The sequence below is a fragment of the Loxodonta africana genome, chromosome 20 (genome assembly GCF_030014295.1).
Source record: "Loxodonta africana isolate mLoxAfr1 chromosome 20, mLoxAfr1.hap2, whole genome shotgun sequence".
Classification (NCBI taxonomy): domain Eukaryota; kingdom Metazoa; phylum Chordata; class Mammalia; order Proboscidea; family Elephantidae; genus Loxodonta; species Loxodonta africana.
The window spans coordinates 62,969,634-63,041,722 of record NC_087361.1 but is presented as its reverse complement, the minus strand read 5'-3'; the positions used below and the strand labels follow the sequence as shown (position 1 = coordinate 63,041,722).

Genomic DNA, 72,089 nt, shown 5'->3' with positions numbered 1-72,089 from the left:
ACCTGCTCCTGTCCCTTTCTGCCTTCTCATCTCTCCTCTGGACAGGAGCTGTCCATTTAGCTTCATGTATCTACTTGATCTAGAAGCACACTTTTCACAAGTATCATTTTATATCTTATAGTCCAGGCACTACACAACAAACTAGGAGGTAGAACAGAAGCACTAAACAAGTTAGTAGGCCAATTAACTGGGATGTCCCATGAAACCATGACCCTAAACCTCCAAACCAAGAAACCAAATCCCATGAGGATTTTGGTTGTACCTAAGGAGGCTCAGCAGCCACTCTTTTTTTGTTGCTATTGTTGTTTTTGTAAATACATCTGGTTCTGTAGTAAGCCTGAAATCCAGGCCCTGGGCTCTCTAAGCTGAATGACAGTAATACCAATATCCAAATCACTTTACAGTTTACAAAATACCCAAACGTATGTTCTTTATTTGTCTGCTCATTTCCTTTCTATTGGATTTGTGATTGCTAATAGTAAACTGAGTGAGATCAGAAGGGGCCTTTAACACAAAATAAAGAAACAAAAGTCAAGAAATAAAGGGGGCTGGGAAATGTTATATCCGTGATTTCTCCCAGCAAGTCTGTAGATGTTTTGATCCCAATTTTATAGATGAGAATACTAAGGCATAGATTCAGGCAAGTGATATGTCCATGGTCACACAACTAAAAAAGTGGCAGAGGCAGGACTCAAACCTAGGTTCTCTGATGTGAAATTACCTGCTTTTTCATATTGCAGCACAACTGCCTTCTGTAGAAAGTTGCCCAGGGTGCCAAGCGACTGGCTGTACAGAGCTGCCAATCATTATCATGTCAAGGGCTGATGGGATCCTGTAAGGTATTTGTGGTTTTCCAATCTGTATAAAACTTTGCTCATCTCTTTCACCTTCATTGATCAAATAAAATCCTCCCCCCCACCTTTTTTTTTTATTATTATTTATAAGAGTTTATTTATTTGCGCTTTTCAAGGGAGACTGGCACGGGGGAGGCTGATACGGGACATCAAGATCGTTGGACCACTCCAGCCAGAATGAGTGTAATAGATGCCCCTTGATGTGGGCTAATGGCTTTGCCAGAGACTGGCCAGTCTTTATAGTGGAAGAGGCTGCTGCTGCTGCTGAATCTAGCCTTTTGATACGTGAGATTATTTTTTTAAAGATTAATAACCTTTGCAACTAGAATGTACATAAATGCCACTCTTTATTCTGTACTTTACTGCTTGTGGAGGCTGCCATTCTTTGTGGCTGGAACTGTTAAAGAATCACAGGAAGCTAGAACTCACAAGGGTCTTAGGAGTCATCCTGTTCCCAATCTTTTACTGAGAAAGTAACTGGGACCCAGTTAAGAAAAGCATCATGCCTGAAGCCACATGGCCAGTTCATAACAGTGTCAGGACCAGAATCCACAGGGAGAACTTCCAGGCCAGAGCTCCTGTCACTCTGCTGCTTCCACTTCATGAAGAGAGTGAGCTGGTAATTCTAGGTTTTATACTTACTCTTCTTAGAATCTCACACTGCAGAGCCTAAGCATGAATCTCCTTCATTTTGTTGACTTCTTAATCAAGCAACAAGCAGCCCTTAATTAGGCTATTTTCCTGCTGAAAAATGTTTCATGCTCCCAAGGAAAAAAAATAACCCACTATTTTGCATGTATTGTCCTCCGTGATGTTTTGGGAGGAGTCTTTGAAAATCTTTTTTAATTGAGGCATAACATAAGTGCATAAAACAATGAACTTTTACCTACATATACTCATATAACCATCACTCTGATCAAGATATAAAACATCTCCGGCAAGTCAGAAGGCTCTTTCCTACTCCTCCACCTCCACCCAGAGGTAACCACTATTTTGACTTATATCACTATAAATTGGCCTTGTTCTTGAATATTATGTAAACAGAATCACACAATATATACTTTTTGGGGCCTGACTTCTTTCACTTAAAACTGTGACTGAGAGATTTATTGATGTTGTTCATGTAGTGGTTTATTCTTTATATGGATGTTTCACTGTATGAATATACCACAATTTATTATCCATTCTTCTATTAACTGACATAGGGTTGGTTTCCAGTTTGGGGCTATTATGAATGAAGCTGTTGAAAGCATTCTTGTACATGTGTTTGGTGTACAAATGTACTCGGGTATGTACCAAGGAATAGAATTGCTCGGTCATAGGTGTATGTATGCTTAGCTATTTGTTTACCAAAGTTGTCGTGCCAATTTACACTCCTACAAATGATGTTTGAGAGGTCCAGTTGATTCTCACCAACATTTGGCATTATCAGCTGTAGAAAACTGTATCTTCAAAAAATAGCAACAGCAATATTTCCATTCCCTGATGGTCTTCCAGAATCTTGCCACTCCCCATCAAGAAGTGGATTCTATTTCCCTTATTCTTCTTTGTTGTTGTTATTGTTGAAAATATACACAACAAAGGATACATCAAAAGTTCCTCCATGTACCATTTAGTGACATTAATTACATTCTCACCCTCTTTTTCTGAGTTGTTCCTCCTCCATTAACATAAATTCATTGCCTGTAAGGTTCCTATCTAATCTTTCAAGTTGCTGTTGTCAATTTGATCTCATATACATAGTTCTTAAAAAGCTAATGCTCAGGGTAGACATTTTTTACTAGTTAAGCTAAACTATCGTTTAGTTTTAAGAAGACTTCAGGGGATATTTTTAGTTTAGGGTTTAAAGATTATGACAGGGCAATGTTTCAGGGGTTTATCCATCCTCCATGGCTCCATAAAGTCTAGAGTTTATGAGAATTTGAAATTCTGTTCTGCATTTTCCCACTTTTGATCAGGACTCTTCTACAGAATTTTTGATTGAAATGTTCAGTAATGGTAGCCAGGCACCATCCAGTTCTGGTCTCATGGCAAAGAAGGCAGTTGCTCATGGAGGCAAGTAGCCACACATTCCATTTCCTCCTTCTATTCTTGACTCTCCTTCTTCCTCTGTTGTTCCAGGCATATAGAGACCAATTATTGTGCGTTGGATGGCCACTTTTCAGCTTTTAAGACCCCAGGCACTACAGAACAACCTAGGAGGTAGAATAGAAACACTAAACAAGTTAGTAGGCCACTTAACTGGGAAGTCCCATGAAATCATATCCCTAAACCTCCAAACCAAGAAACCAAATCCCATGAGGATTTTGGTCGTATCTAAGCAGCCTCAAAAAGCTACTCTTTTGTTGTTGTTGAAATTATACCTATCATACAACTTTTGTCAATTCATCTTTTTACATGTGTACAACTTATTGACAGCAATTATAATACTCGGCAGTGCAAACTTACTGTTAATCAACGCAATTTTTCCATCACCGTTGTCACGGATTGAATTGTGTTCCCCAAAAGTATGTGTCAATTTGGTTAGTCCATGATTTCCAGTATTGTGTGGTTGTCCTCCATTTTGTAATTGATGTAATTTTTCTATGTGTTGTAAATCCTAATCTTTGCCTGTGATTAATGAGGCAAGATTAGATTATGTTGAAGAGGATTACAGTACGATGTAACACCCTTACTCAGGTCACATCCCTGATCCAATGTAAAGGGAGGCTCCCTGGAGTATGGCCTGCATCAGCTTTTATCTTACAAGAGATAAAAGGAAAGGGAAGCCAGCAAAGAGTAGGAGACCTCATACCAGCAAGAAAGCAGTGCCCAGAGCAGAGCATGTCCTTTGGACTCAGGGTCCCTGCACATGAGAAGCTCCTAAACCAGGGGAATATTAATGACAAGGACCTTCCTCCAGAGCCAGCAGAGAGAAAGCCTTCCCCTGGAGCTGATGCCCTGAATTTGGACTTCTAGCCTACTGGACTGTGAGAGAATAAACTTCTGTTTGTTGAAAACATCCACTTGTGGTACTTCTGGTATAGCAGCACTAGATAACTAAGACAACCATTAGCCCTTCCCCTCCCCCCCCCATTCCATGGGTGGTAACCACTAATAAACTTTGTTCTCTATGCATTTGCCTTGTCTTTTTATATAAGTGAGGTCATACAATATTTATCCTTTTGTAATTGACCCATTTCACTCAGCATATTCTCCAGCTCCAACCATGTTGTAGCATGTATCAAGACATCATTTCTCCCACTGGCTGAGTAGTATTCCATTATATGTATGTTCCACATTTTGTTTATCCATTCATCTGTTGATGGGCATTGAGGTTGTTTTCACTTTTTGGCTATTGTGAATAGTGCTGCAATGAACATCAGTGTACTATTTCCCTAATTCTTGAATTTGGGTGGGTCTTTGTAGCCACTTAAGCTGAGAGAATGCAGCAGAAGTAATGCTGTGCATCTTGCAAGGTTAGGTCACAAAAAGCAATACAGCTTCCACCTGGCTCTTTATATCTGGGGACACTCATCCCTGGAACTTTGCCACCATGTAATGAGGAAGTCCAGGCCAAATGCAGAGACCATGTGTAGGTGTTCTAGCTGAAGTCCCACTAATGTCTGAGCTGACAGCTAGCATCAACTGCCAGACTTGAGTGAATGAGTCTTCAGGTGATTCTAGCTCCCAGCCTTTGAGTCTTTCAGCTAAGGCCCCAGGTATTGTGGAGCAAAGACAAGTCATGCCCACTTCTCTGTTCAAAATCCTGAACATAATAAATGGAATGGTTGTTTAATGCTAGTAGATTTGGGGGTAATTTATTATATAGCCATAGTAACTGGAACACTAGTGGTTTGAAGTTATCCATTCTTGTGTTAGCCAGTATCTCGTTGAGGTTTTAAAATGCATTTCCCTAATGAGCAATGCTGTTGAGCACTTTTACATATGCTTATTGGACACGAAGGAGCCCTTGGTGGTATAGTGGTTAACCAAGAGGTCAGCGGTTTGAACCCACCAGCTGCTCCACAGAAGAAAAATAATGGCAGTCTGCTTCTATAAAGATTCACAGCCTTGGAAACCCAATGGGGCAGTTCTACCCTGTACTATAGGGTCTCTGTGAGTCAGAATCAACTAACGGCTATGGGTTTGGTTTGGGTGTATTGGACTTTGGAGAACTTTATGAAATACCTTTCTGTGAGTTGTCTTGTTCTTACTGATTTGTAGAAGTTCTTTACATATTCTCAGTAAGTCTTTTGTCAGTTACAAGATTGCAAATATCTTCTCTCATTCTGTGGTTTGCTTTTTGTTCTCTTAATAGTTTTTGATGAAACAGAGGTTAATTCTAAGGGAGCCCAATTTATCAATGTTTTCTTTTATCTCAGTGCTTTTTATGTACTACTTAAGAAATCTTTGCCTATCTCAAGATCATGAAGATATTCTCCTATGTTTTCTTCTAGAAGTCTTACTGATTTAAGTTTCATATTTCAGTCTATAATCCATTTTATGAAATGTGAGATGGAGTCAAGGTTAATTTTTTCCCATACAGATACTTAACTGACCCAGTACCATTTATTGAAAAGACTATCCCTTCTCCACTGTATATGTCACAAATCGGGTGACCACATACGTGTGGGTCTATTTTGGGGCTCTTCATCCTGTCCCATAGGTATATTTTCTATACTTAGATCTGCTTAAACCAAAACTTCTTAGTCATTTTTAAATCTTGTCTCACATGACAAGGATTAGATCGAAACTTCTCTACTTTCTTTTGGGTTCAACTAGATGAGCTCACGTAGGGCATATGAGTTACACTGAATTGAAATGAATTATTCCAATGCTTGTTAGGCAGAAGGATGCAAGGTCTCTGAAGTTAAAGAGATAAAGGGAGAACATAAGTTAAAAGCTCTGGGGAGCAGGACCCTTAGATTTCACCATGTGTTCCCATTACCTTATAACCCTATCCTACACAGTGACTAGCATGGACGACATGGATTTCATCAATGTTTGTTGATAAATTGAATTCAGGGCAGCCTCAATTTATTATGATTATATCAGGAGAGACTTGAGATACTGGTTTTAAGAAATGCTGAGAAGTGGGAGTGAGCATTTGGTAAAAGAATGAAAAAGACTCCAAAGACTTGCAAGCAGCATAAGCAGCAAACTAACAGCTTAGGGAAGGCATCAGAAAGGAAGATCCAACAGTCTTCCGTGTCACCCACACTGGACATCATTGTGATTTCTCCGAAGTGCAAATCTGATCACCCAGTCTTTGTGCTTCAAGTCCTATAATGACTCCTCACCTTCTATGGGGCTGGGCGTAAACTCCACAGCAAAGCATATAAGGCCTTTCATGGACTGGCTCCTCACCTGCCTGCTTCTTCAATCCCTACTCTCCTGCCCCTCCACTTAACAACAAGGATCACTTGCAGCTCCAAATGCATCTCTATGGTTTTGCTCATGCTATTCTCTCTGCCTAGAACAGTCTTTCCTACATGTCCACCTGGGAAGCCCTATCCTCTGTGCAGTTCTCCATGACCCTCTCCCCACCCCATAGCAGAATGAATTTCTTTATCCCCTGGGCTCCTCTAACACTTTATACATCCTTCTAATGCTATGAGTCAGAATTGACTCAACAGCACTGGGTTTTTTTAATGTAGCTTTCAGCCCATGACAATTCTTTATTGCTTTGTCTTCCCAACTAGACTATGAGATTTTTGAGGGAAAAGACTGATATTTGAACTTTTGTAATCCTCAATGCTTAGCATCATGTCTGGAACATAATAACTGCTTAATAAATGTTTGACAAATGAGTGAATGCATGCATGCTGAGCCATTGCCAGAAAATGCAAAAAAGAAAGGGGGGGGGCGAGTGTAGTTATAAAAATATTCCACTAGAGGGAGGGAAATAAACCTTTATCCCCTCTAACTCAGCATTTTAGGCTGTTCTCATCCAGATAAATATACTCTGATAAAATACCTCAGTTTAGGCTAGACCTAATGTAAATCAATCCCTGATAAATCTGAGGAAACATACTTATTTTTGTTCCAGTTGCCATTGAATAGATTCTGATTCATGGAGATCCCATGCATGCAGAGTAGAAGGGCTCCATAGGGTTTTCAAGGCTGTGACCTTTCAGAATCAGATCACTAGGTCTTTCTTCCGAAGTGCCTCTTTGAACTGTCAACCTTTTGGTTAGTAGTCAAGCACTTAACTAACTGCACCACCCAGGAACTACACATATTAATTAAAGGTCATTTTTTTTTTTTTTATATGCCAAGCTCTGAGTTTGACAATGGGTACTTCTTCTGAGTACAGATAAACAGAAAAGGCAAGAACCACATATAATGCCTTTACTTTTCTATGTTATGCAGAGGGTATTATATTGCATTCCATGACTTTTCTTTTCTCACACACTATCTCCTTTTCTACAATCTGCTCCACGGAGAAAGCTAACTGCTCCATACACATTAAATGCTGTGGAATCTGATGACTACACAGCTCTTTCTAATTTCCTATTGTCCTATAACCCTCATATCCTGTCTTGAACACACAAGCTGGTCATCAGGACAGCAGTAACAACTCATATAGCCTAAGATCTAGAATCTAGATCAATTTTAACGTTAACGTTCAGTGAATGTGACTGACAGACAGATGCCCAATGGCAGCCTGAGAGCAGGACACTCCCTGCCATAGACCTGTCCTCGCTGCTTTCTCAGCATGCAGCAGTTATCAGAGTATACTGTAACTGTGTACTTATCTATCCCCTGAGAAGACTGTGAAGTCCTTGAGGACACTGGGAATGGATTTTATTCTTCCTCCTGGTCTCAGCTGCTAGCAGAGTTCCTGGTGCATGGTAAGTGTCCATTATTATTATTATTATTTTTAATGAATGAATGAACTCATTTCATCATAAAGGTAGTGAAGTATTGATTTCTGCCAGCACTCTCAGGGAGAGGCTGGATTGCTTTGGGTATATACAGAGACACCTGTGCATATATGTGGCAGATGAGCTGGTCTTGTACATAGAAAACTTTGATTTAAAGGCCTCCAGGAAGAACCCAACCCCCACTTCCCTACACACACACACACACCCCCCTTCCCCAGAAGCTTCCCAAACCAGAAGGTGTCTGAGCTTTCACCATTAGAGATTCATATCTTTGGACTATTCATTGCTTGCTTTCAATATTTTTTGGACTCATGTGCTACTGTATCGATTAATCAGATAAGTCATCACATAAGTTTCAAGTCTCAAACATCCCCAGAATATGATAGGTACCCTCAAGCTGTGCTCCCCTGGCTATGTTGATAATCTCGGATAAACCCGTAATTACTTTATGTAGTTTGCTTTAGAAAGTGGTTTATTTGTCTTTTCAAATATATACAGCTATATAGCAAATAAGCCCTTTCAAACAAGATATACCACAATATCTGCAAGATATTAAAATACATCAAATTTATATAACTCTATGAGTTCATAAACAATACTTTAAAAAAGCAAAAACTTGATTTGTAATCATTAGAAGGTCTAATGGAGCAAAGTCTTATGTTGAATACTGGAAATTGATAGGAAGGAATCAAGTATTTACTGTGGCGTAACCAAATTTTTTTTTTAACCAAATTTTAGGGAAAAACTTGTATTCATAGTAGTAGTCCAGCAAGTAAGTGAAGAAGAAATGATAGAATTAGAATATCACCATATTGCAACCTAGTAAATTAATCCCCACACGTCTGTCAGTTTGTCGTACTGCTGGGGCTTGCGTGTTGCTGTGATACTGGAAGCTATGCCACTGGTATTTCAAATACCCATGGTGGACAGGTTTTAGCTGGGCTTCCAGACTAAGACAGACTAGGAAGAAGGACCTGGCAGTCTACTGCTGAAAAAATTAGCCAGTGAAAACCTTATGAATAGCAGTGGAACATTGATACAGTGTGGGAAGATGAGCCCCTCAAGTTATAAGGCACTCAAAATACAACTCCTCAAAGTAGAGTAGACCTTAATGATGTGAATGGGGTCAAGCTTTTGGGACCTTCATTTGCTGATGTGGCACAACTCAAAATGAGACAAAACACCTGCAAACATCCATTAATAATATGAACATGGAATGTACGAAGTATGAATCTAGGAAAATTGGAAATTATAAAATATGAAATGGAATGCATAAACATCAATATCTTAGGCATTAGTGAGCTGAAATTGACTGCTATTGGCCATTCTGAATCAGAGAATCATGTGGTATACTATGCTGGGAATGACAAACTGAAGAGTAATGGCGTTGCATTTGTCATCAGAAACAACATTTCAAGACCTATCCTGAAGTACCAGTTAATATGATTATTATTCAAATTTATGCACCAACCACTAATGCCAAAGATGAGGAAACAAGATTTTTACCAACTTCTGCAGTCTGAAATTGATCAAACATGCAATCAAGATGCATTGATAATTACTGGTGATTGAAATGTGAAAATTGGAAACAAAAAAGAAGGATTGGTAGTTGGAAAATGTGGTTTTGGTGATAGAAATGACACCAGAGATTGCATGACAAATTCTGCAGGACCAACAACTTCTTCATTGCAAATACCTTCTTTCAACAACATAAACAGTCACTATACACATGGACCTTGTCAGATGGAATACACGGGAATCAAGCTGACTACAACCGTGGAAAGAAATGATGGAAAAACTCCATATCCTCAGTCAGAACAAGAACAGGTGCCGACCGTAACAGGCCATCAATTACTCAGATGCAAGTTCAAATTGACGCTAAAGAAAATTAGAACAAGTCCATGAGAGCCAAGGTATGACCTTGAGTATACTCCACCTGAATTTAGAGACCATCTCAAGAATAGATTTGATGCATTAAACACCAGGGATTGAAGATCAGACAAGTTGTGGAATGACATCAAGGCATCATACGTAAAAAAAAACAAGAGGTCAATAAAAGAGAGAAGAGACCAAAATGGATGTCAGAAGAGACTCTGAACTCTCTTGAAAGTAGAGTAGCTAAAATGAAAGGAAGAAATGATGAAGTAGAAGAGCTGAACAGAAGATTTCAAAGGGTGGCTTAGAAGACAAAGTAAAGTGTTACAACGAAAACTGCAAAGACTTAGAAAACCAAAAGGGAAGAACACGATCAGCATTTCTCAAGCTGAAAGAATGGAGGAGAAAATTCAAGCCTCAAGTTGCAATACTGAAGGAGTCTTCTGGGAAAATATTAAACAATACACTAAACATCAAAAGAAGATGGAAGGAATACACAGAGTCACTGTACCAAAGAATTGGTTGATATTCAACCATTTCAGGAGGTAGCATATGATCAAGAACCAATGGTACTGGAGGAAGAAGTCTAAGCTGCACTGAAGGCATTGGTGAGAAACAAGGCTCCAAGAATTGATGGAATACCAATTGAGACGTTTCAACAAATGGATGCAGCGCTAGAGGTGCTCACTCATCTAAGCCAGGAAATTTGGAAGACAGCTATCTGGCAAACGGACTGGAAGAGTTCCATATTTGTGCTCATTCCAAAGAAAAGTGATCCAGCAGAACGCAAAATTATTGAAAAATATCATTAATATCACGCACAAGTAAAATTTTGCTGAAAATCATTCAAAAGCGGTCGCAGCAGTACATAGACAAGGAACTGCCAGAAGTTCAAGCTGGATTCAGAAGAGGACGTGGAATGAGGGATATTACTGATGATGTCAGATGGATCCTGGCTGAAAGCAGAGAATATCAGAAAGATGTTTACCTGTGTTTTATTGACTATGCAAAGGCATTTGACTGTGTGGATCATAACAAATTACAGATAACATTACAAAGAATGGGGAATTCCAGAACACTTAGTTGTGCACATGCGGAACCTGTATATCAATCAAGACACAGTCGTTCAAACAGAACAAGGATACTGCATGGTTTGAAATCAGCCACAGTGTGCACCAGGGTTGAATCCTTTCACCATAATTATTCAGTCTGTATGCTGAGCAAATAATCTGAGAAGCCAGACTATATGAAGAACCTGGCATCAGGATTAGAGGGAGACTCATTAAGAGCCTGCATTATGCAGATGACACAACCTTGCTTGCTGAAAGTGAAGAGGACTTGAAGCACTTAATGATGAAGATCAAAGACCACAGCCTTCACTATGGATTACACCTTAATGTAATCAAAAGTCCTCACAACTGGACCAATAAGCAACATCATGATAAATGGAGAAAATACTGAAGTTGTCAAGGATTTCTTTTTACTTGGATTAATACCCATGGAAGCAGCAATCAAGAAATCAAACGATGCATTGTACTGGGCATATCTGCTGCAAAAGATCTCTTTAAAGTCTTAAAAGGCAAGGAAGTCACTTTAAGAACCAAGGTGCACCTGATCCAAGCCATGGTATTTTCAATTGCCTCATATGCACGTGAAAGCTGGACAATGAATAAAGAAGACGGAAGAAGAATTGATACCTTTGAATTATGGTGTCGGCGAAGAATACTGAATATACCATGGACTGCCAGAAGAATGAACAAATCTGTCTTGAAAGAAGTACAGCCAGAATGCTCCTTAGAAGCAAGGATAGCAAGATTTCATCTCACATACTTTGGACATATTATCTGGAGGGACCAGTCCCTGGAGAAGGACATCATGCCTGGTAAAGTAGAGGCTCAGTGAAAAAGAGGAAGACCCTCAATGAGATGGATTGACACAGTGGCTGTAACAATGGGCTCAAGTGTAACAATTGTGAGGGCTGCACAGTGTTTTGTTCTGTTGTACATGGGGTCACTATGACTTGACAGCACTTAATAACAATGAAGTGAATTAATGGATTCAGATATTGAGCATCAGTAACTGCCAACATTGAAAAAAGAACACTATATGCCTCCTGATGGAAGAATATATAATATCACCTATAACACTGTCTTGCCAATCTGACCAAACTTAAAAACCCGACTACCAAATCATGGGAAACACAGAGAAGAGAGGAACACATTAAAACAACAAAGAGTTAAAAAAATAAATAAATAACATTTATTAAACGATCAGAAATTTGAACACTGACAGGATATAAGCTATTATTATATTTTTAAGAGAAATAATATTGTGGATATGTTAAAAAAAGAACCTTTATCTTTTACAAATATACACCATTTATAGAAATAATGTCTATGATTTGCTTCAAAATAATGCAGGGTGGAGGCAAGGGTAGTGGGTGGGCATATATTTGAAACAAAATGGCTATGAGTTGATAACTTTTGAAGCTGAGTAATGGGTACATGGGAGTTCATTATACCATATTATTTCCTGAACTGCTTTTACTCCTGAAAATACCAAGTGCCTGAGGTAGGAGAAGACTTTGGAGAGGGAAAAGGAGGGCTAAAGATGGGAAGAAGAAAGGGAAGAAGAAAATTCGCCTTCATTTCAGTTTGACTGGGGTCTTTTCTCATTGGTGCGTACATCTTCTTTGTGTAGGTTTTACTAAAAGAATTTTCACTTTAGGCATGAAAAAAGTGTTTAAATTCTGGTTTCTTGGGGTAAGATTTCATAAAGGCTCCCCTTTTATTTAATGAGAAGCCAACAGAAATATTTTCAGGAGTAGAGCATTTTCTCTTCCACACCTCCATGGGCCCATGAGGAGACTGCTTGGGTGATAGGGTGAATATTTGCCTAGACCTGCACACAAACTAAAAGGATGTGGAAACTGAGAGAGAGGAAGGAGTCACTTCGAGTGCTCAAGATCATAGCTTTTTATAGAAAATCTCTGGAAGAACATCAAGAAATTGGTTGCCTCTGGGGAGGGAACCTGAGGCCCTTGGGATAGGGTGGGAAGAGGGAAAAAGCATGGCTCTTCATTGTTATGGTCAGTTATACTGTGGTTAGCACCTTAATATAAATGATGACATTGTGCAAATAACCTTTTGTTGACATAAGTGACTATCTTTTATTTCAAAATTAGACAGAAGACAGATATGTTTATTTATGGGCCTTTTTTTTGGCTGGGCCAGGTGCTGGCACCACCTGCCCTGTTTGCATATTTTCTTGATGTGTTCTTTTCCAGAGCCTAGCTGCCTATTGTCTAATTAGAAGTAACGGCCACTAGAACCAACAAGCATAGGATGCTAATCATTTCATTATAGCTTCCCACAGGTGTACCACGGTATTGGGCAAAGCTGAAAAATTTCCACAGAAGCACCCCAACAGCAGAGCCTACTGTTTTATCTTAAATATTTGGATCAATTTTGTGGCCTATGATTTGTTGTTGTTGTTGTTAGTTGCCATCAATTCCATTCCGCTTCACGGTGACCCCACGTGTGCAAAGTAGAATTGTTCCATAGGATTTTCAAGGCTGTGACCTTTCAGAAGCAGATCACCAGGCCTGTCTTCCTAGGTGCCTTGGGGTGAGTTTAAACCACCAACCTTTGGGCTAGGAGTCCAGTACTTAACCATTTGCACCATCTAAGGACTCCTGGTCTATGATTTAGCACTTTGTTTTTTAATAGAACATGACATTAGAAGTTATTACTAGGAAAAAAGTTTCTCATTATGTTTATCGTGTGGTCTCAACAAGCCTGCACCAGTCTGCACATCCTGGGTACCAAGTGCAGTTTTGTAATTTTGCTTTTTACTCGTTTTTGTTTATCTAGGTTATTTATGTACATAAAATTCATCAATTTTAAGTGTACACTTTGATGAATTTTGGTTACAAGGTGTAATAAATACCACCAGGATTGAGATATAGTATAGTTCCCTCACCCTAAAAGGTTTCCTCATCTCCTTTGCCTGAGTTCAGTTTTGAGACACCGGAGTTCTACTATCTTCTCTAACATCTACTCTCAGAGTGATTTTAGGAGTCACTTTACTTCTCTGAATGTGTTTCTGCTCTTGTAAAATGTGGAACGTGGGGCCAGATTTGTTTCCAGGATCTCTTCCAGTACTTTCGGAGAATGCAAGGGTGGGATGGGGTCAGAAATCTCAGCCTTGTGTTGTTGTCAGTTGCCGCTGAATCACTTCTGACTCATGGGGAACCTGTGTGTCAGAGCAGAACTGTGCTCTACAGACGACCAGGCTGTCTTCCCAGGCGCCTCTGGGTAGGTTCTATCCGCCAACATTTTAGCTCAGCGATTAACTGTTTACGCCACACAGGGAGCACCGGAGGGTAGCACAGCCTAGTGGGTAAAAGCCTGTGGTGGCACCTGGGCTTTCAATTCCTCCCTTGCTCGCACGTAGCCTTTTGTAAACATGTTTCCTCACCTGGAAACCCTGGTGGTGTGGTGGTTAAGTGCTACAGCTGCTAACCAAAGGGCTGGCAGTTTGAATCCGCCAGGCGCTTCTTGGAAACTCTATGGGGCAGTTCTATTCTGTCCTGTAGGGTCGCTATGAGTCGGAATCGACTCGACTGCATTGCGCTTGGTTTTGGTTTCCTCGCCTGCAATATAAGGCGTATAACAGCGCCTGTTTGTGTACCGCTGAGAGGATCAAGTGAGATGTACCAGGCACGTTTAAATACCTTTTTTTTTTTTTTTTACTTTTTATTATTGTATCATAGAAAGTCACCGCACTCAATTATATCCGTTACCACACATTACGCATACCGATTCCTGCAATCAATACAGAAGCACGAAGCATCCGCCACTCAGCCAGCACCCCCGGGAAGCCGGAAACACTGACAGCCAAAATTCCGGCGCTCAGAAGAAAATGTGCGCGTGCGCAGGTCCTTCCCAGAAGCCTTGGCAGGGGGCATAATCCGGACCAGGAAGTTCTAACGCCTGACGTAAAGCGGAGCTGCTTTACGGCACTCTGCTTCCGCCGTAAAGCACCGTCGACGAACCCACATGGATCAGCTGCCGGAACAACTTCCTGGTGAGGAGCTGAACTTCTCGAGGTGGGCGAATCTTTAGCATGGGGAAACGCGGGAGCCGGAGCCAGAGCCAGCTGCTCAGCACCCTAACTAAAAAGCAGAAGAAGCATCTTCGGGATTTTGGCGAGGAGCATCCCTTCTATGACAGGTATGGAGGGGCGGGGCCGAGGCCAGAACTGCCGGCGTCGGCCTGGAGTTTTTCGGTTTTTGGTTCGCGGGTTTCCCAAGTGATGGTGACGTCTGGTCCCGCCTCTTCTCACGCTTCCCGGCGGGTGCTCGGCTGAGGAGGATTCTGGCGGCACCCCGCCGGGAGATGGGGCTCTTCACGAGTCTCACTACCTATTGTTGAACTGGTAACTTCATGCTAGATGACAGGCGCTGTTGTGTCAACTGAGTTTTGTATGGTGAGAGATCTTTTAAGGTTGTTTTTGTTATTCGAAGAATTTGTTGGGATCTTCGACATCATTTTGATCTGTCCAATTACAATAAGAAAACGGATGTATCTGGTGCAGGCTGTGCATTTGGTAGTTATGGGTTCCTCTGTAATTGTCCGGACTCTGCGGTTAGGATGTGCGCATCCCACCATTTTGTTGGTGGGACATTCTCATTAAGAGGTTGACTGGAAAACACCCGTTGACGCCGAGTCGATTCCGACTGGACAGAGTAGAACTGCCCCATAGAGTTTCCCAAGGAGCGCCTGGTGGATTCGAACAGTGGCTGTAGCGCTTAACCACTTCGCCACCAGGATTTCCTACTGGAAAAAAGGGGAACCCAAAGTCTTTATTTGTTAAGTTTTATCATTCTTTTAGATGAGAGCAAGTTAATGTGATTCTAGTGTGTGTCTGACCCCTTTAAAAGTTACATTTGTCAGTTATCCATCAGTCATATTCCTACAGTCCCTGTCCAAGTGCATATGTAGTTTTTACGTGACTATAATTATATTTTATTTATAATGGTATGTTCTGGCTTTTTCACTTAAAGTTGTCATTAGACCTTTTCCTGATAGCCACATAGCAGTTATTAGAGTTTACCATTATTTGTTTTTTTCCAGGGTTTCAAGAAAGGAAGCAAAACCACAGATCTGTCAACTGGTAATACTTTATACCGTCTATGTAACAGTGGGTTCTGGGTTGTTACTTTTAAGAGTATTTTTGATGATAAAGCTTGACCATGCTGTCACTCTTTTCAATTTTAGATGTAAGCTATTATCTTAGTAATATTGCTTAGTTTTTAATGCAGGTGCCAATAAAAATGCCATTGTGATAACTAATACAGAGGCCAGGGTTTGAAACTGTCCCAGTACTAAGGGCAAGTTCTTGTTTGCTTGACATAAAAGGAGCCACAGATAGAGTGCAAAATGAACACAGGTTCTGTCTTATTATAGCACGCTCAAAGAAACTACATTCTTTCATTATATTGTAATTTCTCTTGTTGCCTCTTTAAATGTGAATTTTGTCCTGTGTCTGGGACATAGGTTAAATGTCATTATAATCTAAAGTTCTGTCTTAAAAAGTTGTTGTTCTTCCCACATGGGGCATTAACCATTAAGAAAAGACGAAGAGCTTCTAGGATCATAGCTAGATGAGCTATTTTAAATAAATTTCATGCAAGGCTTGGTTGGATAGATAGGATTGCATGGTATTTGCAGAAAAACTAATTTTTAGTTTAAAAAGTCTGAACCTTTACACGATTGGCCTGGTGATAGACATAAGGTAACAATGGGAACGATATAGTTTTTGTTTTTAAAATTTCCATTTTCTTTTTAGTCAGAGAGTTCAGATACTTTAGATTCTGAAAGCGAAGCAGAGAGTGAACCAGAACAACTTTCTGGGTACCATAAACTACTCACTACATTAAAGGATGTTTCTGAGGAAGAGGAGGAGGATGAGGAGGAAGAGGATGAAATTATAGATGAAGAGCCAGAAATGAGTGGTGAAGATGGTGATGTCAGTGTGGAAGAAGAGATGGCAGCGGAGTCCGCTGAAATGCAGGAAAGTAGGTGTCTTTGGTGTGGGCTCACGTCTTTGCTGGGACCACAGACAGAATGCTCCCCTGGGTCCTGTGCTTGGTACTGTATGAGTTGGGTGAGAGCACGTGAATATATAACCAAGATTCCTAACTTTGTTGGATTCATTGATGTCTTTGAGAATCTGTGGGAAACACTTTGATTTAGAAAAATGCCAAATGTTTTTGCTTACGATTTCAGTGACTTCGATGATCCTAAAGCCCCTCTGATATAGAGCAAGGGGAACACTGTTCTGTGTTTGTGACATTCTCCATTTATTGATGAGGGTACTGTTTTGTATATAAAATATGGAAAAATTTTCAAGCAGCTGATTTGCCTGTAACAGCTACATGTGAGGTATTGAAGAGATAAAGTGGTCACATGCTACCAGGGTAAATTAGGGAAGGCTCAAGGATTTAAAGCTGAAAGAATATAAAGAAAACCCGTTTTAAGAGTTTTGACAAATGTATACATCCATGTTGTCGTGTGCTGTCGAGTCGATTCTGACTCATAGTGACCCTATAGGATAGAGTAGAATGCCCCATAGGGTTTCCTATGCTGTAATCTTTACGGGAGCGGGTCGCCAGGTTTTTTCTCCTGCAGAACGGCTGGTAGGTTTAAACTGCCAACCTTTCAGTTAGCAGCTGAGCGCTTAACCATGGCACCACCAGGGCTCCTTACATCTATGTTAATGCCACTAAAATCAAGATATAGAACATTTCCATGACTTCTGAAAAGCTCCTTCTTTTCCCTTTGCAGTCAGTTTCCTGCTCTGGCATCAGGCGATCACTGGTCTTACTGTTGCTATAGATTTTTATAGTTTTGCCTGTCTCAGAATTTCACATAAGTGGAATCATATAGTATGTACCCTTTTGCATCTGTCTTTTCTTGCTGATCGTGTTTCTGTGAACCATCCGTGTTGTCGTGTGTATTAGTAGTTCATTCCTTTTCATTGCTGGAGTCGTATTCCATTGTCTGAACGTGTGTAGGTGACTTTTTACATCTCACTATCATAATGCTTATTTTCCTTAGAGCTTTGTAGTTTTTGATGTTTGTTTTCCTATACTCATGGTGTCTTGAACCTCTCTTAATATTTTAACTGATCTGTTTTACTGGGATAAAAATTCATTCCTCAGAGAGGTTTTGTTTTTTGTTGTTGTTCTTTGTTTTCTATTTTTCTTTGCTTTTTTGGAATTATAAAAAAAAAGAATAGTTTTCTTTTAATTAAAATAATGTATATTTACTGTAAAAATTTAAGATGGTACTATTGTTAACCTATATCCCCACTACCCAGGGATGAACACCTTTAACGTGCTATATAATCTTTTAGTCTTTTTTCCTGATGTATTTGTGAGTTTAAGTATGTACATACATGTGTGTGTATGTGTGTAGTAGTCTCTGTACATTTCTGTAACTTGCTTTTTTTTCTTTAATAATGTACCGTGGATCTTTTTTCCATGCCTGTTACTGTGGATTCAAATTAGCTTTTGAAGTATGTAGTATTCTATTGTAAATGACATGTAGTAATTTATTTCATTAACACCTGTCTTAGTTAGCTAGTGCTGCTATAACAGAAACACCACAAGAGGATGGCTTCAACAAACATGTTTATTCTCTTATAGTCTAGTAGGCTAGAAGTCCAAATTCAAGGTGTCGGCTCCAGGGGAAGGCTTTCTCTCTGCTGGCTGTGGAGGAAGGTCTTTGTCATCAATCTTCCTCTGTACTAGGAGCGTCTCAGTACAAGGTTCCAGGGTCCAAATGACGCACTCTTCTCCTGGCACTACTTTCTTGATCCTATGAGGTCCCCATGCCTCTCTGCTCATTTCCGTTACATCTCAAAAGAGATTGACTTAAGACACAACATAGTCTTATAAATTTGAGTCTTGCCTCATTAACGTAAGTGCTGCCTTTTCCACTTCATTAACATCATAGAGGTAGGATTTATAACACATGGGAAAATCACATCAGCTAACAAAATTGCGGACAGTCACACAATACTGGTAATCATGGACTAGCCGAGTTAACACACATTCTTATGCGGGGGAGGGGGCACAATTCAATTCATGACATTCCATTCTTTGACCCTCCCCCCCCAAATTCATGGCCTTGGCACATGTAAAACACAGTCACCCCATCACATCATAGCAAAACTCTTAAATCAACTCTAAGTCCAAAATCTAAAAATTCTTCTTCATCAGTGAAATCTAGAATACCAGTTATTTGCTTCCAGATTACAATGGCAGAACAGGTACAAGAGAGACATTTTCATTACAAATAGGAGAAATTGGAGGAAAAGAAGGGATAACAGGCACCAAGAAGGTCAGCAGAACACATTACATTAGCTCTCAAGGCTTGAAAATAATCCTCTGTTCTCTGAGACCATTTAGACAATTGCCCTGTCCTCCAGACTCCAGATGTTGTCCACACTCTCCAGGTTCTGAGTGGAGGCCCCTCAGCCCTAGCTTCAGCTCTGCCTTCTAGGCCTGCTGGGCAACCCTGCCCCCTCAAATTTGGACGACCCCATTCTCCTAGTCCCTCTGAGTGGTGACTCCACCCTTTGAGGCCCCAGAGGTCGTAGCCCTACTCTTTGAGACTGAGGCAGCTCTGCTTCCTGTGTTCCTTGTCTCTTCAGGGTCTGTTTCCTGGTTCTTCGACTTCTTGGCCTCTTAGGCCTCACAGTTTGTGTCTGCCCTGCTGGGGCAAGTGTTCCAGTGCTCTTTAGCTCCACAGATAAGTGCCTGGAGGCACCCGACTCTGCCAGTAACCTTCAGCTGGAAGGCACTTAGCTCTCTTGCTCCATGGGTCCTGGGTCAGCAAGCCTCGCTTTACCAATGAGTGCTTGGAGGCACCCCGTTCCTCTAGGAAACCCCCTACATGAAGGCACTCAGCTGTCTTGCTGTATGGGTTGGCTCCAGCGCTGTCTGTCTTGTTGGCCCCCTGGTTCTGCTGCTGCTTCTCGCCATCTGCACCATCTCCAGTCTAAGAGCTCTCCTCCTTTCCCTTGGAGTCCTCACCAGAACTGTCTTTGATGTCCATAATTCCACCAGCAGTCTCTTCAAGGCTATCTAGGCTTTTTACTCTTCCAGCCTCGTTCACAGTTTCAAAACCACTTCCACACTTAGGTATCTGTTAGAGCAGCACCCCACTCTCTCAGTACCGAATTCTTAGTTATCTAGTGCTGCTGTAACAGAAATACCACAAGTGAATGGCTTCAAGAAACAAATTTATACTCACAGTCTAGTAGGGTAAAAGTTGAAATTCAGGGCATCAGCTCCAGGGGAGGGCTTTCTTTCTCTGTCAGCTCTGGAGGAAGGTCCTTGTCATCAATCTTCTCCTGGATTAGGCGCTTCTCTGCATAGCGACTCTGGGTCCAAAGGACGTGTTCTTTTCCTGGCACTACTTTCTTGATGGTATGAGGTACCCATGCCTCTCTACTCGTTTCTTTCTTTTATATCTTGAAAGAAATTGACTTAAGACACAACCTAATCTTGTAGATTGAGTCCTGCCTCATTAACACAACTGCCACCAATCCCGCCTCATTAACATCATAGAGGTAGGATTTATAACACATAGGAAAATCATATCAGATGACAAAATGGTGGACGATTAACACAATACTGGTAATCATGGACTAGCCAAGTTGACACATTTTTTTGTGGGGCACAGTTCAGTCCATAACAGTAGCCCATTGGTAAACATTTTGTTTTCCTCAGCTGTTTCTCGTCATAATCAGTGCTGTGCTGAACATCATTACGTGTGCATCTTGGTGTGCTCTGTCTAGATGTTATCCTAGAGTAAGGTGCTAGAATTGGAACTAGGTCAAAGGATCAGGCTTAATTTTGAAATCTTTTTGTCTGCACCTGAATTTTCTTAAAAATTAAACAGTAATAGCAAAAACTTCCATCTACCCAGTGAATATCAGTGTTGCCGTAGGCTAAGGAATTTGATTTTGTCAACAGAAATATAATTACGTTTATGAGTGAACAGTTTTACAAATGTTTCTCAAAATTGCAGATATGGCCTTATATACTGACTCTCAAGAAAAAGATGGGGAAGGGCCACCTGGCAAGTCACAAGAAGGATCCCCTGAGGAGTTCACAGATGCAAAACATGAATCACTGTTCAGCCTGGAAACCAATTTTCTCAAAGAGGAAAGTGGAGGCAACTGTTCTCTGAAAGTGTTACAAGGTCAGAGCCCAGCATGTGTTGTCCGAATTCACCAGGTGCTTAGTCCAATTAAATCTAAAACAAGTTAAATCTCCTGGTATTCAAATGAGCAGCAGTAACAGCTGATATTTCAGCAGCTCTGTCTAGAGCTGGCGGGGGAAGAGACTTCTGGAAGGTCTGTCGTGAGGTGTTTCTAGGAGGACAAACAGCTGAAGAGTGGCAGTGAGGCAGTCCCGCTCCCCAGGGCTCACGTCTCCGTGACTGGGGTAGGGAGGGAGTAGTTAGGTGGATACTTCCCATTTTTCTCTCTCCCTTCGTTTTTTGTGTGACCCAGGAGTAGTTAAGCTGATTGGTTCTTATTACCAGGGAGAACCCCAAAAGCCAAAAAGCTCCACCCTGTCTTTCCTGTCTCCCGCAGCCTCGTGGCTGTGCCTATGTCCAAAAGACAGTCACTTGGACAAGGCCTGCTTATGGCAGGCTTTGGCAGGCCTCTGCTCCCTCAGGTCCAGTTTCTCAGCCTGTGCCCAAGTGGACAAGCCAGATTGGTCTTGTTCTGTGTCCTCCCTGCCTTCGTTGATCCCAGTGCCATTCTTCACCTGGGTTTGTTTTTTGGTTATAGTTCAGGAATTACACTGAAAAACAGTTTAGAAGGGTATCCTGTAGTGCCCTGAAGTTCAGGCTGAGCAGTTTAGATTTTCTTCAAAGATTTTTGAGTTGGGAAGTAATGTGATTAGAGAAATGCTTTAGGAAGATGAACTTGTGAGAAGATTTTATGCTGTGTTCTGGGATAAACCCCCAAACCAAACCCATTGCCATCTAGTTGATTCCAACTCAAAGGTTGCCCCATAGGGTTTTCTTGGCTATAATCTTTACGGAAGCAGACTGCCACATCTTTCTCTTGCAGAGTGGCTGGTGGGTTCAAAACACTGACCTTTCAGTTTGCAGTGAGCACTTAACCACTGCGCCACCAGGGGCCCTTCCTGGACTAGGCTAGAGAGGGCGAAAGTAAATAGGAAAAAGGATGAGTCAGCATCACGAAGAAGAGCAGGTCATTTACTAAGGAAGAGCAAATATCTCCTACCATTTGTTCTCTGTGCTGACACTCTTTATTCTGCTTTAGATCCCTTTCTACAACATGTGAACAGAGAACTGAGAGAAAAAGAAGTTCAGGCTGTTGCCACAAATCCCAAAACTACCCACCAACTAAAAGTAAGTACTGCATTGTCATCCCAGTCACAAGTGGAGAAGAGCTCTAAGTAAAACAGTGGTCTTAGATTTTAGTGGTCTCCCAAATATGTGACATCCATGGGTGGTAGGTGGCTTGATAGCGGGGCGGGACATAGGAGGGCTGGGAGGGCCTAGTGGGGCACAGGTGTAGCTAGAAACGGCCCTGTGAAGCTGGAGTGTGGGAGCCTGGTAACGTAGGGGGGTGGGTGCAAGTGGTGTTGGAGACAGCACACCAAGGTTTAGACTGATATCTGCAGCGGGCCTTCACATGACCTAGGATAAGTTAATTGACCTCTCAGATCTTCACTGTCCTTATCTATTAAAGGGGGCAATAATACCTACCTCAGAATAATTTAGGTTACTGACAGATACGTAGTAAGTGCTCAGGAAAACTGTAGCTACCACTGTTGTTCATTTGTTTAAAATATCTGAGATAGTCTCACAATTAAATTATTCAGATATGAGACAGTTTTTGCTGCCTTGTTTTTTCCTACCAATGATACTGTTCGTGAGAGCTGGTCGTCCTCCTTTTTAATTACAGTTTTTCTTGAGATAATACTTAGATTCACATGCAATTGTAAGAAATAACAGAGACACCCCTTGTACCCTTCATCTAGTTTTCCTCAGTAGTAGCATCTCACCAAACATTTTTGTAGTGTCCAGCTAGAAGTTGTCAGTGGTACAGTCTGTCTTACTCAGGTTTCCCCAGTTTTACTTCTCTTTAACTGTATGTATCTGTGTGTGTGTATTCAGTTCTGTACAGTTCTGTCACATGTATAGATGTCCTGGATCTGCCACCACAGTCAAGATACAGAACGCTCCCAGCACCCTAAGATAACCATCCTGTTGCCCTTTTATAGCTCTGCCCACTTCTCTTCCTCCCCTCCCACCCCCCTGTTCCTCACCCCTGGCAACCACTATCTGGCCTCCATTTCTATAATTTTGTCATTTCAAAAATGTAATATGAATGGAATCATACAGTAAGTAACCTTTTGAAATTGGCTTTTTTCACTCAGCATAATTCCCTGGAGATTCATCCAACTTGTGTGTTTCAGTAGTGCTTTCCTTTTTGTTGGTGAGGTCATCCTTTTTTTTAGATCAGCAGCTTTGCTGCAATACAAAAATTCCCAAACTAGTATTCCACAAAGTAGTATTCCTTAGGGTTCTAATAGTTGTGTCTCAAAAAAAAAAAGAAAATTGTTCCCATGCCCAAATAAATTTGGAAAACTCTAGGTTAAGCAGAATGAAACAGTTCTGTCATAGGACTTGTCAGAAAGCCTAGTATGCTGATGTACACTGTGAATTACCCTGAGAGAGGTTAGGTCTTGGGGTGCCTAGCAAAGTTGTTTAACCATAAAGCTCCTTTTTTCCTAGAATGAATTTGACTCTTCCCAGAACACATTCCATAAAAGTTTGGGAAACACTGATAAAATGGAAAGAGCTCATCTTTTTTTTTTTTTTAAGTAATTTTTCTTGTGCTTTAAGTGAAAGTTTACAAATCAAGTCAGTCTCTCACATATAAACTTATATACATCCTACTACATACTCCCATTTACTCTCCCCCTGTCAGCCCGCTCTCTCCTTCCAGTCTCTCCTTTCGTGACCATTTTGTCAGTTTCTAACCCTCTCTACCCTCCCATCTCCCCTCTAGACAGGAGATGCCAACACAGTCTCAAGTGTCCACCTGATACAAGTAAAGAGCTCATCTTTGAAGTCAGAAACCGTGGGCTCTAGCCCGCATCTCTCTTCCCTCTTGTGTAAACCTTGGATCGTATAACCTCTCCGAACCTCAGTTTCCTAAGCTGTAGCATAAGCATTGCAGTATCTACCTTGCAGGATTATTGTGAGGATTAAGTAAGATGATCTGTGTATCATGCAAATCTTGGTAAATTATAAAGTATTATGTGAATGTAAAGTATTAGTATTCATTTCTAACTTAGGTCTTGATCTCTTTCTCCCCTAGTGGCCCACCCTGGGCCAGCTTGTTTTCTCATCCAAGTTTCAGAAGTTGGAAACATTTAAGCCACCAAAGGACATTGATGTAAAATCGCTTCATCTCCAGAAGCCTCTGGAATCCACCTGGACCAAGACTAACATCCAGTTCTTATCTGGCCCCAAAAAATCAAGTAGCCCCTTCACTCCGCTCCAGAAGGAACTCTTCTTAATTATGAATTCTTACCAGGACCTCTTCTACTCCGAAAGGACTGCCTTGAAGAATGGTGAAGAGATCCGTCACGTGTATTGCCTACATGCCATAAATCATGTCCTCAAAGCCAATGCCCGGGTACTTGGCAACAATAGCAGACGCCGAAGCCAGAAACTTGGGGTGGGCGATGATGATGACTTCAGGGACCAGGGGCTTACAAGACCCAAGGTGAGTGGCAGCAGGAAAGCCTTACCCTCAAGGAGGAGGCTGCAAGATACTGCCTGTAGGTGCCTGGTATGTAGCAGATACTCAGGTGTTTTAATGAATGACTAGAAAAATGAATGAGCTTATGAGTGGGTGCATTAGATGGGCCAGGTGGTATCAGGTCCATGGATTGGTTCTGACGATGTATCTAACTGCAAATTTGTGAGAGGGAGGTGTCACAGCTATGACAGTAACTTGGCCGTCTTGAATTCTGGCCCATCCTTTTGTGTCCCAAGCTTAAGCATTACTTTACTTTGGCTGTGCTGGTTGCTTTTCTGGGCAGCCACCTCAGGGCGTTGAACAGCAGGATTATAAAGTTATCTGTTTTCATTTAGAATTGCGAAGAAGAATAGGAGGCAAAGTAACCATGAAGCATATTTATAATTTGTCAAATTGCGTGATTTTACTGAACTTGTTTCCATTAATTGTATTGTTTACAAAAGAGTGTTTAGAAATCAACCATTTAGCAAGCATTTCCTGTTTTTATTCCCTACAGTGGTAACTTTAAGTATTTTTGGAAATGCTTAGAAGACTGAGTCCTGTTTTTCCAATTAAATTACGGTCTTATTTCAGAAATGCTTTATCATTTCTGAAAAATAAACTAGGAACATATTAGAAAAGCAGTGGTGGATTTGTCACTTTCCTTATTTACCAGCTTTATTTCTTCTCTACCTGTTCTAATTGATTTATTTATTCACCTCTTTATTCAGCATATATTTCTTCAGTGGGTCTTATGGGTAAATTACTGTGTTAAGTTCTGTGGGAGACAGAAAGAAGTAACATTCCTCAAGGAGCTTATGTGTTCATGTCTTTGAGTTTTTGCTAGTGGACACATCTGTTAAAAACACTGGCTTGTCCTAAAAAGTAGTTCCCAAGTTCTGCTTGAGACATGCCTCTCATGGAGACGTGGAACTGAAGCCCACAAGACATGGTATGTGCATGAGAGGTGCTCAGCTTCCAGTGCTGAGCCAGGCCCTGTCCCTGTGACGTAGATGTAGCCCTGGCCACAGGCAGCTTACACGTCAAGAAAGATAGACCATTGTTGCACACAGGGCTTCTTCACTCCCCTCCTCAAGTAGGTTCACATCGTGGTGGCTCCTTCCCTTGCCTCCACCAAAGCTGTGTGTTGCTCCCTCCACAGGTGCTGGTAGTGGTACCTTTCCGGGAAGCTGCCTTACGGGTGGTACAGCTCTTCATCAGCCTCCTAGAGGGTGACAGCAAGAAAAAAATAATTGTGAGCAACAAAAAGAGGTTTAAGGGAGAGTATGGATCAGATCCTGAGGAGAGACCCCCCAACCTGAAGAGGCCTGAGGATTACGAAGCTGTGTTTGTCGGCAACATCGATGACCACTTCAGGATAGGTAATTCTTCCTTATCAGGACCCCAGGTGTAAGGCTTACACAGCTGTAATTAGTTCTCTCAGGTCACCGACTAAACCTCCTAAAGAGAACCGGTGTGCATTTGCAGTATCTTGGCTGCCAGAGGAGAGAGGTTTGCCATGGCTGACAGGGCGGAGAGAGTCTCTGAGACCATATAAAAAAGGCACATGCACATTTGTAACAGAAATGTCTCAGCACATCTGTAGTTGGTAGCACATAGTCAGATTCTGGAAGGGGATCTGGGAGGAGTGGAAAGGGAAAGGAGCTGGGTGGGGTCAGTCTGGGGAGGCTACGGAGAAAGAGAGAGATGCGGAAGATACAGAAGAGAAGGGGAATGCTTTGAGAGAGTGGGAGGTCATGGTTTGGTAGTGACTAATGAACCTCTATGTGCTTGGCTGTTTTGTGCAGGAGTTGCAATACTTCAGAGAAGCATCCGGCTCTATGCCCCCTTTTATTCCTCAGACATTCTTATTGCCTCCCCTCTGGGTTTGAGGACTATTATTGGTGCAGAAGGAGAGAAGAAGAGAGATTTTGACTTTTTATCTTCTATTGAGCTTCTCATCATTGATCAAGCTGACATTTACCTGATGCAGAACTGGGAGCATGTCCTGGTAATGCTGGCCATTCCCATTTAGAGGGACAAGATTCACATTTAGGGTGACAAGAAGCGTAGTGCTTTAAGTTATAGGGGCTTATTTAAGTCTGGATTAAAATTCTTTTTGGAAACAGTTTGAAAAAAGCCTTTGGTACCTTCTGCTCACAGATTGGTCAATAATTAAACTATACAGAGAGATGAAAATCTAGTCAGTATTTTCAGATCTCTAGAAATGATTTCTTCCCTCAAAGGTCTCTTTGTGCTGTTAGTCCATGTTAGTGTAGTTGGTTGTTTGGTTACTTAGTTTAAAATTCCCCTGGCTAGAAATGTCTTTACCTGTTGTAATTCCTCATACACTTTATGCCCAGCTCCTTTCTTCGGTTGTCAGTGGAGAGGGGCAAACAGTGGTTAAGATTTCTTAATGTGTGCCCTTGTTTTCCAGAGAAACAGAGGAGTCTTTATCACCCTGTTGCAGTTCAGCTGTAGTGTTTTCTTCCTATCCACATACTCTGCAGTGCTGACAGTATTAGGACTGAAAACCTGTGTTTTGGAACAGTCCTTACTATAGAACTACAGGGTTTCTTTTGAAAGGTTTATGAAAACTCACCTCCTCTACCACCCAGGACTTAAACCTTGCTAGTTTGGGGCAAATAAAGGGGAATATCTATTTATAAAGTAGGTAATACACTTCTAGAACTCATTACCATTTAGTATTTTTTTACAGGGTGAAAATATAACTAAAATGGAAAAAGCATGTTGATAGTAGAGTCATTATTGCTTAATTTGAGAAAAACGCAGGTTTAATGGTTCTGAGAGTACTCCTGGTATTTTGAGAACCAGCTCATTGAAGGACAGTAGCTCTCTTTTCCATATGGTTTCCCTTTGTGTCCAAGTTTGGGGCTGAGGGACCTGTACAGAGATGATGGCGGCACTTCAGAAGTTTCTATTAAAGGAATATTCCTGTAGGTACTGTTTTAATCCTTTTTTTTTTTTTAAGGTCCAGTAGGCAGCCAGTATTTGTTGGGGCTGTTCTTGTTGGAGGTAGTCAGCTGACTACGGGTAGAGGTTCCTTGCCTGCTGGGTTCCTCACCTGTCTGGGGCCCAGTTTTCTTGTAATTTGGGAGATGATAGGACACGGTCCATGGAGTTAAATGAGATGATAGACTTGTAAAATGTTAAGCTGCGCTTGGCCCGTAAGTACTAAATATATATTAACGGTAGTGTTATTTCTGCTCAAAGCACTTGATGAATCACATGAACCTACTGCCCTTGGACTCACATGGGGTGGACTTTTCCCGAGTGCGGATGTGGAGCCTCAATAATTGGTCCAAGTACTATCGCCAGACATTGCTGTTTGGGGCTGTGCAGGATGCCCAGATCAACTCACTGTTCAACAAGCACTGCATCAATTTGCAAGGCCAGGTGTGTTCTCTCCTCATTTCCTCTGGACTCTCCATGAAGCGTTGTTGAGGGATGGCTCACCTCATGCTCTCATTGGCTCCTGGCAGGTGGCTGTGAGAAATGTCCCCATGACAGGTTCCATCAGCCATGTCCTGGTGCAGCTCCCACATGTCTTCCAGAGGATGGAAGCAGAAAACCTAGCTTCAGCGATTGACGTCAGGTAACCCATCCCTCCCCAGCCCCATTAGGTATCAGAGGGCCAAGGAGAGGCATTTGACTTTGGCAGACAAATTTAGAATTGGATTCCATATTAATTTTATTAATGATCATTTACCAAATTAGATGAGATAATTGAACCAGTCACACCATCTGACAGAAATGGTGACTTGGCCTGGCTAGGTAGCGGCAGGGTCAGAACTATAAATCAAGGCTCCTTCCCTGTAGCCTGTGGCATTTTTAGATTGTGTGACATTGTTCAATGCTACAAAGTGTCCTGTGTCAGCAACTTAATTATAAGCCTTTCAGAGGCCGGGACTGTTTCGCTAATTCTGTATATATTTTTGCCTTTCTCTCTATTGTGCTTAGTTAGGAGTCTCCCTGTTAGCGGAATGGTGCTTAGTGTATGGTGGGTGTCCAGTAACTATTTGTTGACTGACTGACAGACTGGTGTGACTATATACTTCTAGAATAATTTTCTGGGGTATAATGGCATTACATCTATTTTTACAGTGAATGACGGTAACATCCCTTTTTTAATATGTTCATCAACTTTATCCTTAAATTATGTTTTTGAGATGAGTTAAGTTGTATTGTCCTCTTTGGTGATGTTGAGGGAGATTGTGACTTTTCTAGGGTCATATGGTTCTTCACGACACTGTAAACTCAACTCTAGACCATTGACTTTGTCATTTTCCTTTCAATATCAGGTTTAGCTTTTTTGTGAACAAGATTTTGCCTCAGTATCGTGACGCGGTCATGTCTCACACGCTCATCTATGTCCCCTCCTACTTTGACTTTGTGCGTCTTCGAAATTACTTCAAGAAGGAAGAGCTGAACTTCACCCACATCTGCGAGTACGCTAAGAAGTCTGGTATCTCCAGGGCCAGACAGTTCTTCCTTCAAGGAGAGAAGCAGTTTCTACTCCTCACAGAACGTTTCCATTTCTACAAAAGGTAAAGTGGTGCCAAGTTGAGAGCATCCTCTCTGGAGGGAAAATATAAATCACGGCCTGCTTCTCAGCTATGGTAGGCTTTAGGGTGGTATAAGGTCCTCTCTCTAACACTCAGGCAAAGAAGCCTAAGAATTTGGGGGCTGGACAGACGCTTCTTGGTTGGTAAGTTCATTGATTAGTTTCCTCTCAAAATGGGCATTGTTGGGAAAGGATATGGAAATGGGAGTGAGTACAGTATACCCTGTGTCTAGATCTGGGTCTGCCCTTGCAGTACTTCATGTAGCTGTGGTTGCATGCCTCATATTACAGAAAGACATGACTGACTTGAACATCTTTGGAGTGGGACAACTCGATGAATGCAGAAAAGGGAGGGGCCAGTCATATACACACAGACAAAAATACCCTCGGCTGTGTGGTCTGGGGAGATGGCAGCTGGGCACAGTGCCTATGCTGAGAAAGTTGCAGTGTGTTCTAAGAACGTGCACATGTGTGGTTTCCTCAACAAGGAGGACCAGGATTGAGGGGTCCCTTGACATTTGCAGGAGGCAAAAAGTGAAGGGCTTAGAGGGTTTCAGTGTTTGCTTAGCTTTCACCACCATGTGACTTTGAGAAAATAAATCAAATTGGTCCTTTTTAAATTTATTTTCTTCATTTTAGTTGGAGTGTTAGTAATTTTGAGCCCTCTGTTACTGTTTGGGTTAGTTGCAGCCTTTCGTAGCCCCCGGTCCCAGGTATTTTATCGTGTTGCTAAATGTTTTCTTCTGCCAAATGGAAAAGCCTTTTTTTAAGCCCTTAGCTGTAGAGAGAGGAGTATTGCATCCTATCACTTCTTCTTTCCATGTTAATAATGTCCAGTGAATTTAAAGTCCGACTTCACTGTCTTATTGACTCCCAATCATATATACTGCTGACAAGGGGGAACATTTTCTCTGAGAATCCCAGAGAGATAAGCTGGAAATGTCCCAGGCGTCGGCGCATTGTAGATGGCACACCTTGGCATCGCATTGCCTTTTGGTTTATGCTGACACCAGAACGACCTTCTCCAGACACGTTCTTACCATGATGGGGAGGGCACAGCAGAGCTGGCGTGGCACGACCTTTTTAGGCATTCTGCTGACTAGTTAGCTCATCTGTGAATGGAGAGTTGAGAATTGACGATATTCCTACTTCCTCAGGCTCCATTCTTGGCTACCCAGACAAGACTGCTAAGCCAAAGAATGTTAATGCATGCCTGCTGGTTGGCATCATTATTTGCTTTGTTCCAGTAACTTGTTGTTTTCATTCACGTTAGAAAGTGGCATTTTAGGGGAGTTAAACACTCACCAGGCCTTAAGAGCACTTAATTTTCTATCCATTTGACAAATGAAAGCAAGCCTTTTAAGTGAAGTGGATAGATTGGGAAACTTCCCTGTGTGATTGTCTGTAGCAGGTGTGCGTTAAGGTGGGATGAGGACTGCTCTCAAATATCTCAGCAGCTTTTCAAGGGAAAGGCATGGCATCAAAAGGACTCTTCCTCTTCAGTAGGCAGAACAGTCCTCCATCTTACACTCTTCATTTATTTTTACAAAAATTATTTGCACCCAGAGTCACTATAGAGGCAAATCTCAGCACGTGCTGTGTGCTTTATGCCCTAGACCAGGTTAACGGGTGTTTCCTGTGTTGAAGATGAGTGGAAATGACGTGCTTCGGAGTTGTGTAGCAGCTAATTACCACAGGGTTTCGAACTGTAGAATTTTTTGCTTGAGAGATCACCAAAGTGAGGATGGGTGCTTTGGTCTGCAGTGCCTTTATGATTTGTTTTTTAATTTGACATTGGGGAAAGAACATGTATTTTAAACTGTACTACCCTAGCTCTGAAATTCTGTTTTTTATATTCTCTATGGCAGCAGGCAGGGTTAGAAAAATTAGGACTTATTTATGAGCTAGCAAAAATTTTCAACCTAAAAATTTGTCTTCTTTGGGGGAGATGAAAACAGTAGAATCTTAGAGTTGGATGGGTGTTTGATCATGATTTTCCTCCAAAGGATGTTTCATGGCTCTATCCCTGCACATACCTGTCTTTCAGGAGCTTCCACAGCAGCAAGTCAGAGACTCTGGACAGGGGTATTTTTTTTTTTTTTTTTAATTATTGTAAAAATATATATAGCACAACATTTGCCTACTCACCGTTTTTCAGATGCACAATTTAGTGACATCAATTAACCATGCTGTGCAACCACCACTCATAACCGTGGCCAGATTTCCTGTAACCATAAACAAACACTCATGAAACAAAAACTCCCCCTCTTCCCTCCCTCCCACCCCAGGTAACCACTACTAACCTCCAGTCTTTATACATTTGCCTATTCTTGTTAGTTTATATAAGTGAGGTCATATGATACTTGTCCTTTTGTGATTGACCTGTTTCACTGAGCATAAGGTTTTTAAGGTTCATCCATGTTGTGGTATTCCATTGTATGTATGTACCACGTTTTGTTTATCCATTCATCTGCTGATGGACACTTAGCTTGTTTCCACTTTTGGCTGTTGTGAATAGTGCTGCAGTAACCATTGGTGTACGTGTGTCTGTTTGCATTGCTGCTTCCAGGTCTCTTGGGTATATACCTAGGAGGGGGATTGCTGGGTCATATGTCGTTCTGTGTCTGGAGGGGGAATTGATGACGTTTAGAAAGGCTGCCTCAGTGTTTCTGAGTGCCCCCTGCCCCCATATGAGAATCCCAGTTCTATAAATAGTAGACCTGGTCATTATAGGCCATACTGAGAAGTCAGCCTTTCACTTCAGTTGTGGTTGCCTCATTTATCCAGTTGCCAGGCAAAATAGACATATGGAATGTCCTTAGTTTTAGGCCCTGTGAGGGCCTAAATTTATTTTTAGGGGTTACAGGCCATATTGTTAGGGGTTCTGGGCCACATTTAAATGAGTTACTGAAGAAGGGAGGCAAATACTGGAGAAGGGAGGAAGGCAGGAGAAGGGTACAGGGGAAGGCGTGCTCGAGATGTGGAGAACCAGCACCAACTGCCTCATCTGGACAGACCTTGGTCACCTTTCCAATTTCCAGGAAATTTGTCGTCTCTATTGTGGGAAAATTGGGGCTGAGAGACTTTTGTATTTTTTGAAAAATAACACGAATTGTTTTCTCTTGCTTTTCCCGACTATAGAAGTATTATACTGTTATCAGAGAATTTGGAAACTTGGGTCAAAAAAAGAAAGGAATCACCTATAACACCACTGCCCTGATATGAATACTCATTTTGGTGTATTTCTTTCTAGTTTTCTTACCTGAAAAATACAGGCACACACATACACATGCACACACACAAATTTACAGGCATTTTTCTAGAATACCAAAATTTGGATCACACTGTACATATAGAAACTTTTTCCTTTGATCTTAAAACGTTTTATTTGCTCATTGGAAAAAAATTCAAACGTTAATATTTTCATGTACATATTTGTATAACACAGATGTATTTTTAATTTGATATGTACACTTTTATCTCACCCTTCCCAAATTTTTATTTAGAAAGATTTCATACCAAAAGAAAGTTGTGAGACTGTAATAGTGAACATCTGTAGTTTCTTCCCCTTAGAATAGCATTTTGCTACATTTGCACACACTCATGTTATCTCTTTTTCTTCTCTCCCTCTACCTCAGACCTTTTTTTTCCTTCCTGAGTCATTTGAAAGTTGGTTGCAGACTTCCTGACATTTAACCCCTAAATATTTCAGCATGTACCTCCTAGCTCTTCAGAACCGTTCCCACACCATTTGACATTGCTTCAGTAATATCGTCTAATATATGTACATAAGGAGCCCTAGTAGCACCATGGTTAAATGCTTGACTGCTAATGGAAAGGTTGGTGGTTCAAACCTATTCAGCGGCTCCATGAGAGAAATACCTGGTGATCTGCTCCGGTAGAGATCAGAGCCTAGAAGACCCTGTGGGGCAGTTCTACTCTGTCACATCAGAATTGACTCAGTGGCACACAACAACAACATAATGGTTCATGTTCAGATTTTCCTAATTATTCAATGACTTAGTTGTCAAAATGACCATTATAGTTGTTTGCCCCCTTAATCCAGGATTCATTTATGGATCATACATTGCATTTGGTTAAAGTATTTCTTTTGTTTCCTTAGTCTGTCTTAGTAGTATTCAACCAGGGGCAATTTTGCTCCCCAAGGGACATTTGGCAATAATATCTGGACATTTTTGTTGTCACAGCTGCAGAGGAGATTTTACTGGCATCTAGTGGGTTGAGGGGACAACTCCCCACAATAAAGAAGTACCTGGCCCAAAATGTATTTTTAATTTAATATGTATACTTCTATCACAGATGTCAATATCAAATATCAAATAGTCAAAACATCAGTGGTGCTGAGATGGAGAAACCCTGATCAAGAATGATCCCTTTGCCTTTTTTCTTTTTTTGTGACCTTGACATCTTTTGAAGAGTCCAGCCTAGTTTCCTGGAGGATGTCCTACAGTCTGGGTTTGTCTCATGGTTCCCTTATTATTTAGATCGGTGGTTCCCAAATTGTGTTTTGCATTAGAATCACTTTGGGGAGCTTTCAAAAATCGAGATGCTCAGGTTGCACCCTCATGCCAGTTAAAATGTCTGGGGATGGGGGCCAGGCATAGATATTTAAAAAGGGAGGAGGGCCATTCCAATGTGCAACAAAGTTTGGAAACCACTGATTTAGATTATGCTTCTTGGAGGGGTAAAAATTATACATAGAGGATATTGTGTACTTCCCATTGTGTGTTATCAAGAGGCACCTAATGCCAGTTTTTCCCAGTTTTTTTGTTTTTTGTTTTTTTATTGTGCTTTTTTAAGTGAAAGTTTACAGTTCCAGTTAGTGTCTCATAGAAAAACTTATACACACATAGTTATGTGACCCTAGTTCTCTGTGTAATGTGACAGCACACTCCTCCTTTCCATCTCGTATTTCCCATGTCCATTCAGGCAGCTCCTGTCCCCCTCTGCCTTCTCATATCACCTCAGAATGAGCTGCCCAGTTAGTCTCATGTACCTACTTGAGCTAAGAAGCACACTCTTTACAAGTATCACTTTATAAAGTCTTATAGCCCAGTCTTACCTTTGTCTGAAGTGTTGGCTTCGGGAATGGTTTTAGTTTTGGGCTAGCAGACAGTCTGGGGCCATGTCTTCTGGGGTCCCTCCAGGCTCAATCAGACCATAAAGTCTGGTCCTTTTGCTAGAATTTAAGTTTCGCACCCCACTTTTCTCCTGCTCCATCAGGGACTCTTGCTAAATTCGCTGTCAGGGCAGTCATTAGTGTTAGCTAGGCGCCATCTAGTTCTCTGGTCTCAGGCTGATGGAGTCTTTGGTTTATGTGGCCTTTTTTCCCTCTTGGGTTGTCCCAGTTTTGGTGTTGCAAAATATGTTCTCTGGTCAGGGTGGCTCTGCTCGATCTCTCCACTATAAAGGTATTTTTTCTCATAATTTAAGAAGTAATCTGAGCTAATCTGTGGGTGTAAATCATCCTTTTTAATAATTACATAGTATTACATTGTATGGCTATATAATTAACCAAGTTTCCTTTTAATATAGGTTTTTTCTTATTTTCTGGTACTACATACAGCACACCCACTCCTCCCTTATTGACATGGTTAGGTTCCAAACACCAGGTCGTTGTGCGAAAATTGACATGATGCGTAATGAAAGCTTTACACAACTACCAGATTACATCGTTACAAATAAGTGGCAGTGTATATCAAACCACTGAGAAGCATGGCCCAGCCAAGTTGACACATAACCTTAACCTTCACGGCCAGTGTTAACTCTTGCTGCACACCTTGGCATTCATTACTGCCAGACGCATGTTGTTAATGCGCAGAGTAATTGGATAGTAGATTTTTTGCTGTTGTGAATGTGAAATGTTGAATAATGAGAGAGTAAGTATGGAGTAGGTGTAATGCCAATGTCTTAGTCATCTAGTGCTGCTATAATAGAAATACCGCAAGTGATGGCTTTAACAAAGAGAAATTTATTCTTTCACAGTTTGGGATGCTAGAAGTCCAAATTCAGGGTGTAACCTCTGGGGGAAGGCGTTCTTTCTCTGTTGGTTCTGGGGGAAGGTCCTTGTCATCTATCTTCCCTTGGTCTAGGAGCTTCTCAGCTCAGGAACCCTGGGTCCAAAGGATGTGCTCTGCTCCCAGTGCTGCTTTCTTGGTGGTATGAGGTCCCCCTATCTTTCTGCTGCTTCTCCCTTTTATATCTCAAAAGAAATTGACTGGTAGATTGAGTCCTACCTCATTAATATAACTGCCTGTAATGGAAACCCTGGTGGCGTAGTGGTTAAGAACTATGGCTGCTAACCAAAAGGTCAGCAGTTCAAATCCACGAGGCGCTCCTTGGAAACCCTATGGGGCAGTTCTGCTCTGTCCTATAGGGTTGCTATGAGTCGAAATCGACTCAATGGCAACAGGTGTGTTTTTTTTTTTTGTTGTTGTTTGTTTATTCCCACCTCATTAACGTTATAGAATTTATAACACATAGGAAAATTGGAGCGGATGATGAAATACTGGGAATCCCACACAATACTGGGAATCCCACACAATACTGGGAATCATGGCCTAGCCAAGTTGACACACATTTTTTGGGGACATAATTCAATCCATAACAGCCAAGAACATCCTTGTACATGTATTTTGATGGCACAGTTGCCTAATTATTTCCTTAGGATAAATTTTGAGAGGAAAACTTTTTAGCTCAAAGGCTGTATACAACCAAAAATACAATATATATCGCCACTTATTTGTTCCTTCTCACCTTCCCTGTATCTTTTTCCAAAAAATACGCATAATAATTCACGCTCCGTTGGCACTGTATGAGAAGGACCCATTTTTGCAAAACCTCCCAGGTCACATTCTTGCCAGTAACGTGGTGGTCAAGAATACTTTATTGTTTTAATGTCCTTTTTCTTTCTCAACTGTGTTTTTCATAACTTTGGGAATGCAGAGGAATGCAGAGGCTGAGGGAAAGCCCAGAAATGGGTATACCCCCTCTTCTGTCGGGTCACTAGTGTAGAGGGTGAGTCATTCGAGTCACATGTTGGGTTCAGTTTGCATTTTGTCACTGTAGTTACCTTCTGTACATCACAGACTCCAAAGTCCCCTAGCAGACGGTGGGTTTAGTGTGTGGCCTAGGTGCTGATTTCTTCTCAGCTCTCAGCAAGCCCTGTACACCTGTGCCTTATAGGAGGGTCTCCACACTCTTGTTCCTCCCCCAGCACCAGGCTGCTCTTGCTTGTTACTCCTTACTAGGCTTGAGGTGGAGATTGGGGGCTGCCCTTTTGGTCCAGTTTAGGCAGGCCCTGTTCATTCTGGGCTTCGGAGGTGGGGCTTTTTCAGAGTTTCTTCCCCCTCACCTCCTCCCTGGCAGCCAAACTCAACCTTGTATCTGTGGGGGTCTTGGTGTGAAAGCATTTCCTGCCCCTCGCCCAGCATTGGCAGATCTCTGCTCATATCAGTGAAGGATCTTTGGCTGAGGGTTTACTGCCCCTTTCCCAGGGGCAGACGGCTCTTGTTTTTGACTGGGTACAAGTCTCATGGCGTGAGGGGTGAGGGGTTTACTGTTCTCCCTTAGGGGTAGGTGGCTTTTGCTTCTGCTCACCCCCTCCCACTAGCAGTTTACCTTTGCCAGGAATCAGGGGGATGGGCATTTCTGCCGCTCTGTCTGTGGCCTCAGGTTTCGCTTCATCTAAGAGATGGTTAGGGAAGTAGGGGGGGGTTCATGCCTCTGTACTACCGAGGAGGGCTCGCTCGGGACTTCTGTCTTTCCTCCATCTTCTCCACAGCTGCCGGTGGAGGCCCCTGGAAAAGAGCTTGTGAGTAAATGTGAACTGCAGACTGTCCAGGACTCCCAGGGATTCTCAGCTGTCATGCTAGCCCACACTTGCCCTTTAAGAATTTGTTAAACGTGTAGCTCTCTGCTTCCTGCCCACTTTTTGGGTACCTACCTACTTCCTTCCATGCTCTGCTAAATGTGATGTAGCAGAGGCTTGCAACCCTCTGGAATTCAGCCAGCTGTAGGCTGAAGCTGGCTCACATTGGCATACAAAATGGGTTGTGTGTCTCTTCCCAACCCTGTTGCTCAGCAGGACCACATTGGTAGCTTGACACTGGCCATGGTAGGAGTATTTACACCACAGAAATTGGCAAATGCTTCAAATCCGCAGCCCTTCTTTCCTGCCGAGAACAAGTTTTTTTTTTGTTTTTTTTTAATAACTTTTGTTAAACTTCAAGTGAACATTTACAAATCCAATCAGTCTGTCACATATAAGTTTACATACATCTCACTCCCTACTCCCACTTACTCTCCCCCTCTTGAGTCAGCCCTTTCAGTCTCTCCTTTCTTGACAATTTTGCCTGCTTCCCTCTCTCTCTATCCTCCCATCCCCCCTCCAGACAAGAGTTGCCAACACAATCTCAAGTGTCCACCTGATATAATTAGCTCACTCTTCATCAGCATCTCTCTCCCACCCGCTGACCAGTCCCTTTCATGTCTGATGAGTTGTCTTCGGGGATGGTTCCTGTCCTGTGTCAACAGAAGGTCTGGGGAGCATGGCCGCCGGGATTACTCTAGTCTCAGTCAGACCATTAAGTTTGGTCTTTTTATGAGAATTTGGGGTCTGCATCCCACTGATCTCCTGCTCCCTCAGGGGTCCTCTGCTGTGCTCCCTGTCAGGGCAGTCATCGATTGTGGCCGGGCACCACCTAGTTCTTCTGGTCTCCGGATGATGTAGGTCTCTGGTTCATGTGGCCCTTTCTGTCTCTTGGGCTCTTAGTTGTCGTGTGGCCTTGGTGTTCTTCATTTTCCTTTGCTCCAGGTGGGTTGAGACCAATTGCTGCATCTTAGATGGCCACTTGTTAGCATTTAAGACCCCAGACACCACATTTCAAAGTGGGATGCAGGATGATTTCATAAAAGAATTATTTTGCCAATTGACTTAGAAGTCCCCTCAAACCATGTTCCCCAGACCCCCGCGCTTGCTCCGCTGACCTTTGAAGCATTCATTTTATCCCGGAAACTTCTTTGCTTTTGGTCCAGTCCAATTGAGCTGACCTTCCATGTATTGAGTGTTGTCTTTCCCTTCACCTAAAGCAGTTCTTATCTACTGATTAATCAATAAAAAACCCTCTCCCACCCTCCCTCCCTCCCCCCCTCGTAACCACAAAAGTATGTGTTCTTCTCAGGTTTACTATTTCTCAAGATCTTATAATAGTGGTCTTATACAATATTTGTCCTTTTGCCTCAGACTCATTTGGCTCAGCATAATGCCTTCCAGGTTCCTCCATGTTATGAAATGTTTCAGAGATTCGTCACTGTTCTTTATCGATGCGTAGTATTCCATTGTGTGAATATACCACAATTTATTTACCCATTCATCTGTTGATGGACATCTTGGTTGCTTCCAACTTTTTGCTATTGTAAACAGAGCTGCAATAAACATGGGTGTGCATGTATCTGTTTGTATGAAGGCTCTTGTATCTCTAGGGTATATTCCTAGGAGTGGGATTTCTGGGTTTTATGGTAGTTCTATTTCTAACTGTTTAAGATAACGCCAGATAGATTTCCAAAGTGATTGTACCATTTTACATTCCCACCAGCAGTGTATGAGAGTTCCAATCTCTCTGCAGCCTCTCCAACATTTATTATTTTGTGTTTTTTGGATTAATGCCAGCCTTGCTGGTGTGAGATGGAATCTCATGGTAGTTTTAATTTGCATTTCTCTAATGGCTAATGATCGAGAGCATTTTCTCATGTATCTGTTGGCTGCCTGAATATCTTCTTTAGTGAAATGTGTGTTCATATCCTTTGCCCACTTCTTGATTGGGTTGTTTGTCTTTTTGTGGTTGAGTTTTGACAGAATCATGTAGATTTTAGAGATCAGGCACTGGTCGGAGATGTCATAGCTGAAAATTCTTTCCCAATCTGTAGGTGGTCTTTTTACTCTTTTGGTGAAGTCTTTAGATGAGCATAGGTGTTTGATTTTTAGGAGCTCCCAGTTATCGGGTTTCTCTTCATCATTTTTGGTATTGTTTTGTATTCTGTTTATACCTTGTATTAGGGCTCCTAGGGTTGTCCCAATTTTTTCTTCCATGATCTTTATCGTTTTAGTCTTTATGTTTAGGTCTTTGATCCACTTGGAGTTAGTTTTTGTGCATGGTGTGAGGTATGGGTCCTGTTTCATTTTTTTGCAAATGGATATCCAGTTACGCCAGCACCATTTGTTAAAAAGGTTATCTTTTCCCCAGTTAATTGCCACTGGTCCTTTGTCAAATATCAGCTGCTCATACGTGGATGGATCTATGTCTGGGTTCTCAATTCTGTTCCATTGGTCTATGTGTCTGTTGTACCAATACCAGGCTGTTTTGACTACTGTGGCTGTATAATAGGTTCTGAAGTCAGGTAAGGTGAGGCCTCCCACTTTCTTCTTCTTTTTCAGTAGTGCTTTGCTTATCCGGGGCTTCTTTCCCTTCCGTATGAAATTGGTGATTTGTTTCTCTATCCCCTTAAAATATGACATTGGAATTTGGATCGGAAGTGCGTTAAATGTATAGATGGCTTTTGGTAGAATAGACATTTTTACTATGTTAAGTCTTCCTATCCATGAGCAAGGTATGTTTTTCCACTTAAGTATGTCCTTTTGAATTTCTTGTAGTAGAGCTTTGTAGTTTTCTTTGTATAGGTCTTTTACATCTTTGGTAAGATTTATTCCTAAGTATCTTATCTTCTTGGGGGCTACTGTGAATGGTATTGATTTGGTTATTTCCTCTTCGGTGTTCTTTTTGTTGATGTAGAGGAATCCAAGTGATTTTTGTATGTTTATTGTATAACCTGAGACTCTGCCAAACTCTTCTATTAGTTTCAGTAGTTTTCTGGAGGATTCCTTAGGGTTTTCTGTGTATAAGATCATGTCATCTGCAAATAGTGATAACTTTACTTCTTCCTTGCCAATCCGGATACCTTTTATTTCTTTGTCTAGCCTAATTGCCCTGGCTAAGACTCCCAACACGATGTTGAATAAGAGCGGTGATAAAGGGCATCCTTGTCTGGTTCCCGTTCTCAAGGGAAATGCTTTCAGGTTCTCTCCATTTAGAGTGATATTGGCTGTTGGCTTTGCATAGATGCCCTTTATTATGTTGAGGAATTTTCCTTCAATTCCTACTTTGGTAAGAGTTTTTATCATGAATGGGTGTTGGACTTTGTCAAATGCCTTTTCTGCATCAATTGATAAGATCATGTGGTTTTTGTCTTTTGTTTTATTTATGTGATGGATTACATTAATGGTTTTTCTGATATTAAACCAGCCTTGCATACCTGGTATAAATCCCACTTGATCAGGGTGAATTATTTTTTTGATGTGTTGTTGGATTCTATTGGCTAGAATTTTGTTGAGGATTTTTGCATCAATGTTCATGAGGGATATAGGTCTGTAATTTTCTTTTTTTGTAATGTCTTTACCTGGTTTTGGTATCAGGGAGATGGTGGCTTCATAGAATGAGTTGGGTAGTATTCCGTCATTTTCTATGCTTTGGAATACCTTTAGTAGTAGTGGTGTTAACTCTTCTCTGAAAGTTTGGTAGAACTCTGCAGTGAAGCCATCCGGGCCAGGGCTTTTTTTTGTTGGGAGTTTTTTGATTACCGTTTCAATCTCTTTTTTTGTTATGGGTCTATTTAGTTGTTCTACTTCTGAATGTGTTAGTTTAGGTAGGTAGTGTTTTTCCAAGAATTCATCCATTTCTTCTAGGTTTTCAAATTTGTTAGAGTACAATTTTTCATAATAATCTGAAATGATTCTTTTAATTTCATTTGGTTCTGTTGTGATGTGGTCCTTCTCATTTCTTATTTGGGTTATTTGTTTCCTTTCCTGTATTTCTTTAGTTAGTCTAGCCAATGGTTTATCAATTTTGTTAATTTTTTCAAAGAACCAGCTTTTGGCTTTGTTAATTCTTTCGATTGTTTTTCTGTTCTCTAATTCATTTAGTTCAGCTCTAATTTTTATTATTTGTTTTCTTCTGGTGCCTGATGGATTCTTTTGTTGCTCAGTTTCTATTTGTTCAAGTTGTCGGGACAGTTCTCTGATTTTGGCTCTTTCTTCTTTTTGTATATGTGCATTTATTGATATAAATTGGCCTCTGAGCACTGCTTTTGCTGTGTCCCAGAGGTTTTGATAGGAAGTATTTTCATTCTCGTTGCTTCCTATGAATTTCCTTATTCCCTCCTTAATGTCTTCTATAACCCAGTCTTTTTTCAGGAGGGTATTGTTCATTTTCCAAGTATTTGATTTCTTTTCCCTAGTTTTTCTGTTATTGATCTCTAGTTTTATTGTCTTGTGGTCTGAGAAGATGCTTTGTAATATTTCGATGTTTTGGACTCTGCAAAGGTTTGTTTTATGACCTAATATGTGGTCTATTCTAGAGAATGTTCCATGTGCGCTAGAAAAAAAAGTGTATTTTGCAGCAGTTGGGTGGAGAGTTCTGTATAAGTCAATGAGGTCAAGTTGGTTGATTGTTGTAATTAGATCTTCCGTGTCTCTGTTGAGCTTCTTACTGGATGTCCTGTCCTTCTCCGAAAGTGGTGTGTTGAAGTCTCCTACTGTAATTGTGGAGGTATCTATCTCGCTTTTCAATTCTGTTAAAATTTCATTTATGTATCTTGCAGCCCTGTCATTGGGTGCGTAAATATTTAATATGGTTATGTCTTCCTGATCAATTGTCCCTTTTATCATTATATAGTGTCCTTCTTTATCCTTTGTGGTGGATTTAAGTCTAAAGTCTATTTTGTCAGAAATTAATATTGCTACTCCTTTTCTTTTTTGCTTATTGTTTGCTTGATATACTTTTTTCCATCCTTTGAGTTTTAGTTTGTTTGTGTCTCTGAGTCTAAGGTGTGTCTCTTGTAGGCAGCATATAGATGGATCGTGTTTCTTTATCCAGTCTGTGACTCTCTGTCTCTTTATTGGTGCATTTAGTCCATTTACATTCAGGGTAATTATAGATAAATAAGTTTTTAGTGCTGTCATTTTGATGCCTTTTTATGTGTGTTGTTGACAATTTCATTTTTCCACATACTTTTTTGTGCTGAGGCGTTTTTCTTAGTAAATTGTGAGATCCTCATTTTCATAGTGGTAGACTTTATGTTAGTTGAGTCGTTACGTTTTTCTTGGTTTTTATCTTGAGTTATAGAGTTGTTATACCTTTTTGTGGTTACCTTATTATTTACCCCTATTTTTCTAAGTAAAAACCTAACTTGTATTGTTCTATATCGCCTTGTATCGCTCTCCATATGGCAGTTCAATGCCTCCTGTATTTAGTCCCTCTTTTTGATTATTGTGATCTTTTACCTATTGACTTCCATGATTCCCTGTTATGTGTATTTTTATTTATTTTTTTAAATTAATCTTAATTTGTTTGTTTTTGTGATTTCCCTATTTGAGTTGATATCAGGACGTTCTGTTTTGTGACCTTGTGTTGTGCTGATATCTGATATTATTGGTTCTCTGACCAAACAATATCCTTTAGTATTTCTTGTAGCTTTGGTTTGGTTTTTGCAAATTCTCTAAACATGTGTTTGTCTGTAAATATCTTAATTTCGCCTTCGTATTTCAGAGAGAGTTTTGCTGGATATATGATCCTTGGCTGGCAGTTTTTCTCCTTCAGTGCTCTGTATATGTCGTCCCATTCCCTTCTTGCCTGCATGGTTTCTGCTGAGTAGTCAGAACATATTCTTATTGATTCTCCCTTGAAGGAAACCTTTCTTTTCTCCCTGGCTGCTTTTAAAATTTTCTGTTTATCTTTGGTTTTGGTGAGTTTGATGATAATATGTCTTGGTGTTTTTCTTTTTGGATCAATCTTAAATGGGGTTCGATGAGCATCTTGGATAGCTATCCTTTTGTCTTTCTTGTTGTCAGGGAAGTTTTGTGTCAGGAGTTCTTCAACTATTTTCTCTGTGTTTTCTGTCCCCCCTCCCTGTTCTGGGACTCCAATCACCCGCAGGTTATCCTTCTTGATAGAGTCCCACATGATTCTTAGGGTTTCTTCATTTTTTTTAATTCTTTTATCCGATTTTTTTTCAGCTATGTTGGTGTTGATTCCCTGGTCCTCCAGATGTCCCAGTCTGCATTCTAATTGCTCGAGTCTGCTCCTCTGACTTCCTAGTGCGTTGTCTAATTCTGTTATTTTATTGTTAATCTTTTGGATTTCTACATGTTGTCTCTCTATGGATTCTTGCAACTTATTAATTTTTCCACTATGTTCTTGAATAATCTTTTTGAGTTCTTCAACAGTTTTATCAGTGTGTTCCTTGGCCTTTTCTGCAGTTATCCTAATTTCATTTGTGATATCATTAAGCATTCTGTAAATTAGTTTTTTATATTCTGTATCTGATAATTCCAAGATTGTATCTTCATTTGGGAAAGGTTTTGATTCTTTTGTTTGAGGGGTTGGAGAAGCTGTCATGGTCTGCTTCTTTAAGTGGTTTGATATGGATTGTTGTCTCCGAGCCATCACTGGGAAACTAGTTTTTCCAGAAAATCCACTAAAAAAAAATGCAGTCAGATCCCTATCAGAGTTCTCCCTCTGGCTCAGGCTATTCAGATGTTAATGAAGCCACCTGGGGAGGGTGGGGGAGGGAACAGAGAGATAGGAGAGTAGCACCTCAGAATATAGCCAGAGTTGCTTGTCTTGCTTGGAGTGACTATTATATCTGAGATTCCCGCGGGCGCGTCGCCTATGTGTGCTGGCTGTGTGGAGATTGCCCCCGGGGGGTCTGGCCCGCTGGAGTCACGGTCAGATCCTCCGCTTCCAGCCCCACGCCCAGCGTCAAGGCTCCCCTACTGGGATGGTACACTCTCGTCTCCAAAATCAGTCGCTGCCTCCTGGGGACTTCTCGTCCCTCCAGCTGCGTGGCCGTGCCGCCCCGAGAACCAGTTGAGCCTCCTCCCAGGGTTAGTTCAGATGGGTGGAGCAGGTCCCTGTGCTTGTGCCGTGACCGAGTGTCCCGGCTGGGACGCTGTTCTCCCCGCTCCAATACCAGTCGCTGCCTCCCGGGGACTTCTACCGGCTGTGTCCCACGCTGCCCGCGCGACCCGGCTGGTCCCCTTCCCGGGGTTAGTTCAGGGGGGTGGAGCAACTCTCCGTGTTTATGGCATACCTGCGTCCAGTCCAAATCCCTGCGGGACGGTTCCCCGGCTCGGATGCTGCTCTTTCTGCTCCAAGACCAGCCACTGCCTCCCGGGGACTTCTCCTACTGGCTGCGTCCCACGCCGCCCGTGGAACCGGCTGGTCCCCCTCCCGGGGTTAGTTCAGGAGGGTGGAGCAGGTCTCTGTGCTTGTGCCGTACCTGACTGGTACGGTGGCTCCAGGCTCTGGAAACAATCGCTGCTTCCCCGTATTAGTTCGTTCTCCGTCTCTAAATCTGTGTTTGTTGTTCAGGGTTCGTAGATTGTTATGTATGTGATCGATTCACTTGTTTTTCCATGTCTTTGTTGTAAGAGGGATCCGAGGTAGCGTCTGCCTAGTCCGCCATCTTGGCTCCCGAGAACAAGTTTTTAAACACACATCAGCACTGAGTTCAGTTTACTGGTTTTTTGCTCATGACATCAGTTCTTTGGGCTCAAGAAAAGGAGTGCTTTTGTAGTTATCTGTTTTTTCTTGTTGTTAGTATGGGAATGATAATCTCTTGAATTTTCTACATACTAAGCAGAAGCAGATCTCCTAATGGGGTTATTTTTTTAGTTTGTTTTGATAAATTATGAAGTCAAATAGTTTATTCAAGTGAATTAGAATTCCTGCTTATGGAGAGGTGATGTTGAAAGATGAACCAAGTAATGGATTGCAGTTATTATAGTTTAGGAGAAGAGGGTCTCTAGAGAAATCCAGATGAGCTGTGAGATAGAAAGATAAGATAAGCTTGTCCTCTGTGAACAGAATAGAATCCCCAAGGGATCTAACATTGGCAGTGTATGAGATAGTCTAACAGGAAAAGTCAGAGCCTCGTGGATGTAGAAATCTTGTTACGGAGTACCATAGGGTACACTTGACCTCAACCCCACCCATATGGCGAGGCCCTAGGGTCTGCACCCCTTTCCCACCATAGGCAGCAGTGTGTAGCTAGAAAGAGGTGGAAATGCAGAAGCCGTTGAAACTAATTGCTTTCCTGTAGTGCTGAATGGGTCCTCAGGCAGGATTTTGTAAATGGATGAACTTGGGACATCTGTTGTGGAGTTAACATGTCCATAGTGACAAGAAAAGACTAGTAGGAATGCATTTACAGTTTATGTCTACTGTTCTTCCATATCACACCTCAGCCTACCCGGGGTAAGCTCAAGAAATGCAAATGTATCTCATCATCTTAAGCCGAACATTTAGGAAAACAAATAAGTTGACACAAAAATCAGCCCTTCAGGCTGAAGGTAGAATGTTGCTGTTGGGTGCTGTTCTGTTGATTTTTGACTCAAAGCAACCCCGTGGGACAGAGTAGAACTGCCCCATAGGGTTTTCTTGGCTGTAATCCTTAAGGAAGAAAATCGTCAGGTCTTTTTCCTGTGGAGCCACTGGGAGAGCTTGAACCACCAACCTTTCAGCTGAGCACTAAACTGTTGCACCACCAGGGCTTCTTAGAATATCCTTTGGCTTATCTGTTATTTGTGCTATCATTTTCTTCCATTAGCATGAAGCAGCCAGCGTGAACTCAGCCCCCATAGAACTCTTAGGTAGCTTTTCCACAGAATCATTTCTCAAGTGGATATATCTCTTCCTCTCTCCCAATCCAACAGGTATACAATAAAAGGCATTAGGAACCTGATTTTCTATGAACTGCCAACATATCCCCACTTCTATAGTGAAATCTGTAACATGCTGAAAGCCACCAATAGAGGAGAGGAAGCCACGTGGACCTGCACTGTTCTCTACTCCAAGTACGATGCCCAGAGACTAGCTGCCGTTGTCGGTGTGGAGCGGGCCGCACAGATGCTGCAGTCCAAGAAGAGCATCCACCTCTTTATTACTGGAGAAAAATGAGATGTTATTGGACTGGAAATAGCATTTGGCATGATACATAATGCTTGATTCTGTGCCATTTGGACCCGGTTCTGATTACTAATATAAGACAGGGATTGACACAAGAAAAGGGCATCTGGCAACCTCAGTGTTACCTGATACTTCTTTCTTCTCAGGTCATGTGTTCCTGAAAAGTTCAATGTAAACCACATTTTGGTCAATCACATCTTTCAAGGTCAAGAAGGGGCTAGAAGAACCCTAAGAAGTTAACAGAAGAAACTTCTATTTGTGAATCTTTTTGTGAGCCATAAATTTTTAATTATGATTTGACATCTCTGACACTTTCTTAAAATAGGGCGTACACATCATTGGTTATGAGACTGGTTATGAGAAACTGGAATACTTCTTGCTGCTGAATATCATCTTAATTTTGGATCACAGCAGGTTTTGCAAAATTGTTTTTTCAGCAGCCAAGCTTTTTTTTTAAAAAACCTTGAATACTTTAATACAACCTTTAAAAATACATTCACTCACTGATTAGTGATAATAATTATGATAGCAATGTGATAGTAGTAGAAAATGTTTTAATTTAGTTTAAAACACACTTATAATCACATTTTAGTTTCTGCCCTAACATTTGAAGAAATAATTTTGTTCAGACACTGTACGTCCATCTTCAACAGTTTCCAACATTACTACAGCCATTTTTTGAATCATATAACAGATAACAGTGAAGAGGAAGTTGTTTTAAATGTAGCACTTTAAAAACATTTTTATTTTGAAACATTCTCACACATATGGAAAAAATTACAAATACAGGAACAAAGACCTTTCTTCTTCCTGAACCATTTGAGAACTGCTGACCTGATGGGCCTATCACCCTCAAGTCCTTTAGCGTGTATTTTCTATAAACAGGGGTATTCTCCTACATAACCACAATAAACCATCAAAGTCAGGAAATTGCCATCGCCAGCTTATTACCATGTGATCTTTGGACTCCAACCCAATTCTGCCAAACGTCCATGTAACAAAAGGAAGTGGTTCAGAATTACGTATTGCTCCTGTTGTCATGTCTCTTAGTCTCTTGTATTGTGGAACAGCACTTCAGTTTTCATTTGCTTTTAAGACCAGGTCACTGTGAAGATTAAAGGCCAGTTATTTTGTAAGATGATGTTTCCTTGTGATTAGATTCAGATTATGCATCTTGGGCAGGAACGTCACAGAAGTGATCCTGTGTCCTTCTCGGTGCATCTCATCAGGTGGCACAGGCTTTCAATTTGTCCCATTACTGATGGTAGTTTTGAGCAGTTGCTTAAGGTATATGCCAGGCTTCTCCACTATAAAGTTATTCTCTGTGCTTTCATTTATTAATTTATGTCAGTATGAATTCATAGTCTCCTTTTTAATTTAATGGGTTATAATCCATGACTATCAGAGAACCTACAGATTAGGAAAAAAATTTTGGCTACAACCTATCTGAGAAGGGCCTAATCTCTAAAATTTATAGAAAACATCAACACTTAAACAACAACAGAAAAAAGACAATGCAGTTGAAAAGTGGGCAAAGGAAATGAATACCAAAGAAGATATTTAGGCTGCTAACAAACATATGAAGAAATGCTTGTAACCATTACCAGTCAAACCCATTGATCCATAGCTATTGAGTCGATTTTGACTCATAGTAACCCTACAGGACAGAGTACAACTGCCCCATAGGGTTTCCAAGGAGTGCCTGTTGGATCCCAGCCGCTGACCTTTTGGTTAGCAGCCATACCTCTTAACCACTATGGCACCAGGGTTTCCCATTAGCAGTTAGAGAGATGCAAATCAAAAGTACAGTGAGGTACCATCTTACACTGAAATTACTGGCACAAATTAAAAAACAGAATAACAAATTATAGTGAGGTTGTGGGGAGATTGGAACTCTTACACACTTCTAGTGGGAATGTGAAATGGTACAACCACTATGGAAAATGATGTAGTGCTTCCTCAAAAAGCTAGAAGTAGAAATACCATATGATCCAATGATTCCACTCCCAGGTATATACCCTAAAGAAATGAGTCGTGACACTAATAGACATTTGCACACCCATGTTCATGGCAGCATTATTCACAGTAGCAAAAAGGTGAAAACGATCTGAGTGACCATCAACAGATGAATGAATTAAACCATGTGGTATACATGCACAGGGAAACCCTGATGGTGTAGTGGTTAAGTGCTACAGCTGCTAACCAAAGGATCAGCAGTTTGAATCTGCCAGGTGCTCCTTGGGAACTCTATGGTGTGGTTCTACTCTATCTTTTAGGGTCACTATGAGTTGGAATTGACCCGATGGCACTGGGTTTGGTTTCAGTTTGGACATATGCACGATGGAATACTACACAACGATAAAGAATAATGACGAATCCACTAAACATCTCACAACATGGTTGAATTTGGAGGACATTATGATGAATGAAGTAAGTCAGCCACAGAAGGACTAATACTGTATGAGACCCCATTATCAAGTAACAACAAAAGGTTTACACACAGAAGGAAAAAATTCTTTGATGGTTTCCAGGAATGGGAGGGGGAGGGAGGGAAGGAAAACTACCAAATAGTAGATACATGTTAATATTGGTGAAGGGAAAGGTAATACACAATATGGGAGAAGTCAGCACAACATGACCAAGTTAAGAGAGGACACTGAGGAACATAGAAATAAAGGACAGCTATGGTAACTACTGTAGCATAGACAATCCAACAATAGTACCAACAAATAATTTATGAATGAATACATAGATACGCCAAGAGACGTGGGAAGGTGTAAGGGAGCACACCCACTGGTAGATACAGCAGTGGTGGTGGGAATCTCTAAATATATGACTGTAAGTACTCCTTATATATTAATGTAGACAATGGAGGACACAGAGTCACAGTCAGGGAAACTTCTTAGAGATAACTAAACATCTTAATGGAATGAAGTGCCCAGGCTTGAAGGCAAAGGACCATAGACTCGAGGGGTATGTATATCATTTAGCACAACATAGTTCATAAAGACGTTGTACATCCTGCTTTGGTGAGTAATGTCTGGGGTCTTAAAAGCTTATGAGCAGCCATCTAAGATACAACTATTGGTCTCATCCAGTCTGGAGCAAAGGAGAGAAAAAAAAAAAAAGACTTGAGGGGTGGGGCCAAGGTGGCAGAGTAGTCAGATGCTTCCTGTGGTCCCTCTTACAACAAAGACCCAGAAAAAAAACGAGTGAATTGATTATGACAATCTGGGAGCCCTGAACATCAAAGGCAAAGTTGAGGAATTGGACTGAGCAGCAGGGGAGGGAGAGATGGTTCAGAAGCAGCAGGGAGTTGCCAGACCTGACGCAGCAGGAACTGGCACCCTGCGGGCCAGGTTGGCTGTGTGCGGTGAGGCACGCAATGGCACTCAGGATGCATTCTCCACATCGGGAGAGACGAAGTGGTGGAAAGCTGACTTAAACCTCCAGAACCAGTGAAAAGCAGTCCTTAGTCATCAAAAGATAAGTACATGCATCTAACCTACCGTGCGGATCAAAAAAACACCAGTTTGGGTAAAACCTTTCTCCCATTTACCTGCCTCCTACCCACTCTGCACCGGGTACTGGGCTGGCTTCAGAGATTGCTGTGTCCCCTGGGCCAGGAGTAAGACCTGACATGCACCCTGAGCCATTCTCCCAGCCTCGGGGAGGGAAAAAGTTAACAAACAGGAAAAATAATCTGCCAGCTCCCCTAAGCTGGGAACTCAGGGCAGGCACAGCTCCTTTGCTTAGGCACAGGCTTTAGGGGTCCATGGACTTTCAATGCCTTTCACCACTGCATAGACTTGTGTGGGCCCATTTCAACAGCGTATGCCCTCATTAGCATAGTACAACAGGATATATATCTGAAGCCCAGTTTCAACTGTATCAGCTATATGGTGGAGTGGCAGGTTCATGACATTTGACACCGCACTGCCCATTAAGCAGGGTCCTCACCTACCCACATCTGGGGACTGGTGGCTCCATCCATGCAACCTAGCATGCATGACCGGGGTCCAAGAATTAGTGGGTCCTCCCAATCCTTACAGCTAAGAGCATAGGGTGCCCATAGTCCGGCTATGAAACCCACCTACTATGCGCTCTTGGAAACAGGGACATGCTTTCCTCCCAGACACTTAGGGGCAGCCGTCAGCCCCCTGCCCTGCCCAGAGCTTGACCCCCAACTGCAGCCAGATACTTGTGCCTATGCCAATCACCCCTGCCGGTCTAAGACTGTGGATGAGAGCCTGCATCACACACTTGGTGACTGACTTCCTGGACACCTGAGCTGAATCTGTATAAGAAAAGTAAACGGACACCTGGGGTCACATACCTAGTAGCAGATCTAACCATCTGGTGACAGGACATGAGAGCTTCAAAGGCAACAATAATCAAACTAGCTCACATGAGCAACCTATTTGGGCATACCAAAACCAAATTAGGACACAATGGACAAACAAATATAACTTATTGCTAGCTCATAGACAACAGTCAATAGCAAACCACATGAAGGGGCAGATTATGATGGCTTCAGCAAGTTCCCAAAACAAAGAATCAAGGACTCTTCCAGAGCAAGAGAATTTCTTGGAATTACCAGAGGTAGAATACAAAAGATTACAGAACTCTTCAAGGCATCAGAAAGGAGATCAGGCAAAATACAGAACAAGCCAAGGAACACACAGACAAAGCAACAGGAAATTAAGACTATAGAAGAGAATAGTAGAAAACTTGCCAGGCTGCAAGAATTCATAGACAGCAAACAGAAATCCAGAAGATTAACAATAAAATTACAGAATTACACAATGCAATAGAAAGTCAGAGGAGCAAAATTGAGGCATTAAATGTTAGAATTAGTGAGATTGAAGATAAAGCACTTGACAGCAACTAATTTGAGGGAAAATCAGTTAAATGAATTTAAAAAAAAAATGAAGAAATACTAAGAATTATGTGGGACTCTATCAAGAGGAATAACCTACGCATACTTGGAGTACCAGAATGGAGGTGGGGGATGATAACACAAAATACAGACAGAATTGTTGAAGATTTGTTGGCAGAAAACTTCCCTGATATCGTGAAAGATGAGAAGATATCTATACAAGATGCTCATTGAATCCCACACAGATCCCAAAAGAAAGTAACTACTACATAATCAAACTTGCCAAAACCAAAGATAGAGAATTTTAAGAGCAACCAGGAATAAATGAAAAGTTATCTACAAAGGAGAGTTAATAAGACTAAGCTCTGACTAAGCAAAAACCATAAATGACAGTAGCATTCCAGCCGCAGTTTCCTCAGAGAGAGACAGCCGCACAGCCTACTCACACCTTCAGAACCAAAGAAGAACGGTACTCTCGGCAAAAGCTAAATACTTGCGTATATTTTACCACGCCCCCAGCTCCCAACCCAGCTTCAGTGGCTGTCGATTTCCCTGAGCCTGAAATACAGCCTGCTGAGTGTCCTGAGCCATTCTCCCAGCCTTGGAGAAGAAATAAATTCACAATTGGGGGAAAAGGTAGTCTGCCAGCCCCACTAACCTGGGGAGCTCAGGACAGAAGTGGCTCCTGTCCAGGCACAAACGGTCCATGGACATTGAATAACTTCCCCCACTGCATGGACCTGTGTGGGCCTATTTCAGAATAGGCCCTTGTTTGCAGACTGCAACTGTTTCAGCTGTGTGGTGGAGAGGGGTGTGTTTAATGTTTGACACCACTTTGCATATTAAACAGGGTCACACCTATCCACATCAGGGGCCTATGGACTGGTGGCTCCACCCATGTCACCCAGGCACCCATGACAGGGGTCCAAGGATAACTAGTATCTCCCAGTCCTTACAACCAAGAAAAGTGAATGGACTCCTAGGCTGATATACCTGATAATAGCTCTAGCCATCTGGTGACAGGATGTTAGAGCTTCAAGCTAGCTCACTCAAGCAACCTATTTGAGCATATTGAAACAAAACAAAGCAAGAAGCTAGGATACAGTAAGCAAACAAAATATACTAATACAATAAATTATAGATGGCTCAGAGAAAACAGTCAATATCAAATCACATAAAGAAGCAGACCATGATTGTTTGAACAAGATTAATATACAGAATACTTCAAGACATCAGGAAGGAGATCAGGCAATACACAGAACAAGCCAAGGAACACACACATAAAACAGTTGAAGAAATTAAAAAGGTTATTCAAGAACATAATGAAAAATTTAATAAGATGCAAGAATCCATAGAGAGACAGCAATCACAAATTCAGAAGTTTAACAATAAAATTACAGAATTAGACACCTCAATGGAAAGTCAGAGGAGCAGAATTGAGGAACTGGAAGGCAGAATTAGTGAGATTGAAAATAATACACCTGGCACCAATATATTTGAAGAAAAATCAGATAAAAGAATTAAAAAAAGTGAAGAAACCCTAAGAATCATCAGGGACTCTATGAAGAGAAATAACCTACAAATGATTGGAGTTCCAGAAACAGGGAGGGATAACAGATAATACAGAAGAAATTGTTGAAGATTTGTTGGCAGAAATCTTCCCTGGTATTGTAAAAGATGAGAAGATATCTATCCAAGATGCTTATCGAACTCCACATAAGGTAGATCTTAAAAGAAAGTCACCAGGATATATTATAATCAAACTTGCCAAAAGCCAAAGATAAAGAATTTTAATAATGGCTAGGGATAAACAAGGGGAAACCCTGGTGGTGTAGTGGTTAAGTGCTATGGCTGCAAATCAAAGGGTCGGCAGTTCAGATCCGCCAGGCGCTCCTTGGAAACTCTATGGGGCAGTTCTACTCTGTCCTATTGGGTTGCTATGATATGAGTTGGAATCGACTCGACGGCAGTGGGTTTGGTTTTGTTTTGTTTTTCGTTTAGGGATAAACAAAAAGTCACCTACAAAGGAGAGTCAATAAGAATAAGCCTGGACTACTCAGCAGAAACCATGCACTATAGAAGGCAGTGGGATGACTTATGTAAAGCATTGAAGAAAAAAAATTGCCAGCCAAGAATCATATATCCAGCAAAACCGTCTCTAAAATATGAAGGCGAAATTAGGATATTTCTAGATAAACAGACATTTAGGGAATTCGTGAAAACCAAACCAAAACTACAAGAAATACTAAAGAGTGTTCTCTGGTTAGAAAATCAATAATGTCAGATATTAACCCAAGACTAGAACACAGGACAGAGCAACCAGATGTCAGCCCAGAAAGGGAAATCACAAAACTAAAGATAAAAAAAAAAACAAAACACTCAAAACAGCGATGTCATTATGTAAAAGAAGACAACATTAAGACAATAAAGAGAGACTAAGAAATGTAGTCATAGATCTTTCATATGGAGAGGAAGACAAGGCAATATAAAGAAATAAAAGTTAGGTTTAAACTTAGAAAAATAGGGGTGAATATTTAGGAAACCACAAAGGAGACTAACAATCCTACTCATCAAAATGAAATACAAGAAAAAAAAGAGACTCAGAACAACAACGAATAAGAGGAAAGGACTATATAAACTACTGAACACAAAAAATTAAGTGGGAAAAAGGAACTGTTAACACCACACAAAAAAGACAACAAAATGATAGCACTAACCTCATACCTATCCGTAAGTATGCTGAATGTAAATGGACTAAATGCACCAATAATGAGACAGAGAGTGACAGAATGGATTAAAAAAACACGATCCGTCTATATGCTGCCTATAAGAGACACGCCTTAGACTTAGAGACACAAACTAAAACTCAAAGGATGGGGAAAAAAATCAAGCAAACAGCAATCAAAAAAGAGCAGGAGTGGCAATAATAATATCAGAAAAAATAGACTTTAAAATCCACCACAAAAGATAAGGAAGGACACTATATTATGATTAAGGGAACAATATACCAGAAGGATATAAACATTAAAAATTTATGCACCCATGATAGGGCTGCAAGATACATCAAACAAAGTCTACCAGCGTGGAAAAGTGGGATACACAGCTCCACGATAATAGTAGGAGACTTCAACACACCACTTTCAGTGAAGGACAGAACATCCAGAAAGAAGCTCAGTAAAGACACGGAAGATCTAAATGCCACAATTAACCAACTTGACCTCATAGACATTTACAGAACACTCCACCCAACAGCAACCAAGTATACTTTCTTTTCTAGTGCACATGGAACATTCTCTAGAATAGACCACATATTAGGTCATAAAGCAAGCCTTAGCAGAATCCAAAACATCAAAATATTACAAAGCGTCTTCTCTGACCATAAGGACGTAAAAGTAGAAATCAATAACAGAAAAAGCAGGGAAAAGAAATCAAACACCTGGAAACTGAACAATACCCTGCTCAAAAATGACTGGGTTATAAAAGACATTAAAGATGGAGTAAAGAAATTCATAGAATCCAATGAGAATGAAAACCCTACCTATCAGAACCTTTGGAACACAGCTAAAGCAGTGCTCAGAGGTCAATTTATATAAAAAAATGCACACATTCAAAGAAGAAAGCGCTAAAATCAAAGAATTATCCCCACATCTTGAATAAATAGAAAGAGAGCAACAAAAGAAACCCTCAGGCACCAGAAGAAAGCAAGTAATAAAAAATTGAGCAGAATTAAATGAAATAGAGAAGAGAAAAACAACCAGAAGAGTTACAAGACCAAAAGCTGGTTCTTTGAAAAAATCAACAAAATTGATAAACCACTGGCCAAACTGACAAAAGAAAAAGGAGAGGAAGCAAATAACCCAAATAAAGAATGAGATGGGCAGTATCACAACAGACCCAACTGAAATTAAAAGAATCATATCTGATTACTACAAAAAACTGCAGTCTAACAAATTTGAAAACCTAGAAGAAATGGATGAATTTCTAGAAACACACTAACTACCTCAACTAACACAAACAGAGGTAGAACAACTAAATAAACCCATAACAAAAGAAGAGATTGACAAGGTAATTAAAAAATTCCCAACAAGAAAAGCCTTGGACTGGACAGCTTCACTGGACTACCAAACTTTCAGAGAAGAGTTAACACCACTACTACTAAAGGTATTTCAGAGCATAGAAAAGAATACTCCCAAATGCATTCTATGAGGCCAGCATAACTCTGATACCAAAAACAGGTAAAGGCACCACACACACACACAAAAAATTACACAGCTATATCCCTCATGAACTTAGATGTAAAAATCCTCAACAAAATTCTAGCCAATAGAGTTCAACAACATATCAAAAAAATAATTCGCTATGATCAAGTGGGATTTATACCAGGTATGCAGGGATGGTTCAAAATTAGAAAAACAATGTAATCCATCATATAAATAAAACAGACAAGAACAACATGATCTTATCAATTTATGCAGAAAAGGCATTTGACAAAGTTCAACCCCCCTTCATGACAATAACTCAGCAAAATAGGAATAGAAGGAAAATTCCTCACCATAATAAAGGCATTTATACAAAGTCAATAGCCAACATCATCCTAAATGGAGAGAGTCTGAAAGCATTTCCCTTGAAATCGGGAACCAGACAAGGATGCCCTTTATCACCACTCTTATTCAACATTGTGCCGGAGGTCCTAGCCAGGCCAATTAGGCTCGATAAAGAAATAAAGGGCATCCAGATTGACAAGGAAGAAGTAAAAGTATCTCTATTTGCAGATGACATGATCTTATACACAGAAAACCCTAAAGAATTTTCAAGAAAACTACTGAAAGTAATAGAAGAGTTCAGCAGAGTATCAGGATACAAAACAAACATATAAAAATCAGTTGGATTCCTCTATACCAACAAAAAGAACATCGAAGAGGAAATCTCCAAATCAGTACCATTGACAATAGATCCCAAGAAGATAAAGTTCTTAGGAATAAATCTTACCAGAGATGTTAAAGACCTATAGAGACAAAAGTATGAGACACTCCTGCAAGAAACCAAAAGAGACCTACATAAATGGAAAAACATACCTTGCTCGTGGATAGGAAGATTTAACATTGTAAAAATGTTTATTTTACCAAAAACAATCTGTAGATACAATGCAATTCCAATCCAAATTCCAGTGACATTTTTAATGAGATGGAGAAACAATTCACCAACTTCATATGGAAGGGAAAGAGGCCCTGGATCAGGAAAGCAGTAATGAAAAAGAAGAACAATGTGCGAAGCCTTATTCTTCCTGATTTTAGAGCCCATTATACCGCCACGGTAAATACAGCCTGTTACTGGTACAACAACAGATACATAGGTCAGTGGAACAGAAATGAGAATCCAGACATAAATCCCTCCACATATAAGCAGCTGATATTTGACAAAGTCCCAAAGTCAGTTAAATGGGGAAAAGACAGTCTGTTTAACAAATGATGCTGGCATAACTGGATATCCATCTGCAAAAAAATGAAACAAGACCGATACCTCACACCATGCACAAAAACTGACTCAAAATGGATCAAAACCTAAATATGAAATCTAGATAAAGATCACAGAAGAAAAAATAGGGACAACGCTAGGAGCCCTAATACATGACATAATCAGTATACAAAACATTACTAACAATTCAGAAGAGAAACTAGATAACTGGGAGCTTCTAAAAATCAAACACCTATACTCTTCCAAAGACTTCACCAAAAGAGTAAAAAGATTACCTACAGACTGGGAAGAAGTTTTTAACTGTGACTTTTCAGATCAGTGCCCGATCTCTAAAGTCTACATGGTACTGCAAAACCCCAACTACAAAAAGGCAAATAACCTAATTTAAAAATGGGCCAACGATATGAACAGACATTTCACTAAAGAAGATATTTAGGTAGCTATCAGATACATGAGGAAATGCTCATGATGTTAGCCGTTAGAGAAATGCAAATCAAAACTACAATGAGATTCCATCTCCAACAAGGTTGGCATTAATCCAAAAAACACAAAATAGTAAATGTTGGACAGGTTGTGGAGAAACTTGAACACTTACACACTGCTGGTGGGAATGTGAAATGGTAAAACCACTTCGAAAATCGATTTGGTGCTTCCTTAAAAAGCTAGAACTAGAACTACCATACGATCCAGCAATCCCACTCCTTGGAATATATCCTAGAGAAATAAGAGCTTTTACATGAACAGATGTATGCAGACCCATGTTCATTGCAGTACTGTTTACAGTAGCAAAAAGATGGAAGCAACCAAGATGCCCATCAACGGATGAATGGATAAAAAAATTATGGTATATTCACACAATGGAATATTATGCATTGATAAAGAACAATGATGATCCATGAAACATTTCATAACATGGAGGAATCTGGAAGGCATTATAGTGAGTGAAATTAGTTGCAAAATGACAAATATTTATGAGACCACTATTATAAGAACTCGAGAAATAGTTTAAACAGAGAAGAAAATATTCCTTGATGGTTACGAGAATGGGGAGGGAGGGAGGGAGGGGGTTTTCACTAATTAGATGGTAGGCAAGAACTATTTTAGTTGAAGAGAAAGACAACACGCAATACAGGAGAGGTCAGCACAACTGGCCTAAACCAAAAGTAAAGAAGTGTCCTGAATAAACTGAATGCATGGAAGGCCAGTGTAGCAGGCACGGGGGTTTGGGGACCATGGTTTCAGGGTACATTTAGGTCAACTGGGTAAAAAAAAATCTGTTAAGAAAACATCCTGCATCCCACTTTGGGAAGTTGCATCTGGGGTCTTAAACACTAGCATGGGGCCATCTAAGATGCATCAGTTGGTCTCAACCCACCTGGAGCAAATAAGAATGAAGAACACCAAAGACACAAGGTAATTATGAGCCCAAGAGACAGAAAGGGGCACATAAACCAGAGACTACATCAGCCTGAGATCAAAAGAACTAGATGGCGCCCAGCTACAACTTAGGACTGCCCTGAGAGGGAACACAACAGAGAACCCCTGGGAGAGTAGGAGAGCAGTGGGATGCAGACCTGAAATTCTCCTAAAAAGACCAGACAATGGTGTGACTGAGACTAGAAAGACCCCAGAGGTCATGGTCCTCAGACCTTCTGTTAGCCCAAGACAGGAACCATTCCCAAAGCCAACTCTTCAGTCAGGGATTGGACTGGACTATGGGATAGAAAATGATACTGGTGAGGTGTGAGCTTCTTGTGTTAAGTAGACACATGAGGCTATGTGGGCAGCTCCTGTCTGGAGGGGAGATGAGAGGGCAGAGAGGGTAGAAGCTGGCTGAATGGACACGGAAATAGAGATTGGAGGGAAGGAGTGTGTTGTCTCATTAGGATGAGAACAACTAGGGGTATATAGCAAGGTATATAAAAGTTTTTGTATGAGAGACTGAATTGATTTGCAAATTTTCACTTAAAGCACTATAAGTATTTTTAAAAGTAAAAAAAAAAAAAAAAATCTAACCAGGGACATAAAAGGCCTATACAAAGAAAACTATAAGACACTATTGCAAGAAACCAAAAGAGACCTATGTAAGTGGGAAAAGATACCTTGCTCATGGATAGGAAGAATCAACATTGTTAAAATGTTAATTCTACCCAAAGTGATCTACAGATGCAATGCCATTCCAATCCAAACTCCAATGGCATTTTTTAATGAGATGGAAAAACAAATTACAACTTCATATGGAAAGGGAAGAGGTCCGGATAAGTAAAGCGTTCCCGAAGAAGAAGAAAATGGGAGACCTCATACTACCTGATTTAAAACCTATTATATCATCTTGGTAGTCAAAATAACTTGGTAGTGGTACAACAACAGATACATAGACCAGTGAAACAAAATTGAGAACCCAGACATAAATTCATCCACGTAGAAGCAGCTGATATTTGACAAAGGCCCAAGGTCCATTAAGGAAAAGACAGTCGCTAACAAATGGTGCTGGCATAACTGGATATTCATCTGCAAAGAAGGAAGCAAGACCCATACTTCACACCATGCACAAAGTCTAACTCAAAATGGATCGGAGACCTAAAAATAAAATCTAAAACAATAAAGATCATGGAAAAAAAAACAGGGACAACACTAGGAGCCCTAATAGATGGCAGAAACAGAATACAAACCATAACTAACAAGGCACAAACACCAGGAAAGAAATGAGATAACTGGGAGCTCCTAAAAATCAAACACTTGCGCTCATCAAAAGAGTAAAGAGACAACCTACAGACTGGGAAAAAGTTTTTTGCTACCGCAAATCAGATAAGTATCTAATCTCTAAAATCTACAAGATACTGCAAAAACTCAACAACAAAAAGACAAATAACCCAATTAAAAAATGGGCAAAGGATATGAAGAGATACTTCACCAAAGAAGATATTCAGGCCGCTAACAGATTCATCAGGAAATGCTCATGATCATTGGCTGTCTTAGTCATCTAGTGCTGCCATAACAGAAATACCACAAGTGCATGGCTTTAACAAAGAGAAATTTATTTTCTCACAGTCTAGTAGGTTACAAGTCCAAAATCAGGGCTTCGGCTCCAGGGGAAGGCTTTCTCTCTCTGTTGGCTCTGGAAGAAGGTCCTTGTTCTCAATCTTCCCATGGTTGAGAAGCTTCTCAGATGCAGGGACTCCAGGCCCAAAGGATGCACTCTGCTCCTGCTGATGCTTCCTTGGTGGTATGAGGTCCCCAACTCTCTGCTTTCTTCCACACCCCAGGGCCTCACCCCAGGAAAACTCCCTTTACACTGGATCAGGGAGGTGACCTGAGTAAAGGTGGTGTTACAACCCCACCCTAATCCTATTAACATAAAATTACGATCACAAAATGGAGGACAACCACACAATACTGAGAATCATGGCCTAACCAAGTTGACACATATTTTTTAGGGGGGACACAATTCAATCCATGACATTAGCCATTAGAGAAACACAAATAAAAACTACAATGAGATACCATCTCACCCCAACAAGGCTAGCATTCATCCAAAAACACAAAATAATAAATGTTGGAGAGGTTGTGGAGAGACTGGAACACTTATACACTGCTGGTGGGAATGTAAAATGGTACAACCACCTTGGAAATTGATTTGGTGTTTCCTTTAAAAGCTAGAAATAGAACTACCATATGACCCAGGAATCCCACTCCTTGGAATATATCCTAGAAAAATAAGAGCCCTCACATGAATAGATATATGCAAACCCATGTTCATTGCAGGACTGTTCACAAGACCAAAAAGATGGAAACCTAGGTGCTAATCAACGGACAAATGGATGAAGAAATTTTCGTATATTCACACAATGGAATACTACGCAACAATAAAGACCAATGATGAATCCATGAAACATAACATGGATGAATCGGGAAGGCATTATGCTGAATGAAATTAGTTGCGAAAGGGCAAATATTGTATGATACCACTATTACAAGAACTCAAGAAAAGGTTTAAACACAGGAGACAACATTCTTTGATGGTTATGCATGGGAAGCGAGGGAAGAGGGTATTCACCAACTAGATAATAGACAAGAATTATCTTACGTGAAGGGAAGGACAGCACACAATAAGGGGAAGTCAGCACAACTGGACTAAAACAAAAGCTAAGGAGTTTCCTGAACCCTGCCAAACACTTTGAGGGACAGAGTAGCGCCGGGGAGGGCCGGGCCTGGGGACCATAGTTTCAGGGGACATCTAGGTCAACTGGCATAACAAAGTTGATTAAGAAAGCATTCTGCATCCCACTGTGGTTGAGTGGCATCTAGGGTCTTAAAAGCTAGCAAGGAACCACCTAAGATGCATCAATTCATCCCAACACACCTGGATCAAAGGAGAATGAAGAACACCAAAGACATGAGGAAAATACGAGTCCAAGAGACAGAAAGGGCCACATAAACCAGAGACTCCATCAGCCTGAGACCAGAAGAACTAGATGGTGCCCAGCTACCACCAATGACTGCTCTGAAAGGGAACACAACAGAAAGTCCCTGATGGAGCAGGAGAAAAGTGGGGTAAAGAACTCAAATTCTCGTTAAAAGATCAGACTTAATGGTATGACTGAGACTGGAGAGACCCTAGAGGTCATGGCTTCCAGGCTCTGTTAGCCCACAACTAAAACCATTCCGGAAGCCAACTCTTCAGACATAGATTAGACTGGACTATAAGATGTAAAATGATACTCGTGAGTAATGTGCTTCTTAGCTCAAGTAAATACATGAGACTAAATGGGCAGCTCCTGTCCGGAGCCAAGACGAGAGGGCAGAAAGGGGCAAGAGCTAGTTAAGTGTATGCAGGAAATCCAAGGTGGAGTGGAGGAGTGTGCTGTCACATTATAGGGAGAGCAACTAGGGTCACGTAATAATGTGCGTATAAATTTTGGTGTGAGAAACTAGCTTGAACTGTGATCTTTCACTTAAAGCACAATGAAAACGGGGGAAAAAAAAGACTCAAGGGAGCAATGAGTTCAGAGGACTAATGGATCACAAGAACCACAGCCTACGTGACCCTGAGACCAGAACTAGATGGTGCCTGGGTACTACTACCAACTGCTCTGACAGGGATCACAACAGAGGGTCCCAGACAGGATGGGAGAAAAATGTAGAACAAAATATCAGATTCCCAAGTTCTGACAGAGACTGGAGGAACCCCTGAGACTATGGCCCTAAGACACAACTCTCACCTGGAACTGAAAGCATTCCCAGAAACCACCTTCCAGCCAAACAATGGACAATCCCATAAAATAAACAATAAGAACAGAGAGGAACCTGCTCCTTAGAACAATCAGTTATACGAGATCAAAAGAGAAATATATGTCCAAAAACACAGATGAGAAGGAAGGGGTAGAAAATCAGGATGAAAGGAAACGGGGAACCCAGGGTGAGAATGGGGAGAGTGCCGACACATTGTGGAAATGAAGCCAAGGCCATGACACATTCCATGGACAAACTTTGGAATGGGAATCTAATTTCTCAGTGAACTTTCACCTAATGCACAATAAAACAAAAAAATAATAAAACGCATTGTTTCAGTGAAAAAAAAACCTGTGACTATCATGATTTATTCAGATGCTTACATGGTCATGGATATGGTCAGTGGGAACACCTTCGAGCTGGCTCCTGTGTCTTTTTTTTTTTGGTGTATGGTGAAAATACACATAACAAAACATACACCAACTAAGCAATTTCTACATGTACCGTTCAGCAACATTGAGTACATTCTTCAGGTTGTGCAACGATTCTTGCTGTCCTTTTCCAAATCATTCCATCACCTTTAACTTAAACTCAGTGTCCTGTGTCCTTTTGACATGTCCCCATTATATGTTGAGCATCAGTTTCTGACACAAGACATTTCAGGCTCATTTGTACTTTCCATACCCCAGCTTTGATTTCTTTTAGTGAGAAATTATTTTAAAAGCCACGATTTGCATGCTAGGTATGCTCATTACTATTGTGGTCCTAGGTCCCAGTCTTCAGAGCTTGGGAATATGTGCAGTGTGTACAGGTATACACACACATATACATCTAAATGTACACACATTAGCATCCAAATTCTATATCCTGGTGGCGTAGTGGTTAAGAACTTGGCTGCTAACCAAAGGTCAGCAGTTCAAATCCACCAGCTGCTCCTTGGAAACTCTATGGGGAAGTCCTACTCTGTCTTATAGTGTCGCTTTGAGTTGGAATCGACTTGACAGCAATGGATTTGGTTTATATTGAAAACTATGCATTCATACCAATACCTCCAAATCCAGTCCAACACCACAGACTTCTATTTTTCTCCTTTTCCATACTTGTAACCTGCTTCTTAGGCACTGACAAAGCTGGCTCCATTATCCTCAGTGTAACAACCCATAATACTTGGACCCACTTAAAATTGCTTATCAAAAAAAACTGAAATCATTTTTGGGTAATCTTCCTGCTAAATATTTAAATAGATATTTTTATTTCTCTCTTTCCTTGTCATGGTAAATAGAACCATTCATTTCATTTTGTAGATGGGTTCCTAAATCCCAGAGAAGTGAGGTGATTGGCATAAACCAGCTGAACTCATGCTGCAAAGAACTTTTTATATCCACAGTTTTGCCCTGTGGTATTGCCATATTTGTGCTGCTGTTTACCATACAGTCTGTATATTATGAGAAAAGAAATGAGTTTATTTGTCTAGTTCAGAGAGATGAGGAAGAAAGGGCTGTGATTACCCCCATCTTCGATTTCCATATGCTTTTCCCTTTGAATTGTAGCTAATCTCCTGGCTTTGATTATCACTATTCACAAGACTCCACAATCTCCAGCTTCTGTGGATCTCCACTCTTGTAAGAGCCTGGATTTGAAGTCCTCCGCTCCATGAGGTAGCCCCAGGAATCTGCATTTTAGTAAGTGCCCTAGTGATTTTAATGCTGGCCTACAGCCCAGCCCAGGCATAGAGAATGCTGGGGATTTCAAGTGTGACCAATGTAGCATTGCTTTTGTTCTTGGCTCAGCATCTGGGAAAGAAGGTAAGCCTGGGCGCTTGGTCCTGGCTCCTGAATTAATTACAGAATTGAGTCTCTGGAATGGTTTCATTAAAAGGATACCTTGTTAACATCCAGTCTCTCACACATACAAAATAAGGGAGAGAGACTAGGTCACACTTGAGCTGGAATGGCATACTCTCTTGATATTTCTTAGCAAGGCCCATTTCAGCGAGCAAGCTTCTGTGTGACTGCAGGAGTTAAACAAAGGAATGGTCCCAGTCCTGGGAAGAGGTGGAATCATAAGGTGGAGAAGGGAACTTACCCAGAAATAAGACTTTTCAATTGCTTTTCTTCTTCCCAATAGTAACAACAACTAGCTTAGGGTCTTTCTTTTTGAGGGGAAAAAGTCTTGCATTGAGAATGCTTCCCACAGCTGGCTGCACCATCATATGCAATATTCAAACAACAAGAGCAAGCTAATCATAGAGAACCAGCGGCAGTTAACAGCCCTCTGTTGGCTTCCAAAGGGCTTATAATTGAGTGCAGATGGCCCCGGCGGGGGTGGAGAGTGTGTCCCTGCTGACTCCTCACACCTCAGAGAGGGGAAAAGTGCTCATGAAGGCTCTTGCCCTGGTTGTGCCAGGAGCCAGGCTGCTGTGGGGGGAGAGGGCAAGGCAGGTGGTGCCAGAGCCTGCCAGCTGCCTTCTGCCCAGCCTTCCTCAGGGCAGAGGACCAGAGCTTCAGGCCACCAGGCTTTAGATTTGAGGAGTCTAGGGTTTCCAGATCACAGAGGGCCTGGGGCAAGGGAGCAGGAGTTGGAAGTTGTTTATAATCACTACGAGGCTGCAGGTGGCTGTGACGTGGCAGAGACCTCCTGGTAGAAGAGTGGATGGAAATGCATAGACTGCCTTGCAGGGGTGATGGCAGTGAACTCAAGTTCTCCCCATTCCTACCCCCTCCCTTCCACCCCTTTAAAGGAGTATAGCAATGATTTCCAGTCTGTTCCAAATTTCTACCCCAGACTTCTCATTTTTTTTTTTTCCTGGAAGCTGGACTAAATAGAATTCTAAACAAATGTCTGTCAGCTTTTAATAATGAAGTCAGGAATGGGGAGTAGATACAGAAGATAATCGAAATTTGATAGAGTCTTTGGAAGGTGGAAGATCGGGAGACACCCTCCTTTCCTGTGGGCCAGTCACCCCTGCCCAAAGGAGTCCCACCATGTACAGCTGAACAGGAAGAAGTTCATTTCCTAAAAACTCGTGTTTCTTCCTCCTGCTCCATATGCTCTAACTGGAGTTGTGATAAAATTCTGTGCCTTTTACGTCCTGTTCCTAAAGCTGTCCTGTCCTCTCAAGTTCATTCTGTTTCTAGTTTCCCTTCTGTGAGGACTTTCCTTCCTTCAGATATGGAAAGGATTTGCCTCTTTGCATTGCATGTATTCCGGAAGTGTTCTCCACGGTGACCTTCTACTTCTCTCCCAGCAAATCCTGGGCTCCCCTTAAACCTCTGGGCACATTGCCATCATTCTTGTGGGAGGTGAGTGCCCAGGAAAGAACAAAGCACCAGGCCTTGATCAAGCAACTGAGCTGCTTACCTCCACAGATTCTTATACTCAAAAGGAGTCCAGAACTGAGGTGTGACTGCCACAGGGCGTGGCCCTACACAGAGAAATCTGAACCCACCCCTGGGCAAGGCTTAAGGGTAGACAGCTCAACCCAAGTGTCACCCTTACTGCTGGGAGAAACACTTCCACTTGCTTGTCCTCCTGACGGCTTCTCACAGTGAGAGGCGAGATGGTACATTTCCAGGCTGCCCTTGGCTAGACCTCTGCAGCTGGCTGTGGTCAGGTGGGAGCTGTAGCCTCGCTGACACTGGGCGGGAAGGCAGGCAGTGTCTGCTGTTTGGCTGATTGGAAAGCCACACTGAATTGCTGCCCATCTGTTCTCCCAGCTGAGTCAAGGCGAAAGCTATCTACCTTTTGCCAGCCCAGGGAACGGCTCGGAGTACCGTCGCCAAGGCATCTGCCCCAGTGTCCTGCAGCTGCAGTCCTAGCTGACATCTTGTGGCCTCTCATCTGCCTGTCTGACTCCCCGAGGAGCGATGGTCCTGGGCTCATGGCTGGGCTTTGCCCACAGATGTTCATGGCTTTCTGCCTTTTGTGTTCTCAGTGAGCCCTGAGCTAGGTGCTGGACCAGCATCACCACTGACACACTGTGTGGCTCTGAGCAGGTCCCCCAGCCACTTGCAGTTTGCACATCTTTATAAAATAAGGAATAATCCTTGCTGTCCTTATCCTCAGATGCACAATGAGAGAAGGTGGATGAGACTGCTAGTTGTTTGCCCAATGGCCACTGCTTCCCTAGTAACAAAACTCTGGATTTTATTGGGTGACAAAAAACAAAAAACCAAACCAGTTGCTGTTGAGTTGATCCTGATTCATGGCAACCCAATATATTGCAGAGTAGAACTGTACTCCATAGGGTTTTCGGTAGCTGGTTTTTCAGAAGCAGATCACCAGGCCTTTCTTCTCAGGTGCCTTTGGGTGGGTTTTGAACTGCCAGCCTTTCAGTTAGCAGCCCAGCACTTAGCTATTTCACCACCCAGGGACTCCTGCTGGATGACAAAGTGCCGAGCAAAAGGCTGCACTTCTCGACTCCCCTAGCACTGAGGTGTGGCCAACGTGGATCACTGAGCAGGACTTGTAGGAGAGCTCTTTAAAACTGAGAGTAATACTTCCTTTACCTCTTGTTTTTCCCTTTTCCCTGCCTGGAACACAGACGTGATGGTGGAAGCTCCTGAGAATGGAAGCTCTACCCTGACGGTGGTAGAGCAGAAAGACAGGAGCCCAGTCCTCTGACCCCTTTGTGGAGCTGCCACACCACTGCCAACCTGACTACCTTGCACTCCTCTATGTAGAAAAATAAATCCCAGCATGTTTAAGCCACTGAGGTCAGTGCTTATTATTAGCAGCTCTTAAGTGATGTTAGGTGCTTTCGATTCTGTTCCGACTTATAGTGACAACGGAATGAAACACTGCCCAGTCCTGTACCATCCTCACGATAGTTCCTATGTTAATCCATCTCGTTGAGGGTCTTCTTCTTTTTCGCTGACCCTCTACTTTACTGAGCATGATGTTCTTCTCCAGGGACTGGTCCCTCCTGCTCACATGTCCAAAGTACATGAGTCGAAGTCTCGCCATCCTCCCTTCTAAGGAACATTCTGGTTGTACTTCTTCCAAGAGAGTGACATCTTTGCTTTTTAACACTTTGAAGAGTTAGGAACTTAGAGGTAGGAACTTAAAGGTCTTGTAACCCAATTTGCCACTTGATTCAAGAATCACCTGTAAATCATCTCTGAGAGGGAATCTTTCAGCCACTGTTTGAATGCCTTCAAGGACGAGATACTGTTGCTTTTCTAATAAGCTTTGATTATTAGTTTGTGAAATTTCCACCCATTCTGTTTCTGAAGCTACAGAGTACAAGTCTTTCTCTCCCACTTGTTAACCTTCAGCTATTTGAAGATATGTGTCATGTTCGCTATGAGACTTCTCCAGGCTAATCATCCTTAGTTTCTTCATTTATTTTTTTCCCTGACAAGTTATTCTGCTCTTTTTAGTGTTTTAATTTAAAAACAACCCATGCTCATTCAGCAAACAAAGACACATAAAACAGTGAAAAACAAACATCTCAATCTACCTATTCAGTGATAACTATTACTAATATCTTGGTATAGTTCCTCTAAATTTCTTTTCCTTCGGTATGAATGATGATAATAGCCAACAGTTTATACACAAATATATATTTTTGCATGTTGTTGTTGTTAGGTGCCGTTGAGTCAGTTCCGACTCATAGCGACCCTATGCACAACAGAAAGAAACGCTGCCTGGTAAGAAGGTGATTTTGTTACTAATCTGCTTTTCACATGCCTGGCATATTATAATACAGGCTAACATTTTTTGGGGAACACTTATTACATGCTTTTTTTTTATTACATGCCAGAAACTCTTCTAAGCACTCCACATGTATTAAATCATTTAATTCTCACATGTCCATTTGAGGTCAGCACCATCATTTTTCCCATTCTACAAAGAAGGAATCTGAGGCTTAGAGATATGAAATAACTTAGTCTCTAGCACAGCCAGAATTTGTACCCAGGTAGTATCACTTACTTTGGACACGTCATCAGGAGGGACCAATCCCTGAAGAAGGATGTCATCCTTGGTAAAGTAGAGGGTCAACAATGAAATGGATTGACACAGTGGATACAACCGTGGGCTCAAAGATACCTACTATTGTAAGGATGGAGTAGGACCAGGCAACAATATTCTGTTATGCATAGGGTTGCTATGAGTCTAGTTGACTCAACAGCAGCAAACGAATTATGACTTTGTTGTTGTTATATTAAAGCAGATATCTCCTGACTGTTGAACTTTTAAAAGAAGGACTAAGGGAGCTCATAATATTTTCTTTCTGTGGGGTGGGAGTTGTTGTAAACAAACAGTAATTGAGTTGTTTTGTATGCCATCCTTGTGGGTTGTATGGCACTCTAAACGGGGAATCTACGCTTTTGAAAAGCTTCATGTATCTTGTATATTATAGGATTATTTAAGGCATATTTTTACTCCTTGGCTTTCCTGCTTATCCTAGGTGCAGTAAGCTTTGTCCATAGAAAGCAAACTCAATATCAGTCCAAATAAAAATCAAGAAGATATGTTTTCTTGAAACATACACATATGCAAAGAAGGAGCATAACAGTGGTCAAAATCGTGAGCACGGAAGCCAAGCTCCCTGGGCTTAAATCTTTGCTTTGCCACTTTCTAGCTGTATAAAAAAAAAAAAAAAAATTCCTTAACATCTCTGTACCTTAGTTGCCACATCTGTAAAATGGGGATCTTAATAATAATACCTATCTCTGCTGTTATTTTGGATTATTGTTGCTGATAAGCCTCATACTCGGCAAGTGAAAGAAACTGACAGACAACACTTCAGAAAATAGCTGTGGGAATTTCACTAGGCAAAATCCAGCTCTTAGGAAAGAGGAAGTTTGAAATTTTTATGAGTTATAAACAACAGTCGAGCTATAATGTAAACAAGTAAAGGGATGAGGCTCTTTACCTCCCCTCAGGCTCCTACCTCTGGGCTCCTGCTGGTCCTGTGCTTTGTAGCACCCAGAGCTGGACAGAGACCCAGGCTCCTTCTTCTCCCCCCTCCCCCCCACCCCAAGAGCTCCAACATATAAGAAATGAAGAAATTCAAAGACAGTTAGAAAAATTGTGGTATGGTTTAATTGTTTAAAAGTTAACATCTTAAAAAAATGATTCCATAAATAGCATGTTTATTTTAGGAAACAATTTTTGTAGAGTAGTATACATTTATGTTCTAACAAATGGAAAATCTCCAAGAGGCTCTATGACATATTTATACCTGCAGATAATATTTTTTGATTAATACTTTTAAATCCAAAGTTATAATAACTTTATTAATAAACTTGTTTGAACATTTAACCAAAATTGTATATATGAAGCCCAAGCCAAATGGCCCGCTGGCGTTCTGTCACCAAGTTCTGACAACATCTTTTCTGCAGAGAAGAGCTTGGCCACATTCACTTAGAATTTTGGTTGCTTGTCTAAACCTTCATTCTAGACACAGTTTTCCTCACAGAGGAAACTGGGCACTTTCCTAGCCTCCCAGGCCTTGCTTGTGGCTAACTTCCTCACTGAGAACATCCCCTGCTGTGCCCGTTGGTGTCCCCAGACCTCCTGCCTCTCTGGTCCTCTTCTCAGGAATAGTCCTTCCCAGGCTAAAAGACATCAGGGGGTCAGGGGAGAGGTAAGTGAAATAATATTTATGAAATGCTTGCTATGAGCCAGGAACTCTCCTGGGAGCTTTACATACATCATCTTGTACCAGCCCTTAAAACAAACCTGTTATTTATCACTTCTTCTTGCGTCTTCCGTAAAAGAATTCCAGCTCTACCATGACAGAATCTGGCTTTGAGAGTGAAGAGGCTGTGGTGGTTTCCTTTTTTCCATCAAACGAAGCAGGGTTACTTTCCAAGACACTAATTTATAGTTTGTTTTTATTGCTACAGATGTTCCTTCATTTCCACCAGGAAGTTCATTAGCAAGGCGTTTATGTTTTCCTGCCTTGGGAGCCCTGGGGTTATAGAGTGGACAGGCAGCATTTTCCAGGGAGGCTAAGAGAACTCTGTTAGCTAGTCCTTTATGTGAAAGACACTGAGGCCAGGGTCGGAGGAGAGGAGACAGAAGCAACCAAAGGGGAAGAGGTTTGAGGGCTTCTCTAGACCAGGAAAAGTACTGCATGCTACAAAAGCAAAGGAACTGCTCCCCTTTCCAAACACAGGTTTGGAAGATGAGCAGGTCAACAGAGCCCAGAGTAACTGAAGACCAGATCAGAAAACCTTCCCTAAACACTCTAGACTCTGTTCTAAAGTCAGGACTTCGCATGTCTTTGGAAGGGAGAGCCCGAACTGTGACTGAGATTGAGTTTTCAGTCAACTAGGAGAGCTGAGGCTCAGAGCTGATTAAATCTGTTTGTTTTTATTTTTTGTTAAAATATAGATAATACAACATTTGCCAATCCAACATCTTTTGTGTGTACAATTCAGAGACACCAATTACATCAGTCATGTTGTACAACCATCACCAATATCTGTTGCAAAATATTCTATCACTATAAACTCACTGCTTCCTAAAAATGAGCATCCCTTTTCCCCCTCCCTCCTGTTTCCGGTAACCACTGTTAAACTTTATTCTCTATACATTTGTTTAGGTATTTCATATAAGGTGGAAACAACCCAAATGTCCAACAACAGATGAATGAATGGATAAACAAAATGAATATTTCTCAGCCATTGAAAGAAATAAATCTGTTTTAAAAAATAAAATGAAATGTGTTATTACTTATACCCTGTATTATGGAGAAATACGTACACATGAATCAAAATATTAGTCTTCCCATGACTCAACTATGGGACAGAGTTGGGAAGCAAAACCCCAGTGGGACCTAAGTAGCCTTATCTCAACCTTCTGATAAGAACAGGGAAGCATTAGGCATGTGTTTGAGGGGAAAGGTAACAGACATTCCAAAATGGGCAGTCATACACCCATTCTGCCCAGACCTCAGTCCAAATATGGATTCACCGATCTGTTGGAAAAAGGCTATGCCTACTGAGAAAGTAGACCACACCTCCTGAGAAAGGTGGCCACACCTCCTGAGAAGGAGGCACGACTCCATGAGGAAACATCCTCTTTGTACTAGAGCATATTCCAACTCATAGCTACCCTATAGGACAGAGTAGAACTGCCCATGGGGTTTCCAAGGCTATAATCTTTACAGAAGCAGACTGTCACACCTTTCTCCTGCAGAGCAGCTGGTGGGAAACCACATCAGGGAGGAGCAGATACAGCAACTACAGTAGGTGTGGTTAATAGAAGGGGAAGTTGAGAATCTAATACCAACATACACTTTATTCCTATAACTGGGCTGCAAGGCAAGGGTGTCACCCCACAGTCCTGTTTGCCCCTCAACCTCCTGTGAACAACCTGGAAAAGCATCCTGATGTTTTCCTTTTCCTTCTCCAACTACTCCAGGAGAAAGTCTATGGAGCGTCTTGGCAAAGAGATACAAATATTTTACTGCAAAGAAAGTGTAGCAAGTTAAAAAAAAAATTACTACCGAAACCTCTTAGTAGGTTTTTAAGAAACTTAGTAAGTCTTTAAGAAACTACCTTATTAGACCGTTCAGTGTGAAAAACCTGGCCCTAGAAGGTAGGCCCTAGGTCAGGGCTCTTGTTGTTGTTAGGTATTGTCAAGTCGTTTCCCACTCAGAGCGACCCTATGTGTAACAAAACAAAATGTTGTCTGGTCCTGTACCTCCTCACAATCATTCCTATGTTTGAGCCCATTGTTGCAGACACTGTGTCAGTGCCTCTTTTTCTCTGACCCTCTCCCTCACTAAGCATGTTATCCTTCTCCAGGGACTGGTATCTCCTGATAACATGTCCAAAGTACGTGAGATGAGGTCTCACCATCCTTGCTTCTGTGGCGCATTCTGGCTGTACTTCCACGACAGATTTGTTCACTAATTCAATATTATTTGCCAGCACCATAATTCAAAGGCATCAATTCTTTTTCAGTCTTCCTTATTCTTTGTTAGCTTTCACATGTATATGAGGTGATTGAAAACACCATGGCTTGGTCAGGTGCATCCTAGTCCTTAGAGTGACATCTCTGCTTTTTAACATTTGAAAGAGGTCTTTTGCAGCAGATTTGCCCAATGCAGTACATCATTTGGTTTCTTGACTGCTGTTTCCATGGGTGATGATTGTGGATCCAAGTAAAATGAAATTCTTGACAACCTCAATCTTTTCTCTGTTTATCATGATGGTGCTTATTGGTCTAGTTGCGAGGATTTTTGTTTTCTTTATGTTGAGGTGTAATTCATACTGAAGGCTATAGCCTGATCTTCATCAGTAAGTGCTTCAAGTCCTCTTCACTTTCAACAAACAAGATTGGGTCATCTGCCTATCTCAGGTTGTTAATGAGCCTTCCTGCAATCGTGACACTTCATATAGTCCAGCTTCTTGTATTTTTTGCTCAGCATACAGATTGAATAAG

At 41.4% G+C, this 72,089-nt stretch overlaps 1 protein-coding gene across 4 annotated transcripts; it reads left to right on the top strand.

Moving 5' to 3' along the window:
* Window positions 1–14,618: 14,618 nt before the first annotated feature.
* Window positions 14,619–46,212, top strand: UTP25 (UTP25 small subunit processome component). 4 transcript variants are annotated; one of them, XM_003410284.4, is made up of 12 exons: window positions 14,619–14,832; window positions 15,736–15,775; window positions 16,451–16,679; window positions 20,704–20,877; window positions 21,977–22,065; window positions 24,047–24,457; window positions 25,635–25,854; window positions 26,281–26,483; window positions 27,707–27,889; window positions 27,976–28,088; window positions 28,795–29,040; window positions 45,847–46,212. In XM_003410284.4, exons 1-12 carry the CDS (start codon window positions 14,726–14,728, stop codon window positions 46,088–46,090), a joined length of 2,259 nt encoding a protein of 752 aa, XP_003410332.1. In that variant the 5' UTR covers window positions 14,619–14,725; the 3' UTR covers window positions 46,091–46,212. The 4 variants fall into 4 exon arrangements, with proteins under 4 accessions (XP_003410332.1, XP_064129313.1, XP_023404173.1 ...); XM_010590285.3 differs by lacking the exon at window positions 14,619–14,832 and adding an exon at window positions 14,849–15,088; XM_064273243.1 differs by lacking the exon at window positions 16,451–16,679 and having other exon boundaries at window positions 14,781–14,832.
* The last annotated feature ends 25,877 nt before the right edge of the window (window positions 46,213–72,089 follow it).

What these genes read in the sequence shown, in the direction of transcription:
- UTP25 (XM_003410284.4), top strand. Translation starts at nt 14,726, where the DNA reads ATGGGGAAACGCGGGAGCCGGAGCCAGAGCCAGCTGCTCAGCACCCTA. An exon ending in AACCACAGATCTGTCAACTG is followed by an intron (nt 15,776 to 16,450) that starts GTAATACTTTAT and finishes TTTTCTTTTTAG; the next exon opens with TCAGAGAGTTCAGATACTTT. An exon ending in CGTTTCCATTTCTACAAAAG is followed by an intron (nt 29,041 to 45,846) that starts GTAAAGTGGTGC and finishes CCAATCCAACAG; the next exon opens with GTATACAATAAAAGGCATTA.